Source organism: Blennius ocellaris, assembly GCF_963422515.1.
Source record: "Blennius ocellaris genome assembly, chromosome: 3".
Taxonomy (NCBI): Eukaryota; Metazoa; Chordata; class Actinopteri; order Blenniiformes; family Blenniidae; genus Blennius; species Blennius ocellaris.
Genome location: NC_137652.1, coordinates 2,420,362 through 2,490,683, shown reverse-complemented (window position 1 = coordinate 2,490,683; position 70,322 = coordinate 2,420,362). Strand labels below are relative to the sequence as shown.

General features: G+C 48.8%; 5 protein-coding genes and 1 long non-coding RNA gene across 8 annotated transcripts in view; 5 read left to right on the top strand and 1 right to left on the bottom strand.

Annotated features, from left to right (window-relative positions):
• The window catches only part of LOC308148847 (insulin-like growth factor-binding protein 4), a 16,143-nt gene extending 15,274 nt beyond the window's left edge, over positions 1 to 869 (top strand). Inside the window, exon 4 of the mRNA XM_080520378.1 lies at positions 1 to 869. This exon is cut by the window's left edge and continues 836 nt beyond it. The gene's annotated coding sequence lies outside the window, so the exon portion shown is untranslated.
• A 9,325-nt stretch (positions 870 to 10,194) lies between these two features.
• Positions 10,195 to 11,614, top strand: LOC308144274. 2 transcript variants are annotated; one of them, XR_013937048.1, is made up of 3 exons: positions 10,195 to 10,842; positions 11,247 to 11,339; positions 11,445 to 11,614. It is a non-coding gene; the product is annotated as an uncharacterized lncRNA (long non-coding RNA). The 2 variants fall into 2 exon arrangements; XR_013937049.1 differs by having other exon boundaries at positions 11,247 to 11,344.
• A 1,686-nt stretch (positions 11,615 to 13,300) lies between these two features.
• On the top strand, positions 13,301 to 28,281 carry LOC308149185 (SWI/SNF-related matrix-associated actin-dependent regulator of chromatin subfamily E member 1-like; the record flags this gene model as incomplete). Its single annotated transcript, XM_080520855.1, has 10 exons — positions 13,301 to 13,307; positions 14,602 to 14,645; positions 16,361 to 16,465; positions 17,949 to 18,029; positions 18,329 to 18,460; positions 18,661 to 18,832; positions 24,587 to 24,759; positions 24,838 to 24,939; positions 25,231 to 25,486; positions 27,035 to 28,281. 10 exons carry the CDS (start codon positions 13,301 to 13,303, stop codon positions 27,226 to 27,228), a joined length of 1,266 nt encoding a protein of 421 aa, XP_080376981.1. The 3' UTR covers positions 27,229 to 28,281.
• A 6,368-nt stretch (positions 28,282 to 34,649) lies between these two features.
• ccr7 (chemokine (C-C motif) receptor 7) lies at positions 34,650 to 36,335 on the top strand (the record flags this gene model as incomplete). The annotated part of the gene is made up of 2 exons (XM_080520852.1): positions 34,650 to 34,685; positions 34,809 to 36,335. 2 exons carry the CDS (start codon positions 34,650 to 34,652, stop codon positions 35,874 to 35,876), a joined length of 1,104 nt encoding a protein of 367 aa, XP_080376978.1. The 3' UTR covers positions 35,877 to 36,335.
• Positions 36,336 to 38,993: 2,658 nt separating this feature from the next.
• LOC308149137 (tensin-4-like) lies at positions 38,994 to 47,907 on the top strand. Its single transcript, XM_080520807.1, has 11 exons — positions 38,994 to 39,238; positions 40,738 to 41,056; positions 41,174 to 41,571; positions 41,663 to 41,788; positions 42,274 to 42,366; positions 43,803 to 43,880; positions 44,672 to 44,731; positions 45,457 to 45,628; positions 45,757 to 45,825; positions 47,449 to 47,478; positions 47,589 to 47,907. The coding sequence occupies exons 1-11, from the start codon at positions 38,998 to 39,000 to the stop codon at positions 47,755 to 47,757; spliced, it is 1,755 nt and encodes a 584-aa protein (XP_080376933.1). The 5' UTR covers positions 38,994 to 38,997; the 3' UTR covers positions 47,758 to 47,907.
• Positions 47,908 to 52,435: 4,528 nt separating this feature from the next.
• LOC308148948 (E3 ubiquitin-protein ligase DTX4-like) lies at positions 52,436 to 69,614 on the bottom strand. Of its 2 annotated transcripts, none has more exons than XM_080520533.1 (12): positions 69,477 to 69,614; positions 68,862 to 69,088; positions 63,831 to 64,045; positions 62,038 to 62,915; positions 55,564 to 55,625; positions 55,313 to 55,474; positions 54,372 to 54,433; positions 54,123 to 54,289; positions 53,898 to 54,051; positions 52,871 to 52,960; positions 52,652 to 52,750; positions 52,436 to 52,573 (listed from the first exon to the last, which is right to left on the bottom strand). In XM_080520533.1, the coding sequence occupies exons 2-12, from the start codon at positions 69,070 to 69,072 to the stop codon at positions 52,442 to 52,444; spliced, it is 2,232 nt and encodes a 743-aa protein (XP_080376659.1). In that variant the 5' UTR covers positions 69,073 to 69,088; positions 69,477 to 69,614; the 3' UTR covers positions 52,436 to 52,441. The 2 variants fall into 2 exon arrangements, with proteins under 2 accessions (XP_080376659.1, XP_080376658.1); XM_080520532.1 differs by having other exon boundaries at positions 69,221 to 69,594.
• Positions 69,615 to 70,322: the final 708 nt, after the last annotated feature.

Genomic DNA, 70,322 nt, shown 5'->3' with positions numbered 1-70,322 from the left:
ACAACGGTTCTACAACAGATCTATGACAGTTCTACAATGGTTCTACAACAGATCTGACAGTTCTACGTGAGGTTGATGACAGATCTACACTAGTTGTATGAGAGCTCGACGATAGTTCTCTCATATCTATTTACAACAGATCTTTGACAGTTTTACAACAGTTCTACAACAGATCTATGACAGTTTTACAACAGTTCTACAACAGATCTATGACAGTTCTACAACAGTTCTACAGCGGTTCTACAACAGATCTATGACAGTTTTAAAACAATTCTACAACAGATCTATGACAGTTTTACAACAGTTCTACAACAGATCTATGACAGTTTTACAACAGTTCTACAACAGATCTATGGCAGTTCTACGGCGGTTCTACGTGCGGTCTAAAGTGACAGGTTGTAAAGAAAAGCAGAATAAAACACCTCCACGTAAAGAGACTCTGTACAGACGAAGGCTGCTTTGTTTTGTTTCTCGTCTCACTGAGCAAATGGGAAGTGGGAATGCTGTCAAGCTGGAAACTTCCCACTAGTACCGTGGGAAGTTTCAGGAAGTAGTTAGTCAACGGCACTCGTACAGCTGCAATGTACATAAGAGTTAGTTAAGTCTTTCTTAGCCATGCGCTCTGTAATAACCAAGCTTTACTGTCATTAATTGTGCGTTTCATGAGTAACTGGGAAGTTTTGATGTTAAAGTGGGAAAAATGCATCTGAATACTGTCAAATTGGGAAAAGCAGTGTTGTGGGAAACTATTGAGCCCCAGGATTTGTGCATTCATATGAAAAGAAAATTGTATTTCTCAATGATGTGCCTTGTAACAACTGATTTTTTTTAATTTTTTGTGTGCAATTAATGGTAAATGATGACACTGATGTGATGTTTCTGCTGCTTCTACACTGCCTACAGTGACACACACACACACACACACACACACACACACACACACACACACACACACACACACACACACACACACACACACACACACACACACACCAATGGAGGAGGCCGCCGCCTAGCGAGGCTCAGGAACATTGCAGGATCCAGTGTCTTGCTCAAGGACACGTCGGCCCACAGACAACATTGGAACTGGTGCTCTAAGGTGCAGCGGGGTTCCCTGAGCAGGACCAACCCCCCCCCCCCCAGCACCCCCCCGGCACCGCGCTGTGTGAATGCTGCCAATGGTCACTGTGGATAAGTAAATCTCCCCAAGGGGATTAATAAAGTACGATTCTTCTTCTTCTACCAACAAGCTGCAGACGTGTTTCCATAATTAACTGTAAATTCTAAAATACATTGGAAGGATTGTGTTTCATTTATGATCACCTGGGAAAGAGGAAAGTTTATAATTCCCTCATCTGGGAACAAAGGAATCGTCAGGATACGTTGGTCTCCATGAGAAATTGGATTTTTTTTCAAATTATTTTTATTCTATTCTTTAGCACAATCCTTTAGAATTTATTTTGGATCATTTGTAACTGGGAACTTTTGGTGCATTCATGAGAAAGTGGGAGGGAAAGACGCCACTTTAGAAGGTGGGGAAAGAAAATGGAATAGTTTGAAACCTGGAGCTTTTGAACAAACTGCTCAGACAATGTTTTCTCTTTTAATTTGATTTCTCCTTCAAAATTCTTGGATTTTAAATAGACTTTCCTTTTTTTTATTTCCTTTTCTGAAGCATGTGCTATTAGTTTTCCTCTCACATAAGCCTTGGAGGCTCCCCAGACACTGGGAATACGCTCTGTGCTTCCAATATTCATTTAAAAAAAAACAAAACAATGCTTTAAGTCATCACAAAACAAGCCTTAATGGATCCATCTGGTAACAGTGAGACATTCATTCTCCACCTAGAACCTTTTACCGTCTCCAGTACTAACGTCATACAGTTCCGTAGCTGCATGGCCAGTAAGGCCAGTAAGGCCAGTAAGGCCACTAGTTTTAATGTCACAACTTGTCACACTGTGTAACCGGAGTTCTGAAAGTAGAAACGGATCAATCCTAGAATAAGATGTATGACGAGGAGAGTAAAATTAATATTCCCTTTTGGAAGGGTTAGTTAAGCTCCGTGCTGCCCCTCCGGTTCGTTTCCTCATAAACTCTGTGAACTTTCTGAGTCTGCATCTGTGTTCAGTTCGGTCCTCGACACACTGAACGTCGTCACGTATCAGACGTAATCATGAACAGCCAGGCTGCAGTGTTCTGGATGCTTCTTTAGTGGAACGGTACTGCTGAATCAGTCGCTACATGTTCCTGTGTCATGGTTTCATCTTCAAACGATCGAGAGGATATAGAACTGATTGATTATCAATTGTGACAAGGTGTGTAGCAATCAGTCTGATTGCTGAGTAAGCGTATAAATAGCCGTGTGTAAAGCTGTAGTGTGAATGCTCTGGTTCACCTGTCGTCCTCACCAGAACCTGGTTCACCTGAACCAGATGTTTCTGGTCCGTCGTCCACACCTGGAACCTGGTTCACCTGAACCAGATGTTTCTGGTCCATCGTCCACACCTGGAACCTGGTTCACCTGAACCAGATGTTTCTGGCCCGTCGTCCACACCAGGAACCTGGTTCACCTGAACCAGATGTTTCTGGTCCGTCGTCCACATGAGGTGGTTTTAGAAGCGTGAAAACAGGTTTTTTTGAACACGGGTCCCAGAGTGGGGATATTCTAAAACCCCGGCTCGTGTCGTCCACCCCCCCGGAGTGAGGACGGCAAAGACGATCATCTGTGGAAAAAAGATGAGGTAATCATCCCCCCCTTCCCCCCACCTCGGTCCATGATGTCATCAAATAACCACAACAATCAGGGACAACAAGCTCTGGTGGAGCAGCAGGAGGAGCAGGGCCATAGACCTATAGAACTAGAAGCTACTGACGCTAGCAGCAGGAGGAGCAGGACCATAGACCTATAGAACTAGAAGCTACTGACGCTAGCAGCAGGAGGAGCGGGGCCATAGACCTATAGAACTAGAAGCTACTGACGCTAGCAGCAGGAGGAGCAGGACCATAGACCTATAGAACTAGAAGCTACTGACGCTAGCAGCAGGAGGAGCGGGGCCATAGACCTATAGAACTAGAAGCTACTGACGCTAGCAGCAGGAGGAGCAGGGCCATAGACCTATAGAACTAGAAGCTACTGACGCTAGCAGCAGGAGGAGCGGGGCCATAGACCTATAGAACTAGAAGCTACTGATGCTAGCAGCAGGAGGAACGGGGCCATAGACCTATAGAACTAGTAGCTACTGGCGCTAGCAGCAGGAGGAGCAGGGCCATAGACCTATAGAACTAGAGTTATATAGAGGTTTATGGAGATGAGTCTACTCCTAAAGTTCTATGTGCTCTGTCTTCTTCTGCGTTTTTGGTGTGTTTGGTGAGTCACAGTGCCCCTACAGGCCTGGCCTGTGTACTACATGCCTGGAAAGAACGATTGTTTATACCTTTGATAAACAGATCAAACTGGACTTTATCGGTCCACCCTGGTCTCCTTCCCTCTCTGACATACGACCAGTGAGTTTCATCACTGGTGACTCCAGAAGAGACTGGTAAAGTGTCCCTTTGGCAGTTTGTACCCGACCTGAGGTCACAGGGAAAAGGTCACCAGAGAAGGTCATCAGGTCATTTCGGCAGCTGGCGACAGCCCTGAGTACAGAGGAGTAGAGTTCTGTTTCTTCCTGTTGGCCTCCATGTGTTTCTGTGTGGGCGGCGTCACCATTTCAAGAATAACACAAGAGAACAAAGCGCGAGCCGTGACATGGGAACCCTTTAAAATCACCCGTCATGCTTTAAAAACAACGCCGGCCGTCCAAAAGCTCGACAAAGTACCAAACAAAAGTCGACTAATTGATAAAATGACAAAAACTCAGAGAGTTTCAGATTTCAGGAAATGTGTCAATCAGGTTCCTTTGAAACGGCGTGCGGTGTTGCTGAGTCAGCGTCCACGCTGCCGGAGCAAACTAAACACTCCCGGCAGTTTCATCTCATGGCAGAGGAATTGGTCAGTTTACTGGAAACGGCTGCGTGTCGCCACGTTTTGATTCCCAGTGGAAAACGGAGCCAAAGGTAGTTTTCGTCAGAACGACAGATAAGGTGTCGGCGGACGATTGCTGCTGCAGCTTGAATGTTCTGGAAGGCAGACAAACTGGAAACGTTCCCAAAGACGCCGATTACAGAAAACAAAGACGCCGGGTGAACTGAGAGTCTTTAATCTTTAAGATTCGTCGACTAATGTAGTGTTACGAAGCGCATTCCTGCACTTTGTGGAAAATGCTTTTGGCTTTCATTGTATAAACGACATAAATAGTGTGTTTAAGCTGCAGTTGCTTGATCTCTAACTTTGCTGTGCTGAAATGTAATGTATCGTAATCTCGTTGTTTATTTCTCCTGGAGAACTCGGCCTTCCTGCTGCACAGGACCTGCTGACGGTGTGAAGCCTCGTCTCGGGATTCTTGTCCAGAGGTGGGTCGTTCTGCTTGACCACCGACGCGATCGAAGGACCGGGAGAGCTTCCCATCGCGTAAATGATTGTTGGAAATGTTTAACTGACGAGAATGTGCAGATTGTACAACAATGAAAACACTTTCGTGTGGCTGGTGTTTTAGTATCAGAGGCAGAAGAGAAACATCTGGATTAAAATAAGATTATTTCGCCGTCACCACACACAAATGGTTTTAGTCAGAAGGTAACACCAGATTTTAATCTTATCTATTAATTAAAGGTGGTTTAAGTGATGGTTTTTAGTAAAAAGCTTCACGTGTGCGATGAGTAAACACAGACCAATTCACCACAAACACGTTTCCACATGCACCGATTGCTTTGAACTGTTCTTGGAAGTTTTTTGGAGTGCGATGGAAATGCGGGCCGACAATAATACACCTACGTGTCTACAATGTAAATTTCCCCAAACCACGAGGTGGCGCCATGGCTGCGAATGTACATCAGCATACAGACGTGTTCAGGGCGGCACTGCAGTGACACACGTGAAGTTCCAGGCAGGTGGAGCAGAGTGACATCACTTCCTGTTTCATGACGCACCAGCAGGTGTTCATTGGAGCGCCGTGGCCACGCCCCTTTGTGTTCTGGCTAATGTTTTGGTAACCTTTTTATAAGGACGGCCTGTTGCAAACACTGGCCAGATTACATTACGTTAGATTAGATTAGATCAGATTACATTATATTACATTAGATTGGACCTGACGCAAACGCTGCCATACCGCTGACGTACTCCCCTTTGTGATGCCGTGGAACCGCCGACAGAACCTTTCAAACTTTATGCACCCGGGCCAGAAACGGAGGAGTTTTGAAGGAATCCCAGAGCAGCGGATCGTCTTCCCAGCGGTGACTTCCAGGACACGATATTGGAGGAACCACAGAGAATCGTCTTTCAGCGTGAGAGAGAACGCCGCGGTGGAACGGAGCCCGGATCATGACCGGGGACTTTCCTCCGGGTTACCTTTAATTTTCATGACAGGACGGTTACCCAACCATGCAGTCACACCTAATTACACTTTCAAAAAACTGCCAGATAAAACAACGACGGGCTTTTTTGTTTGACTCCAGAGAGGAACAATCTGCGTAAGAAGAACATTCTCTGGAAGAGCGTCGAGGAAACGGAGAGAACACGAGAAGACGGAGCCGAGGTTCAGTCAGTGGGAACGCCGGCATGATTGCTGCTCTGAACTCCAGGCTGATCTCAGCGGAGTACTTTGAGGTCAAGTACAGTCCCTTGGCCGTTTTGGGATGTTTACGATGAGGACTTCAACCAATCCTGAAGTATCTCTGACAATGTTGGTTTTGCCGACCCAGTAAAGGGAAGTGAGGGAACCAGTATCGTCTGGAAGTCGACAAACAAGAACTTTTCTCATTCGTCCTCCCTCCAAAGAAGTACGAGATTCAGACTTTCCCCATTCAGAAGATCAATGAAGCCTGTTTTCAATAAACTCAACTCCAAAAAAATAGATAAAACTAGAATTTCAACTTGATGCTTTTCACAGAATGTGTTGCTGATGAGTGGAAACAGATGGAACACGAACCTGTTCAGTCAGTTTTGCTTCTTAGAAGTTGATACAAAAACATCTTGATGTCATCATAAACTTAAAGTGAACTTTCAGAGTGCAGTAGTGAGCCACAACATTATGACCCCCTGGAGGCGTGCTGTGGTATCCAGTCGGGCCAATATCAGGATATATTGATCAGTTCACCTCGATAACGATACCTGGGCGATGACAACTCCATTGCACACACAAAAAAAAGTTTATCCACGAGATGTAGCAGTTATATTGATGGAATGACTCCACCTGGACCTGTTTATTTTCACTTTAAAGGATGGTAAAACTCCACCCCGTCTCCTCACCAATCATTGATACAGTTCAAGTCCTTTTCCATTGTTACCAATGGAACAATGGAACCTGTGTTTATTGGGGTGAAAGGAATCATTTGAATTTCTTTTGAAAACGGTGTTTCTTGGAGCACTTCAGATGCCCGTGGTCCTAATGTTTTGGCTGAGCGTTACCAGGACACTGTGTTTCCCTGTCAGACAGCAGGTTAACGACGATGCTCGGCGGCCGCCTTGCTGGAAGGATACATGATGGTAATGTGACTGCAGCAGCATCTAAAAATACCTCGTCCGTCCAGCAGCAGAGCAAACTTTCCAGTCGGCTTAGTTCCACTGCCTGGGTCTATTTTTTAGAGCTCTGCAGGCTTAAGAAGCCGCTGTGATTCTGCGACACGAGAGCAGCCCTCATTGATTGAAACCAGCTCTGCCCCTGGGCGCCACAGCTGTGCCTGGGAGGCCCGGACAGCGTCGGCGTTAAGCCTCCACATGAGGCATGTGACCCCCAGCCTACCTCCACACGGACCGGGCTGGATCCTGCCTGGACCTGGTGTGGAGTCCGGTTCAATGAGAGGGTGGGGCGGTGACGGAGCACACCTGGGGATGAGATCACAACATTGTCTGAATGCATATCCAGCAGAATGCAGGTCAGGCAGAAACTAAATAAGCCCTCAAGTGTGCAGCAAGAACAGAAAGAAGCAGGGCCGCAAGGAACACAATCAATTAAGAAATCCACTAGAGGGGCTATTCAGGCTGAATGGACAGAGATGTCGGCTAAATCCTGCAGGCTTTGGCTTGTTTGCTCTAGGGAACACATTATTACAACCACTGACCTGGCGTCTCTCAGACAATGTGGACAAGAATGCCAAGTATTTCTCTTGTAACAACAAAGGGAACAGTGAATGGGGCAACCTTGATTTTCACAAAAAGGTTACGGCCGGTGAAGCGACTCTGATGCACCTCATGGTACGGTGACATAATATATCATTCCACCTTTCTTTTTATTCACACAGAGAAAAACAAATTGTCTCTGTTGATATTAGAGGATCCATCCATTCATCCCTTATCCTGCCCGGGACCCGGCCCGTCCACTCACACCCTCAGAGGTCCACATGTTTCCCACTTATTCCCGTAAAGAGCATCGTCTGGCTTCCCGGTCGCGCCTCGTGCTGCAATACTGGAACTGGAGAAAATTATTCCGCCAGGCTGGATTTGCGTGGAAGGCAGGAAGTTGAACAGAGAAATACACAATCGGTCACATTCAAAGTCACAAAAGTAAACGGTTTTACTAAAATCTCTGGGGGAAAGGGGCGGGGCTTCCTGCCAATATATCTTTTTACTTTAGAAAATGACAAAGATAGTGTGACATCTCTGCTGTTGTGTTCTTGTTGCAATGGTTATGGTTTATTGATTATGGTTGCTAGTGGTCATATCAGAGCAATGCGTTACTCGCATCACTGCAATTTAGAGAGACCAAACAAAGACACAAGCATTGGATTGCAGGAGGAAAACAAGGATGCACCGACACCAGTACTGGCATCATTTCCAAGAAACTGGTACTCATCCTGTAAAGAAGTGATATTCGTGTTTCATGGAGGGAATATTGAAAATTGCGAAGGCATTAACAACGTGTTGGTCTTGAACGAAGCTGCGCTTTGACGTTGTTGCTGTTTGGAGGGGCAGTAGTGTGATTACAGTGTGTTGGAGAGGAGCAACTTGCATTTAATCAGCTTCAGTACCCTGTTCGATGATTATAACTATTAAGCTGCAGTTCAGAAGCCTTGAGCCTCCGTCGTCCAGGACTCAGCTTCAATCTCTCCTTGTGAACTGCAGCGTCCAGTTCCAGCTGAATCTCCTCCTCCTCCTGTCACTGAGAGGAGCGCCTGCACCCCGTGGAAAGACTGCGATGTTGTGGTGAGCAAAATGTCGTATGGAAACAATAACAGGAGGGTTTACGGCTTACGGATTTAAATATTTAAATATTGCGGGCCAGTCGAGAGTGATCATCGTCACTACCAATCAGCAGATGACTGATGGGGAAGCTGTGGCTCAGTCTGATGGTACGGTTGTGAGTTTGATTCCCAGCTGCTCCTGTCCATATGGTCTGAAAGGAACTGGAAGCGAAGCACCTCCTCATATTGCAGTGTAGAAGATGGATGGGTGACATGAGTGGACAAAACAAGTCTCCTTTTATCGTTTTCTCCATTTCCAACACCGCTTTATCCAATTTATTGTCAGAGAGCTGATGTGATCCCATTAATTAATTCCAAAAGCAGGTTTTCAGACAATATGCACAGAGAGTGGTATAGTCACAAACCACGTTAAGAGCAATTTTGGAATGTAACGTGAAAGTAATATAAAAAGCTGAAATGATGGTTGAATTGACTCAATATCCTGACATAACCGGAGGAGGGAACATCTGGACGAGAATCAACAGTGTGAGATCAACGTGTTGAATGCGGAGGATTCAGGGCTGCACGGGATGGCTGAGATGTTCGGGGCTCAGTAGTGAGGTTTGACTGAGCAGAGAGAGAGCTGAACATCTCTGCAGCATCTGGAGGCAGAAACAGCAGAGCCGAGATGTCCTTCTGTGAATCCATCCAGATGTGCAGATGTGTGGCTGGATGAGAGAGCTGCTGCTGCTTCCTTCACACTGCAGCATCCAGGCTCACAGCTGTACTGGGGAGCGGGTGGTGGTGGTGGTGGGGGGGTGATTTGTGCAGGAGTCGGGTTCACAGCTGTACTGGGGAGCGGGTGGGGGGAAGATCGTGGAAGATCGTGCAGGAATCGGACGACTCGACCGTCGCAGTGCTCGATGGAGGCTCTGCTGTCCGTCTGAGCTGCTGGTTCGTCTCCCTGCCGCAGTGCAGCCCGTGCCCGGACTCGCTGCGGGTCCCAGGGTGAGTTTTCTTGCTGCACCTCACTTTGAGATATAGGATGAATACATTATACACTCCGTCGGCTCGAATGTCTGCAGACGTTGGACTTGACGCTGCGCGGCTAATAATAGCCGTCAATCAGCCGGACGATTATCGGCTGTTTTGGCACAAAACGCTCGAGTGAGCCGAAGCTAACGTCCGAGGAACTCAGTGGGTTTGTTCACAATTAGGATTTATTGACGATAGCCGCTCAAGCCGAACTCTCATGAATGCGTGCTAACGTTAGCCCGTCGATGCTGAACATGTAGCGCATTTAAATGTCATAAAGCACCGGGTTGTTAGCTAGCCTCAGCTAGCTTTAGCTGCTGTTAGCTGCTTCAGCCTAGCTTTAGCCTGCTTTACCCAGTGTTAGCCAGTGTTAGCCAGCATTAGCCAGTGTTAGCCAGCCTCAGCCAGTGTTAGCCAGCCTCAGCCAGTGTTAGCCAGCTGTAGCCAGTGTTAGCCAGCTTTAGCCAGTGTTAGCCAGCCTCAGCCAGTGTTAGCCAGCTGTAGCCAGTGTTAACTAGCATTAGAGAGGATTAGCCAGTGGTACCCAGCTGTAGCCAGTGTTAGCCAGTGTTAACTAGCGTTAGAGAGGGTTAACCAGGGTTTGCCAGCTGTCGCCAGCTTTAGCCAGGGTTAGCCAGCTTTAACCAGGGTTAGCCAACTGTCGCCAGCTGTAGCCAGGGTTAGCCAGTTGGCCTGTCCGCTCCCTCACAACCTCCCTGAACCCTTATTTCTACCTCAGTTTCTTTGTGATTTGCATGTTTTCCCAGCGTGTTCATTGTGTCTTCATTGTGTGTTCATTGTGTGTTCACAGTAGGCCTGGGACGATAATAAATCAATTAGTTGCACGATAAAGAAAATGAACCCAATATGTTGCCATATTAAGACGAGGAAAACAAACATGCATGCAGCGTGTTTGTTTTCCTCGCCTCTCGCCGACAAAAGGGCTGGATGACAAAAGGCTTCAATCTGATGGGCCTCAGCACCCGGAGAGGCTTCAATCTGATGGGCCTCAGCACCCGGAGAGGCTTCACTCGTAGGCCTTTTCCAGCAAGCGGTTAGAAGGGCCCGTTTGGAACCAGGGCCGGACTTGGCACCAGTTCTTTCTGTTTCCACCGCCAAAGCCCCGGCCTACTGGGACCTAAACGGGTTCTCTCCCGCGACCTGCGAGGCCGAAGAGACGCTGAACCGACAGACGACGGTCGACCAGCTCAAGACGTGGAGTGAGGAGGCAGCAGTGGCGCGACGAAGAGACGCGGGTCTTCCTGGTCCTCTGGTCCTGTGGTCCTGTGGTCCTCTGGTCCTGTGGTCCTCTGGTCCTGTGGTCCTCTGGTCCTCTGGTCCTGTGGTCCTCTGGTCCTCTGGTCCTCTGGTCCTCGCTGCAGGCCCAACTGGAGGGAGCTGCTGAGACCAAACCAGAGTCACACGACATAAAGCCGGACAGAGATCACCGGCGGCAAGTCGGCCCAAGAGAAACCTGCTCTTTTTTTTTTTTTTTTGGCTCCTCAACTCGGTTGGCGAATTGGTTCAGAGGGGCGCTGAACTGGAGGTCCAGGCTGGACCAGGCTGCTGCTCAGACCACCACCGATCCCCGTGAGTTTTATTCCCCAAACACTCCCCGTTCGCCTGCTGTGAATTCCTGACGTCCATGTTTATGACCGTTGTGTCGCGAGCAGCGACTGGCGCTAGCCAGTTAGCCGATGCGAAGCTAGCAAACCGAAAACATCGTGGCGATTAGAGCAGCAGTATTTTCATTCATTCACATTACTGAACTATCTAGTGGTCGTGGCGTTTGCCTGCGCGGGTCAAGAGGTTATTTTACGTTTTGGATGTTCAAACAAAGAAAAGAACTGATTCAAATGACGGAATGAAGACGGTAAAAAGCACTTGACGCTCTTATAGTTTTAGTTCTTTGTGATTCTTTGTGAAGCTTTTATTTATTTTTTTATTTTTAAAGGCAGATGTGATCCACAACTTTTGTTTTCCATGTTATTTAGCATTGTGGGACGACGAGGGACGACTGTTGAGGCCATGGCCCCGCCCCCCCGCCATGGCCCCGCCCCCCCCTCCCTGCTCATCCGCCACATCAAGTGAGGTGCATCCTAACATAGCGGTGCCCGTTTACTGTCAGTGAACTGTGTTTATGAAGATGAAATATACTTACTGATACTTATTTTTGTGTGTTTTTGATGCAGACAGAAGGAAGCGAGGTTCCTGTGCGACGGATCAGTCTGAGGACAGGCTGAACATCTGGCTGACGCCGCGGTGCAGAACATCTGGTGGCCGGGCCGTAAAGCCAAGGCCCTATTCTGAGTTTTTTTTTTTTGGGGGGGGGGGTCACCCATGGTACTGCTGGCCAAAATATAAGAACATTTGTTGTGTTCAAAATAAATGTTTGTTTTGAAAAAGAGATGAATGTTGTGTCTGTGGTCTACAGAGACTTCCAGTATTCGACGCATACTTCTCTGCATTCAATCAAAAAGACGGGTAAGAATTACAAATAATACTTAATGTAAAAATAATTAAATTAAAAATATTTTAAAATGACTCATTCGGGAGTTTATAATCCTCGGCGGACAATAAAAGTAAAACTCGTCACATCTGTTAAAGTAAAATATACTTTTTAAATACTACTAAAAGGGATATATGTATTTTATGTCAAGTCCATTTTTGATATGGTCGTATCAGATAAGATTCTTTATTCTATAGCGACAAAAGAACGTATATTTTCAATTTCATCATTTAAATAATCTCATACCAAAGTCGGTATTATTTCCTTCGCCAGTGGAAGTTGGGGTGAAGGTTGTGGTTTCGTCCGTGTGTTTGTTACCAACTTTTCACCAAAACGGTTTTCCCCGAAGTGAGAGAGCCACGGGGTCAAAGGTCAAGGTCTCGGTCATGGAAAAGTCCCAAATGTCTTTTTCATCACAACACGGTCGCTTTCAATCTGAGTGACGTCAAACCAACGTCGAAACGTTCACTTCTCAATCCCCCATCTGCCACGTGATGCAACGACGTCTTTACCCTGGTTAGCGGTTGGGGGTCAAAGGTCAGAAGGGGGCGGGGGGGGGGTCACACAGAAATGGTCAAACTTGTGCACATTTGAGTCAAACAGTGAAAACATGAAGCTTTTCCAACGACCGAGACAAATAATGGCACAGATAGCGAAGGTACAGTCTGACAGTGCCTCTTCTGGTAGAGTGAAGTATTTATGTATTTATTTAATGTATTAGGGCCAACGTGTGCAAAGCAATTAATAAAAGAGTGGAAACCCATACTATACATCAACTTCACTATATATATATATATATATATATATATATATATATATATATATAGTGAAGGGGTGGGACTCACTGTTTGACTGGTTAACTCTCTTTCACTGTCGATTTTGGTATTTTAATGTGAGGAAAATAAAATGAAAATTGCTTTTCCCAAACAGTTTAATTTAGTTCCTTTGACTGATTCTTGTCCAACCTCTCATGTCATTTCTCCGTTTCTCCTCTGCTGAAAGGAGATGCAGACGTATAAAGTCACAACAAACAATCTGCTCCTCCATTGTTGTTGTTGTTGTTGTTGTTGTGTGGATTTGGGTCTGGGGGGGGGGGGCGACGTGTTCTTCTTCCTTCACCGGCAGTCTGGACGACTTAAGGCGCGTTGCTGCCTCTCAGCTTCTCCACATAAAAGCTCTGAGCTTCGTATGCAGTGGCGTTTTCAAGTCTGTCACTCGACTCTGACGAAGGAAAAACAACTGCTTCTCTGGAGGATTTGACCTGAAACGTAACTGTCAGTAGCTCCTGGAGGGAAAGCCCTCTCTGGAAACATCCAGCAGAATGTTATCGTCACAGGCCTGGTCCACTGTGGGTTCAGTGTGATCAGTGTGTGTTCAGTGTGTTCATGGTGTGTTCATGGTGTGTTCAGTGTGTTCATGGTGTGTTCAGTGTGTTCATGGTGTGTTCAGTGTGTTCAGTGTTGGTTGCGTCTCTCAATAAAAGGTGTTTGTTGCAGATCAGATGTCTGGACCAGAGTGAAGCTGCTTCTCAAGGCTACAATGTCGAGTAAGTTTGAACCTGCTAGTTGGACACCTTAACGACCCGCTCTAGTTTAAACCTGCGAGTTGGACAGGTTAACGACTTGCTCTAGTTTGAACCTGCTAGTTGGACAGGTTAACGACTTGCTCTAGTTTAAACCTGCTAGTTGGACACCTTAACGACCCGCTCTAGTTTGAACCTGCTAGTTGGACAGGTTAACGACCCGCTCTAGTTTAAACCGGCTAGTTGGACACCTTAACGACCCGCTCTAGTTTAAACCTGCTAGTTGGACATGTTAACGACTTGCTCTAGTTTGAACCTGCTAGTTGGACACCTTAACGACCCGCTCTAGTTTGAACCTGCTAGTTGGACAGGTTAACGACTTGCTCTAGTTTGAACCTGCTAGTTGGACAGGTTAACGACTTGCTCTAGTTTAAACCTGCTAGTTGGACATGTTAACGACTTGCTCTAGTTTGAACCTGGTAGTTGGACACCTTAACGACCCGCTCTAGTTTAAACCTGCTAGTTGGACAGGTTAACGACCCGCTCTAGTTTAAACCTGCTAGTTGGACATGTTAACGACTTGCTCTAGTTTGAACCTGCTAGTTAGACATGTTAATGACCCACTCTAGTTTGAACCTGCTAGTTAGACATGTTAACGACCCGCTCTAGTTTGAACCTGCTAGTTGGACACCTTAACGACCCGCTCTAGTTTGAACCTGCTAGTTGGACAGGTTAACGACCCGCTCTAGTTTGAACCTGCTAGTTGGACAGGTTAACGACCCGCTCTAGTTTGAACCTGCTAGTTGGACAGGTTAACGACCCGCTCTAGTTTGAACCTGCTAGTTGGACAGGTTAACGACCCGCTCTAGTTTGAACCTGCTAGTTAGACATGTTAACGACCCGCTCTAGTTTGAACCTGCTAGTTGGACATGTTAACGACCTGCTCTAGTTTGAACCTGCTAGTTGGACAGGTTAACGACCCGCTCTAGTTTGAACCTGCTAGTTGGACAGGTTAACGACCCGCTCTAGTTTGAACCTGCTAGTTGGACAGGTTAACGACCCGCTCTAGTTTGAACCTGCTAGTTAGACATGTTAACGACCCGCTCTAGTTTGAACCTGCTAGTTGGACATGTTAACGACCTGCTCTAGTTTGAACCTGCTAGTTGGACATGTTAACGACCTGCTCTAGTTTGAACCTGCTAGTTGGACAGGTTAACGACCCGCTCTAGTTTGACCTGGTAATTTTTCATTATTCTCACACTGATGACTTGGATTTTCTCCTCTGACGCTGAACTTCTACGTTTCTCTTTCACTACAGAGAGACCATCGTACGCTCCTCCACCTCCCCCCGCCCCCACCACAGTAAGTACCCCCCACCACAGTAAGTCCCCCCCACCACTGTAATTCCCCCCCACCACTGTGAGCACCCCCACCACAGTAAGTCCCCCCCACCACAGTAAGTCCCCTACCACAGTAAGTCCCCCCACCACTGTGTGTCCCCCCACCACAGTAAGTCCCCCCCACCACTGTGAGTCCCCCCACCACTGTGAGCACCCCCACCACAGTAAGCCCCCCCACCACAGTAAGTCCCCCCATCACAGTAAGTCCCCCCCAGAACTGTGAGTACCCACACCACAGTAAGTCCCCCCCACCACTGTCAGTACCCCCCACCACAGTAAGTCCCCCCCAGCACTGTGAGTACCCCCACCACAGTAAGTCCCCCCCACCAATGTGAGTCCCCCCACCACAGTAAATCCCCCCCACCACAGTAAGTCCCCCCCCACCACTGTAAGTACCCCCCACCACTGTGAGGCCCCCCACCACAGTAAGTACCCCCCACCACAGTAAATCCCCCCCACCACTGTAAATTCCCCCACCACAGTAAGTACCCCCCACCACAGTAAGTCCCCCCCACCACTGTGAGGCCCCCCACCACAGTAAGTGCCCCCCACCACAGTAAGTCCCCCCCACCACTGTGAGTCCCCCCACCACAGAAAGTCCCCCCACCACAGTAAGTCCCCCCATCACAGTAAGTCCCCCCCAGAACTGTGAGTACCCACACCACAGTAAGTCCCCCCCACCACTGTCAGTACCCCCCACCACAGTAAGTCCCCCCCAGCACTGTGAGTACCCCCACCACAGTAAGTCCCCCCCACCAATGTGAGTCCCCCCACCACAGTAAATCCCCCCCACCACAGTAAGTCCCCCCCACCACTGTAAGTACCCCCCACCACTGTGAGGCCCCCCACCACAGTAAGTACCCCCCACCACAGTAAGTCCCCCCCACCACTGTGAGGCCCCCCACCACAGTAAGTACCCCCCACCACAGTAAGTCCCCCCCACCACTGTGAGTCCCCCCACCACAGAAAGTCCCCCCACCACAGTAAGTCCCCCCATCACAGTAAGTCCCCCCCAGAACTGTGAGTACCCACACCACAGTAAGTCCCCCCCAGCACTGTGAGTACCCCCACCACAGTAAGTCCCCCCCACCAATGTGAGTCCCCCCACCACAGTAAATCCCCCCCACCACAGTAAGTCCCCCCCACCACTGTAAGTACCCCCCACCACTGTGAGGCCCCCCACCACAGTAAGTACCCCCCACCACGGTAAATCCCCCCCACCACTGTAAATTCCCCCACCACAGTAAGTACCCCCCACCACAGTAAGTCCCCCCCACCACTGTGAGGCCCCCCACCACAGTAAGTACCCCCCACCACAGTAAGTCCCCCCCACCACTGTGTGTCCCCCACCACAGAAAGTCCCCCCACCACTGTGAGTACCCCCACCACAGTAAGGAACCCCCCCACCACCACCATGAGTGTATTTATTAAAAGCCCAGCTTCCCTGCTCTTCTGTCCCTCCTGCTCCGTCCAGCCCAGATGTTGTCTTGACTCTAGTTTTCTACAGTCCAGATGTTCTGTGTTCTCGGGGTTCTTTCCTCTCAAAGCTCCAGCATGAGTGCAACTTTCTTTTTTCTCTTTTCTTTTTTTTTTTTTTGGTTGCATTTCCTTGCCACCTTTCCTTCCTTGGTTTCTTCCTCCCTTCCTTATTCGTCTCTCCCGTCCTTTTCCCCCCAGCAACTGCCCAACACCCCGGGGTTTGTGGGCTACAACCCCTACAGCCATCTGGCCTACAACAACTACCGCCTGGGGGGGAGCCAGAGCAGCAACAGTCGGGTGACGGTACGTCGCCGAGCGCAGCTGGCGCCGAGCCAGGCGGCTCCTCATGTGTCCACCATGTGTTCAGTGTGTGAGCCGTGGTATTAATCATAATTGATGCACTGGCGCCTCGTCCTTTTAAGGTGGGAACGGCAAACTTGTCCCACTCGTGACCAACGGATTACTGATGTCATGGGATTTTTGCCATGTAGAAAACAATCACGTGTTCACTTAATGGGCTCAATTATTAGCTTTGATGAAACGTGGCGGCCATTTCTGAAACACATATCAAATGTGTAGCGTTAAAACATAATGGCTTAATTGTCCTTGTCAGAGCCTCCGTGACTTTTATTTTCTTTGCGGCCTGTTGCTGCGGCTCTAGAATACATATTGATCGGGATTTTCAGCTGCTGTTGTTGTTTTGTTTTGTTTGTTTATTTGCGGACTTATTTTTACTGTGATTATTGAGGTTTTTGCTTTCGAAAAGAAATAATGCTAATAAAATAATAAAATAAGCCAATAATATACGTTCAAAATTAGTTGTAATTTGCTGTTGAAAATCTTGGAATAAAATTTATATAAAAATAAATAAATAATAATAATAATGCACAAACGCAGCTCCGACTGCTGTTTCCCCCTGGTCTCATCCTCACAACAGACTGAATCTAACTGCTGGTCCAATCAGGTAGCAGCTGGCAGAACGCTGTTTCCATGGTTACTGAGCGTGACGGGAGTTTCTCATCTTTTGCCCCACGGCACCACGCGCCGACATATTTCAGTTTTTTTTTTTTTTTTTTTTCATGTTGCGCCATTAAAAGCGCCTCCGGACGAGGCGTTCACTGAACACGGTATTTCTGAGTTGTTGTGACGTCGTCGGACCAAACGTTCAGGAATCGTTAACGTGGCTCCGGCCGCCGCTCTTGGTGTTTTCCCGTTTGGACTCGTTTCCGCTCCTGACAGATAAAGAGCAGCTGATGGTGGAGTCACGGTGGTCCGCCGCCCAGACCGCCCCCCCTACCCCCCCCTCCCCCGCTCCGCCCCACAACCTCAAACCTGCAACCCACAATGCAGCTTCAACTGTAAAACAATCGCTGACCCACATTTACACAAGAGTACAAAGTCAAACGTTTGCGCAACATTTTTTAAATCCCGCTGCAGCGAAGACGAGCCTTTTTTTTTGGTCCCAGATCACGAAACACACACCAGAAAAAGGATTCTTTTTTTTTTTTCTTTTTTGGTTCTTTTTATTATCGGAGAATAAGTGGAAGAAGGAGGGTATTTTCTTTTGAAAAACCCACGTGGTTTTATATTTCTTCTCTGTTAATCGCCAGATTGTTACGTCGCGGTCATTATAAAGTGTTTCCAAATGTACTGACCTAATGGGATAATAAATCATCACGATACACACACACTTATACACACACACACACACACACACACACACACACACACACACACACACACACACACGCATGCCTCCAGTGATGATTGTTCTGTTTTTTTCCAGAACTCTTCTGGAATCAATATCCCGAAGCCGCCCAAACCGCCGGACAAGCCGCTGATGCCTTACATGAGATACAGCCGAAAGGTCAGTCCCCCACGGTCGCCTTGCTTCTTCCCCGCGTCGCGCTTTTGCCCCCCCGCCGGAGGCCGGGGCTGCCGTGGATGTTCCAGGTAGTGTCCGATGTGGTGGTTGTGTGTGGAGCGGCAGTGACGCGTCGGGCCGGCCGGCCGGCCGGTCGGTCGGTACAGCTCCGACCGGGGATTTACCCGCCTGGAGTTTGGAGCTCATAAAGCACACGGCCTCCTCTGGTTCGTGACCTCTCTGCAAAGAGACAAGCACCCCTCCAGCCCAACCCCACACCCATGTCTGGTTCTCATCACCAGGTTTGGGATCAAGTAAAAGCCTCCAATCCTGATCTGAAGCTTTGGGAAATTGGGAAGATAATCGGTGGCATGTGGAGGGACCTCACTGATGAGGAGAAACAGGATTATTTGAATGACTACGAAGCAGAGAAGGTTGGTTGTTTTACAAAGGGTGTTCATGGTTTTTCCTCTGTGACGGGTGACCAGTAGCTGTGTCCCCCCCCCAAGTACTGTGGGTCCGTCCACTCATCATCCTTCCTGTCCAACATCATTAACAGTCCTGTGTGTTGCTGGAGTGGACAGAAACTAGGGTCCCGTGTCCTCGTCACCCCCTCTCGTCTTCTCCACCGTAGATAGAGTATAACGAGAGCATGAAGGTGTATCACAACTCTCCGGCCTACCTGGCCTACGTCACCGCCAAGAGCCGGGCCGAGGCGGCCCTGGAGGAGGAGAGTCGCCAGAGGCAGTCCAGACTGGACAAGGGCGAGCCCTACATGAGCATCCAGCCGGCGGAGGATCCGGACGGTAAGGCCTCGCACGCCGTTCCTGTGGCGTCTCCCACCGGGGGGGGGCGCTGTGTGAGTGTGTGTGTGTGTGTGTGTGTGTGTGTGTGTGTGTGTGTGTGTGTGTGTGAGAGAGAGAGAGCTGGACACTAACACAACGATGTGTGGAACACACAACCTGGTTTCTGGCCCGTCGTCCACACCAGGAACCTGGTTCACCTGAACCAGGTGTCGTCCACACGAGGCGGTTTTAGAAGCGTGAAAACAGGTTTTTTTGAACACGGGTCCCAGAGTGGGGAAATTCTAAAACCCTGGCTTGTGCAGCAGGAGGAGCGGGGCCATAGACCTATAGAACTAGAAGCTACTGACGGTAGCAGCAGGAGGAGCAGGGCCATAGACCTATAGAACTAGAAGCTACTGACGCTAGCAGCAGGAGGAGCGGGGCCATAGACCTATAGAACTAGAAGCTACTGACGCTAGCAGCAGGAGGAGCAGGGCCATAGACCTATAGAACTAGAAGCTACTGACGCTAGCAGCAGGAGGAGCGGGGCCATAGACCTATAGAACTAGAAGCTACTGACGCTAGCAGCAGGAGGAGCAGGGCCATAGACCTATAGAACTAGAAGCTACTGACGCTAGCAGCAGGAGGAGCAGGGCCATAGACCTATAGAACTAGAAGCTACTGATGCTAGCAGCAGGAGGAGCAGGGCCATAGACCTATAGAACTAGAAGCTACTGATGCTAGCAGCAGGAGGAGCAGGGCCATAGACCTATAGAACTAGAAGCTACTGACGCTAGCAGCAGGAGGAGCAGGGCCATAGACCTATAGAACTAGAAGCTACTGACGCTAGCAGCAGGAGGAGCAGGGCCATAGACCTATAGAACTAGAGTATATACAGGTTTATGAGCAGGAATCTACTTCTAACTTTCTATGTGCTCTGTCTTCTGTGGTTTTGGTGTGTTTGGTGAGTCACAGCACCCCTCGAGGCCTGGCAGGTGAACTGCAGCCTCGTGTTGAGTCGAGTTCATGGTGACGTGTTGACGGCGGTTTAATTTGAGAAGTCAGGGGAGAAGAAAGATTTTTTTTCGCCGTGTCGATGCACCCTGACTGTGTCGTCCAGGGTTTGGCTTCACTTCAACACTTAGAGGAATCAAAGATCAGACGGGGGTCTGCAGTCTGGGGGGGCCGCGTGGAGAAAAGGTTGAGCCGTTGTTTAAGAGAGCCGCTACAGAGCTGTAATTATCGGCGAGCGACCACACGCACTCCCCGCTATCTCCTCGGCCTCCTCGCCACAGTTTCGGTACTTCTGCCTCTGAAAAGCAACTTCCCTCCTCGAGCTGCAAGACTTTTGCCTCTTGCTCTGCGCAGTGTTTGCTTTTCGTAGGTGTTCTTGGCACGGGCTCGGCCCTAATTGCAAAAAAATTTACATTCTTTCCCGTTTGTTTTAGAGACTGACGCAAGCACACACGCGTTGGACACGGAGGCCAGAAGACGTTTTGAGTTCCACCCTGTTCGAGGAAATGATGCTCGTCTGCGGTCTGGCTGCGTCGCAGGCCAACGTGTGGGCGTGCAGGAAAGCTCACAGATAAAACAGTTGCTATTTAGGAAACACCCCAGACCATAAACAAGGCCGACCCGGCATCCCCGCGGGTTTTGTTTGTCCGCCGACTGCACGTACGGTCACGGTTGATCAGGTTCAGCTCCGGGGCGGCGGCGCGCCGAGAGCTCGAGCTCTATTAATGAAAAAGCTCCGCCGAGCCGCCGCCACACAACCGTTCGCATTGTTTGTTCTTTATTAGCATCCAAAACAGCTCAGCGGACCGAAAGTCAAGCGGAGAAGATGGAAATACCGCGGCGGTGACTTTTCGACGGCAGGAGCCAAACAGTGAAACCAAAACCGCTGTGTTTGTTGAAAGCACGTCTCAACATTTAGTCTCGACACGAGACGGCAGAAATATCTCAGTAATCAGCTTGTTAGCATTGAGAAAACTCTGTCACAGGATCTCCAGACCAGGTTTACTCCCTGGAGTGTTTCCTGTGGTGTCCGTGGAGCTTTGAGAGCTGGACGGTTCGTCAAGCTGCACAGCAGCAGCAGGTTCGTGTGTTCAAGTGGAAAAAGGGTAAAGATTCTCAGGGACATTGAGGGAATAAACTAGAAGCCCTCTGGTGGGTTCAGGAAAGAGGAATAGGAACATTTAGTGTCCGTGTTCAGGTGAAAGTGTTGACGATCCAGAACCTTCTGTGAGCTCGTTCCTCTGCTTTTAGCTCAAACTTTCGCTCACAAGTTTCTCTCTCTGGACTCTTTCTGATGCAAAAGTTATCGTACGAGAGCGACACGTCTTTTAACGAGCTCCACCACCGACGTCCTGGAACCTGGGCTCTTCTGGTCCTCTTTGACCCAGACCAGGAACCTGGATTCTTCTGGTCCTCTTTGACCCAGACCAGGAACCTGGACTCTTCTGGTCCTCTTTGACCTAGACCAGGAACCTGGACTCTTCTGATTCTGATTCTGATTCTGATTCTGATTCTGATTCTGATTCTGATTCTGATTCTGATTCTGATGATTCTGATTCTGGTCCCCTTTGACCCAGACCAGGAACCTGGATTCTTCTGGTCCTCTTTGACCCAGACCAGGAACCTGAACTCTTCTGATCCTGATTCTGATTCTGATTCTGATTCTGATTCTGATTCTGGTCCCCTTTGACCCAGACCAGGAACCTGGACTCTTCTGGTCCTCTTTGACCCAGACAAGGAACCTGAACTCTTCTGATTCTGATTCTGATTCTGATTCTGATTCTGATTCCGATGATTCTGATTCTGATTCTGGTCCCCTTTGACCCAGACCAGGAACCTGAACTCTTCTGGTCCTCTTTGACCCAGACCAGGAACCTGGACTCTTCTGATACTGATTCTGATTCTGATTGATTCTGATTCTGATTCTGATGATTCTGATTCTGGTCCCCTTTGACCCAGACCAGGAACCTGGACTCTTCTGGTCCTCTTTGACCCAGACCAGGAACCTGGATTCTTCTGGTCCTCTTTGACCCAGACCAGGAACCTGAACTCTTCTGATCCTGATTCTGATTCTGATTCTGATTCTGATTCTGATTCTGATTCTGATTCTGATTCTGGTCCCCTTTGACCCAGACCAGGAACCTGGACTCTTCTGGTCCTCTTTGACCCAGACCAGGAACCTGAACTCTTCCGATTCTGATTCTGATTCTGATTCTGATTCTGATGATTCTGATTCTGGTCCCCTTTGACCCAGACCAGGAACCTGTATTCTTCTGGTCCTCTTTGACCCAGACCAGGAACCTGTATTCTTCTGGTCCTCTTTGACCCAGACCAGGAACCTGTATTCTTCTGGTCCTCTTTGACCCAGACCAGGGACATGTACTCTTCTGGTCCTCTTTGACCCAGACCAGGAACCTGTATTCTTCTGGTCCTCTTTGACCCAGACCAGGGACCTGTACTCTTCTGGTCCTCTTTGACCCAGACCAGGGACCTGGGCTCTTCTGGTCCTCTTTGACCCAGACCAGGGACCTGTACTCTTCTGGTCCTCTTTGACCCAGACCAGGGACCTGTACTCTTCTGGTCCTCTTTGACCCAGACCAGGGACCTGGGCTCTTCTGGTCCTCTTTGACCCAGACCAGGGACCTGTACTCTTCTGGTCCTCTTTGACCCAGACCAGGGACCTGTACTCTTCTGGTCCTCTTTGACCCAGACCAGGGACCTGGACTCTTCTGGTCCTCTTTGACCCAGACCAGGAACCTGTATTCTTCTGGTCCTCTTTGACCCAGACCAGGGACCTGTACTCTTCTGGTCCTCTTTGACCCAGACCAGGGACCTAGACTCTTCTGGTCCTCTTCGATCCAGACCAGGGATCCTACCGAACGCAGCCCTGAACTTGATCCCACCATAGTCATGAATCATAGTTTCCATTGCCTTGATTTACAGGGTTGTGTGTACCGCTGCCCTGCCATGGCAGTGTAAAGGTCCTGACTGTATACATTCTCCCCCGAGAAAACACAAACACACCGTGAGGATAATCCGCAGCAAGGCGCCGTGCATAATTCCAAGGCAGGCCTGTAGGTTGGTTCATCGGCAACAATAAAGATAATGAGAATATGAAAGAGTGAATGCATCTGGAGCTGATTCTCCGTCACCGCAGTGGAAAAAGTAACGAGCCTGTTTACTGTCGCCGGGCGCCGTATTTGGACTGTACCTTCCTGCGCCCTGGGGCAAGGCGCGGGTGAAGGGCCTCGCAGGGAGCGCGGAGGCTGAAGCCTTACGTTTCCTTATCGGAACAATGAATGAGCCCATCTTGAACGGTGGTGTGAACAAGGTGTGAAATAACAACGGTCGAACGTCTGGACTGGGTTCAGGTCAGACATCTGGACGCGATAGCCCCGCCTCCCTCTCCGTGATGTCACTGAACAGTAACAACATGGCGGACGACCGAGCTGCAGGAGCGACTGATGCTTGTCACTTTACTGAGGACAGATGTTTGATTTCCCGAACACGAGGATGTTGAAATCCTCTGTCTCGTCCTTGTTTCTGTCGCGGGGTTACGGCGCCACCTGTACCCTGGTATGGGTTCTACAGTGTCGTGAGTTGTGGGGGACAAAAGAGGGTTTTCTGCTGCGGTGGTCCTGAGATACAAAATAAAAGTCTTGGGCACTTCCTATGGGGGCTCAGTTTGTAGCAGGTTGCAGGTTTGATTCCCATCTCTACTTGTCCATATGTTGAAGTGTCCTTGAGCAAGACACTGAACCCCAAGAGCTCTAAGAGGGTCCTCAAAACAAGGTAAACACCATGTTTGTGTATTCGGCTCATTTAATCAACATTCATGCATCTAGATCAGGGGTCGGCAACCCGCGGCTCCGGGGCCTCATGTGGCTCTTTGGTCCCTCCACTGTGGCTCCTTGAGCCTCCGTCCCTCTGCATTTCATCCTGGAGGGACGTAAGGAGGCAAGGCCACCCACAGAGGGACGTAAGGAGGCAAGGCCACCCAGAGCGCAGTGCCGCTACAAAGAGTGGTAAAATGTAGGGTCGTGAACGACGCAGCGACGTGACGTCATTACAACAATAAAGGATGAAGAACGTAGAATCGCGGCTGCAGGTCATGACAGCGGCTCAACTGGTGTCTGAAGCTGGGAGCTTCCTGTACCTTTCACAGTAAAAGCCGACAGTTCCAGGAGGTTCATTACAGACTTGTTGAGAGTGACGGAACATTCTAGTGAATCACACAACAACTACAGGACATTAAAGACACACCATCACACTCATGGTTCTAACAATCCACATCTCACACATTTATCTTCCATTTTAATAATGTGTAGCGATAAAGGAGCTGAGAGCTGCAATGCATTATGGGAGTTTCTGTTTGTCGTGTTTTAAATGTAATTATTGGGGGCTATGTTAGGTTTGTAGTGTTTTTGTTGCTTAGTTCATGTAGTTTAGTTTATCAGTTGTAAGTTGTCAACCAGCAGTGAAGAAGGTTTTGTGTGTCGTGTCGTCCTGGTGTGGTCTTCCTGTGGGACTGTCAAAATAAAATGCCTGCAGCTCTCTGGGTGTTGTGTTCAGTGGGAAACGGGACCAAATGGCTCTTTGAGCATTAAAGGTTGCCGACGCCTGGACTAGATGTTTTCATATTGAATGCATTGACTCTCACAGCTGTTGTGAATGAGTGGTCCTGGATCTGGTCCTGGATCTGGTCCTGGTCCTGGGGGGGCCACGGACTCATCAGACTCGCGCTCTATTTCCCGTCTTCAGATTACGACGACGGCTTCTCCATCAAGCACTCGGCGGCGGCTCGTTTCCAGCGCAACCACCGGCTGATCAGCGAGATCCTGAGCGAGAGCGTGGTGCCGGACGTCCGGTCCGTGGTCACCACCGCCCGCATGCAGGTGCTGAAGCGCCAGGTCCAGTCCCTGATGGTCCACCAGGTAAACACGCCGCGGCGCCGCGCCCCGCCCCCGCCGGCGGAGTCGTAACCCCGGTGCCCCGCCTGTCTCGTCCCGCAGAGGAAGCTGGAGGCGGAGCTGCTCCAGATCGAAGACCGTCACCAGGACAAGAAGAGGAAATTCATCGAGGCCACCGAGTCCTTCACTAACGAGCTGAAGAGGGTACGCCGTCTCGCACGTCGCGTCTGGTCATTGTTTACTTGCACGCGAGCTGAGTTCCACATTACCCCCCCCCGCCCACCACCACCGCCCCTCCCCCTCCACCCTCCCCACACACCCAGCTAACGCGGTCCACATGTTCTGGAAGTCACAGCTGCCATCCGTTACCGTCTGGAGCTCCATAATAAGTGCTGCTCTGCACTACAGTGCACTGTGCAGTGCTCTCCACAGGGGGCGCCCTTCACCCTGTAACCCACCTGTGTGTGTTTGTGTGTGTGTGTGTGTGTGTTTCAGCTGTGCTGCATGAAGGTGGAAGTGGACATGGAGAAGATCTCGGCGGAGATCGCCGCCGCCGAGGAGGCGGCCCGCAAACGCATGGCGGAGCGCGAGAAGGAGGCGGGGGAGCGGGGGTCCCGGGAGGCCCCCGCCTGCGTCCTCGCGGAGGAGGACAAACACGTCTGCGCCACACACGGCGGCAAGGCGCAGCCGAACAGCGACGGGGGCGGCAAGGACGCCGACGAGACGGAGAGCGGCGGCGCAGAGGCGCCAGGTGAGCCTCGCTCACCTTGAAGGCTCAAAGACATGAGAGGAGGAAGAGTCGAAGCTGTCGAACTCGCAGGCCACGCCCCCTCGTGGCAGGCCACGCCCCCTTGTTGCATCCACACATCTGCAAACCGAAGTTCTAACTTTGCAGCTGAGCAGCTTCAGATGTTTTCAGAAATACATTTATCTCGACTGTTTCAGTGATGAAAGAGAACATTTGAGTCCGAACCGCCACAAATGCTAAGAGTAGCGAGGCTACATGCTAATGACGTTGGTCATTAGCGAGAACGCAGCAGGAGCTGATGGACGTTATGAAACGAACGAGTCGGTCTCAGAGCTGCCGTCTCATCGTCCTACTCGCCCAGCGCAATGCTAGCTTTAGCATTAGCTATTGACGGCTACCTTCGCCGCTGCAGCGCCGCCGGCTCGTGCTCACACCCCCCGCTGAGGTTTTACAGCTTCTTTGTTTACCCAGTTAATCCTTGAGGAGGCGTCTGGCTGGACTCTGCCAGCCGTCAGGAGCCGACAGGCTGTAAAACTAATAGGCTTGAGTTTTATTGGCTTCAGTCAATGGATTCAGCCTCTAGTTGAGTCTTTAACCCTTTAACTGCTCCTCCTTGACGTGACGTGTCCCGTGACGCTCTGCGACGCCGAGGAAAATCGACGAGCGACTAGAAAGCAGAGAAAAAGAGCTTGATGTCCAAATAATGCAAATGAAAAGACTGAGCAGCGTCTCGCTTTTCAAATACAAGACTCATAAACAAGGTTGACGTCCAGATATCAAAGTCCTCGACTCTCTGGAGTACGGCTCACAGTGTTTGGCTGCTCATGCTCCCGAAATTAAAGGAGTCAAGTTATTCAGCGTCTCAACTCCTGGTCGGTCCAGAAACTCCTTGATCCTCCTCCATTAGAATATCAGATCCCAGGAGCTGCATTCAGAATCTGCTGTGTCTGTGTGAGCTGGATTGGCTCCGCCCACACACACGCCCATCTATGGGAAGATGGAGAAAGTACTTCCTCTCGTGGTGCCATGTGCCAGAGCAGAGATGCCTGATTGTGGGAGGAGTCAAAGGGGGAGGAGCCTACCTTGATTGTGATTGGCTGAACCCCCCCGATGACATCATATAGGGTTTGATTTCTGATTGGCTAGTTGGAGCAACACACTTTTTAAAACCTGGAACAGGGAGAGAGAGAGAGAGGAGAGACTTTCTACACTTTTAGAAAGTGAATTATTTTGCACAATATGAACCCTTTAAAAAGGGACTCGTGTATCTGAATGTCCAGTAAATGTCACCACTAGATGTCACCACTAGATGTCACCACTAGATGTCTCCACTAGATGTCACCACTAGATGTCACCACTAGATGTCACCACTAGATGTCTCCATAGGACCACAGAACGTTGCTGCAGTACAGAAAAACTTCAGCCACTTCTGGATTCGAGGAAAAATACTAATTTACCACTGAGATGAAGTACTCACGGTGGGGTGGTGATAGTACCTGATTACTATGCTGTAACTAGCTAAACGTCCACATTCTCTCCTGTTCGATGCAGCGAAGCCGAAAGCGCCGGAGGAGCTGGAAGCCCCCCGAGGCGGCGAGGAGGACAAGGACAGCGTCCCGGAAGGCGCCATGGAGGAGGGAACCAGCGACAGCAACACCGGCTCAGAAACCACCTCGGCTCAGACGGAGGACGCCGCGGCGAGCGAGCCGTCGGACGGGACGGGCCGGGCGAGGGCGGCGCACTGAGGCTCCGCCCCCCCACCCCCCACCCCCCATCCTCCCCCCCCGTACTGCACAGCATCATCTCAGTTTGATCAGACGGCGTCGTGTCCAACGAGGGGACGTTCAAACTCAGACGTCGTCTCTGAAAACTAATCTGCACTTGAAGCCGACAGAACAACCGTCCTGCGTGAATCTATTTAAAATCAATGATCCTGCCTAAAATCAATTATCTTGATTAAAATCAATGATCCTGGTCAAAATTAGTGATCCTGGTTCAAATTAAGACCGGGACCAGGACCAGGACCAGGACCCCTGGTCGAGGAGAACCATCTCCAGCACTGGCAGACTGGCTACAACCATCAGCCACAACATTAAGACCACCGGCAGGGTCAAACTCAGTGCGCCGCAGCGCCTCCTGTCCACCACCAGGGGGCAGCAGCACAAAGCGGGGCGCTTCAGCACTTGGACCAGCAGTGATGGAAGGAGGCGGTCTGGCGTGTCTTACCTGGGGGAACACCTGCCGCCGAGGTGCATTGTGGGCTCTGGGCGTCGGAGCCGTTGGTTCTCCTCCCTGGTTGTTGCTGCTGAGCACACTTTCGTGAAGCGGTATTCACTGGCGGCCTTGTCGGCGGCACAACAGCACAACTCGTCAACGCCGTAGAATTTTTCCAAGTCTCAATCGAATTGAGCGTCTGAGCCTCCGACATGTGAAGACCCTCAACTTCCTGCCGCCAAACAGGTTGGTCCTAATATTTTGGCTGATGGGTCCTTTGTAGGAAAAAAAAGAAAAAAAGAAGAAGAAGAAAAAAGAACAAAAACTGAATCTGCCGCCTGAAACCAACTTCGCTCAGTGTTATGATGAACTTTGTCCGTCGTATCGTCGTGTCTTTGTTGCTTTTATGGTTCTTTTTGCATGTCGAGACCTTTTGACCCGAGGAGGTGAGCCGCCCGGTGACCTTTTGACCTTTTGACCCGAGGAGGCGTCATGTGAGCCGCCCGGTGACCTTTGTTTACTTGGTATCAGTATTACAGTGACAGTATTGTCTCAGGAGTTTGTAGTCATTGGTAGTAGTTCTTTTTGTTATTTATTATCAGCTTTTTTATCCTCGGTACGGAACGGTTCTACCCGGCCCGGTTCTGCCCGGCCCGGCCCGGCCCGGTACCCACCGGATCCCGCCCACATCGCTCCAGTACTGCGTTCTCATGTTTGCTGGCTGTCAATCAAATCAAAGCGGCACTCGGAGAAGTTTGTCACCGTCAGTGTAGAACGTCTCAATGTTCCGTACGTGTGCAGTGTTGCCAGGTTCTGCTTAAACATGGATTTTCATGTTGTCGTTACAAAAAAAATTAATAAAAATAAGACGCCGCTGGAAGAAACATGTGAACATGCAAGTCTTAAAAAAAGAATTTTCTTTTTTCATATTTATACCAATAAACTTTTCTACCCTGAAAAAAAAATAAAAATAAAAAGTGTCTCAGTTCAGTTTGTTTCAGGAGTTTTCCGCAATGGCGCCCCCTGCAGTTCAACCAGGGCAACTGACTGTCTGTAGGCCTGGACTCTCCCAGCATGCATTGTTCCTCAATACTAGCTGTTGTTTAGTACAGTGGACTCAGGAGTCGTCCTGTACAGGAGATTCCAGAGCTGCAGGAGGTTCTAGAGCTGCAGGAGGTTTTTAGAGTTGAAGGAGGTTCCAGAGCTGCAGAGGTTCTAGAGCTGTAGGAGGTTCTAGAGCTGCCGGAGGTTCCAGAGCTGCAGGAGGTTCTAGAGTTGCAGGAGGTTCTACAGCTGCAGGAGGTTCTAGAGCTGCAGGATGTTCTAGAGCTGCAGGAGGTTCCAGAGCTGCAGGAGGTTTTTAGAGTTGAAGGAGGTTCCAGAGCTGCAGAGGTTCTAGAGCTGTAGGAGGTTCTAGAGCTGCCGGAGGTTCCAGAGCTGCAGGAGGTTCTAGAGTTGCAGGAGGTTCTACAGCTGCAGGAGGTTCTAGAGCTGCAGGATGTTCTAGAGCTGCAGGAGGTTCCAGAGCTGCAGGAGGTTCCAGAGCTGCAGGAGGTTCAAGAGTTGCAGGGGGTTCTAGAGCTGCAGGAGGTTCCAGAGCTGCAGGAGGTTCAAGAGTTGCAGGAGGTTCCAGAGCTGCAGGAGGTTCTAGAGTTGCAGGAGGTTCTAGAGCTTGCGGATGTTCTAGAGCTGGAGGAGGTTCTCCTCCTGGTGAAGGGTCGTGTGGCACCGCGCTGCTCAACGGTTCCTGGTCAACATGGAGTCGTGCTTCGTCGTCAGTAGGAAACGTGCAGAGTCTCTGCCTACGGTGGCGCTGCTGCAGTGAGAGTTTGAAACCACAACCGCAGACGCAGGTGTGCAGGAGGGAAGCAGCGGTTCTGCTAATCTGACGGAAACGAGGGGCACACATTCTCCTAATCCCTGGAGGAAACTCTTTGATTCTCTCTTCTACTTCAAACATTCACGTTTCGCTGAACGTCATAATGAAAGTGAACTCTAGTCACGCGGTTTCACTCTGCTGCTTCCCTGAAATGACTTCAGTCACACTAGATTACCTCAGATTAACTCAGCAACCAGAGTGTAACAAGTGATTACAAACTCAGATTATAGAGCATCTTCCTCCTCTAACATCAGATTATAGAGCATCTTCCTCCTCCAACATCAGATTATAGAGCATCTTCCTCCTCTAACATCAGATTATTGAGCATCTTCCTCCTCCAACATCAGATTATAGAGCATCTCCCCCTCCAACATCAGATTCTAGAGCATCTTCCCCCTTTAACATCAGATTATAGAGCACCGCCCCCTCTATTATCAGATTATAGAGCATCTCCCCCATCCAACATCAGATTATAGAGCATCTTCCCCCTCCAACATCAGATTCCAGAGCATCTTCCTCCTCTAACATCAGATTATAGAGCATCTTCCTCCTCCAACATCAGATTATAAAGCATCTTCCCCCTCCAACATCAGATTCTAGAGCATCTTCCTCATCTAACATCAGATTATAGAGCATCTTCCTCCTCCAACATCAGATTATAGAGCATCTCCCCCTCCAACATCAGATTCTAGAGCATCGTCCCCCTTTAACATCAGATTATAGAGCATCGCCCCCTCTATTACCAGATTATAGAGCATCTCCCCCATCCAACATCAGATTATAGAGCATCTCCCCCTCCAACATCAGATTCTAGAGCATCTTCCCCCTTTAACATCAGATTATAGAGCATCGCCCAATCTATTATCAGATTATAGAGCATCTCCCCCATCCAACATCAGATTATAGAGCATATTCCCCCTCCAACATCAGATTCTAGAGCATCTTCCTCCTCTAACATCAGATTATAGAGCATCTTCCTCCTCCAACATCAGATTACAAAGCATCTTCCCCCTCCAACATCAGATTCTAGAGCATCTTCCTCATCTAACATCAGATTATAGAGCATCTTCCTCCTCCAACATCAGATTATAGAGCATCTTCCCACTCCAACATCAGATTCTAGAGCATCTTCCCCCGTTAACATCAGATTATAGAGCATCGCCCCCCTCTATAATCAGATTATAGAGCATCTTCCCCTTCCAACATCAGATTATAAAGCATCTTCCCCCTCCAACATCAGATTCTAGAGCATCTTCCCCCTCTAACATCAGATTATGGAGCATCTTCCCCCACTACTCCACCATCGTAGTTGTAGCTGCCCCCCCCCCCCCGCCCGCTTGAACAAATCAGACGTATTCGACTGATGCAACTTGTCCTTTATTAAAATCGCCACTGTGAAACTAAAAGCGAAACAAAGATTTCATTTTAGAATCACCCAGTTTACAAAAATATATTTCAACGTTCATTATGCAAAATTCATTTAATTTAAATACACATTTACTTCATTACAAAACCCGACCATAATTAAACCTCCGTAGAATAAAATATTCATTTGGTAAAACACACATAATCTAACTAAATGTATATATAAATATATACTAAATAAATATATAAATAATAAACGGTGATTGAGTTACAGTAGTACTTCTTTGGCAGCACATTATGAAGGACAGTTATTGTTTCACAAACGTTGTGGATGAAGTTTTAGAAAATAATCCACTGCTACAGTTCGACGTTCTTAATCTCGTCTGGTGTTTGAAGCTTCAGGTGGGAAGAAGGAGGTTTTGTTTTTTTCTTTCCGTCAGAGTGAAGAGACGAGTTCTGGGTGGAGTCCTCAGTCACCATGATGCCTGTCAGCGGTGAGTACTTCTGCTGTCACTACTTCTACTGTCAGTACTTCTACTCTCTCTACTTCTACTGTCACTACTTCTACTGTCATTACTTCTACTGTCACTACTTCTACTGTCATTACTTCTACTGTCACTACTTCTACTGTCACTACTTCTACTGTCTCTACTTCTACTGTCATTACTTCTACTGTCACTACTTCTACTGTCACTACTTCTACTGTCTCTACTTCTACTGTCACTACTTCTTCTACTGTCAGTACTACTTCTACTGTCTCTACTTCTACTGTCAGTACTTCTACTGTCACTACGTCTACTGTCACTACTTCTACTGTCACTACTTCTACTGTCTCTGCTTCTACTGTCACTACTTCTACTGTCACTACTTCTACTGTCATTACTTCTACTGTCACTACTTCTACTGTCACTACTTCTACTGTCTCTGCTTCTACTGTCAGTACTTCTACTGTCACTACTTCTACTATCTCTACTTCTACTGTCAGTACTTCTACTGTCACTACTTCTACTATCTCTACTTCTACTGTCAGTACTTCTACTGTCACTACGTCTACTGTCAGTACTTCTACTGTCACTACTTCTTCTACTGTCAGTACTTCTTCTACTGTCAGTACTTCTTCTACTGTCAGTACTTCTACTGTCACTACTTCTACTGTCTCTACTTCTACTGTCACTACTTCTACTGTCAGTACATCTACTGTCACTACTTCTACTGTCTCTACTTCTACTGTCACTACTTCTTCTACTGTCAGTACTACTTCTACTGTCTCTACTTCTACTGTCAGTACTTCTACTGTCACTACGTCTACTGTCACTACTTCTACTGTCACTACTTCTACTGTCTCTGCTTCTACTGTCACTACTTCTACTGTCACTACTTCTACTGTCACTACTTCTACTGTCTCTGCTTCTACTGTCACTACTTCTACTGTCACTACTTCTACTGTCTCTACTTCTACTGTCATTACTTCTACTGTCAGTACTTCTACTGTCACTACTTCTACTGTCTCTACTTCTACTGTCAGTACATCTACTGTCACTACTTCTACTTTCTCTACTTCTACTGTCAGTACTTCTACTGTCACTACTTCTACTGTCTCTACTTCTACTGTCACTACTTCTACTGTCAGTACATCTACTGTCACTACTTCTACTTTCTCTACTTCTACTGTCAGTACTTCTACTGTCACTACTTCTACTATCTCTACTTCTACTGTCAGTACTTCTACTGTCACTACTTCTACTATCTCTACTTCTACTGTCACTACTTCTACTATCTCTACTTCTACTGTCAGTACTTCTACTGTCACTACGTCTACTGTCAGTACTTCTACTGTCACTACTTCTTCTACTGTCAGTACTTCTTCTACTGTCAGTACTTCTTCTACTGTCAGTACTTCTACTGTCAGTACTTCTACTGTCACTACTTCCTCATGTTCCTCTGGAACCACTTCTTCTGAATTCCACCAGAACGTTCTGGTTCTTCCAGTCAGAAAACTGCAACGGAGGAGTTTTAAAACTTCATTTTCATTCATTACTTCATCACACTCCAGGAAAGCCTCTTTAGATGTGAACGTGTTTGGATGTTTGAATTTCTTCTCTGTGCAAAAAATTAAAAAGATGAAAGAAAAAAGATGAAAAGATAAAAAGAAAAGTCAACACGTCTCTAAATAAAAGCACTGAACCTTGAATGTTCATTACGCTTGTGGTGTTTATGTTTTATTTTGGTTCCAGATCTTGTCCACTTCCTGCCGACTCTCGTCTTCTTCATTCTTCTGCAGGTAAGAAGTTCTTCTGCTCAACTCTTCAATGTCGCCTCGTTTCTGGAAGAACAGCTCCTCCACCTCTGCTGCTTTGTTTTCTGCTTAATTCATTTAATCCTCAGAAATAAATATGATAAAAACATGTTAACTTTGTTTTCTCTTTATAGCTCATTATCCATAAATAACATCATGCCATCACGATAGCAAAAAATTAAATAAAGCACAATAAATAAATAATATTTTTCACTGATTTGTATTTTCAGTATGACTCTACACATTTTGACATTTTATGAAGTAAAAATGTGAGAATGTGAGTATTGGTGGCTGAAATCCAGGTGAGGCAGTACCCTGCCTCACCTCAAGGGCGCAAACCTGAACTGAACGTTGGCATTTTGTTATTTCTAAATAAGATAGAAGTAAGTAGGAAAAAATTTAAGTATGTGATAACTAAACTTTTGGCCTAAAATCATTTCTTTCTTATCATTTTGAGAGAAAAGTTTTGATGCTCATTTAAATCCCAAACAACAATTAAAATATCTCCAAGTGACTGTGGTACTGAGAATATTTAAAAATGATCTAACACAAGTTGATTAAAATTAGAGACCTTATAAAACGTATTAAAAACAAAATGATAAAAAAAATTATGAACATAAAAATGTCGAAGCAGCTCGACTCATAACTGGTGATTTGTATGTATTTTCAGCATCTGAAGCTGGAAACAGACTTTTCAATTACAAATATCTTTGTATGCATTGAGAAATCTTATTATAACATATTATAATATGTAAAACAGGTGAGCAGATGTTTCACATATTTAAATACCAAATTAAAGACGGACAAATTACGAGACGACTTTTGCAGCTTCAGGTTCACCTGGACAAATTCTTCGAGACATTGACGGTCTGACTTTGGACAGACGGAGTGAAATACAGACGGATACTCTCTACACGCAGTGACAAATAGTTTAGCGACAATAATAAGGCGTGCAGCCACTTTCCTCCACAAATGTACTGAAATATTCCGGGTCACAGATATCAAGTGTTGGAGAAACATTTTGACCCACAAAGGGTTAAATAACTTCTTACTGCTCGTGATACACTTCTTCTGGAGGAAGTGGTTAAGGGGGCGGGGCTTCACTGCTCCACACTACAACTTCAATAAACCTCCTCCATCTAACCACATCACCTCAGAGAGTAACTCCACCCTCTATCAGTCAGGATTACTGTTACTAGGATACTATCAGAGTCAGGATTACTCCCTGATCCTCCTCCATCCACCTCCTGAAAGGCACTTTCAAATAAATTGTGTTACGATATTATGAGTCATAGTTAGTTTGTACCACAGGAAGGTGAAGTGAAGGTTGTAGCTGAAGAACCTTCGACTTCACCTTCGGTTCAAACTGAAGCCTGAACATGAGAGATGATGGAGGATCTTCCCAGGGAATGATGACCAGTCTGACTGTGTGTCTGCTGATCGGAAGTGTGAAGAAAGACCACATTGACCACTGAACCTCCTTCGTTTGCGTGGAGTTCAGTCACCGAGGACAGTTCTACCCTTTGAAGGAACATAACGAGTAAAAAGACTGACTCTGCCTCTGGTTCCAGCTCTGCTCGTGTGACGATGGAGAGAACGCCTCCACCTCAGACTACTGGGACGCCGGCGCCTTCCCCAGTCTGGATTACAGCGACTTTCCCACGGTGTGCTCAAAGGACGCCAACCTTCAGTTCCGCCTCTGGTTCATGCCCGGTTTCTACTCCGTCGTCTGCTTCCTGGGCCTGACGGGGAACCTGCTGGTCATCGTCACCGTCTTCTACTTCAGGCGCCTGAAGACCATGACGGACGTGTACCTGCTCAACTTGTCCTTCGCCGACCTGCTCTTCGCCCTGTCGCTGCCGTTCTGGGCGGCCAGCTCCATGGCGCAGTGGGTCCTGGGTCTGCCGCTGTGCAAGGCCATCTACACCGTGTACAAGGTCAGCTTCTACAGCAACATGTTCCTCCTCTCCTCCATCAGCGTGGACCGCTACTTCGCCATCGCCAAGGCCGTGTCCGCCCACCGCAACCGCTCGCGAGCCGTGCTCATCAGCAAAGTGTCCACCGCCGTCATCTGGGTGGCGGCGCTGGTCTTCTCCATACCGGAGATGGTGTACACCGACATCACCAACAACACCTGCTCCCCGTTCTCCAGCCACTTCGACAGGCTGCGCATCGGCGTCCACATGAGCCAGATCGTCTTCGCCTTCCTGCTGCCGCTCCTGGTCATGGCCTTTTGCTACAGCAGCATCGTCCAGACGCTCTATCAGGCTCGCAACCTGGAGCGGAACAAGGCCATCAGGGTGATCCTGGCGGTGGTGGCGGTGTTCCTGCTCTGCCAGGTGCCGTACAACCTGGTGCTCTTCTGGAACACCGTGGTGACGGCGCAGGGCGGGACCAACAGCTGCAGCTACGACAACGGGCTCATCTACGCCACCGACGTCACGCAGAGCGTAGCCTTCCTCAGGTGCTGCCTGAACCCCTTCGTCTACGCGTTCATCGGCGTCAAGTTTCGCCACGACCTCCTGAAGCTGCTGAAAGACTTTGGCTGCATGAGCCAGGAGAGGTTCTTCAGGTACACGTGCGGCCGGAGGAGCTCAGGAGCCACCGAGACCGAGACCACCACCACATTCTCACCTTAGACCACCGAGGACGGCACCTCCGGCCCTGCAGACCTCGCAGTGGACCGACGATACACCGATCAACCAAAACATAAAGACCACCTACCTTCGAGTCCCGAACGCTCCTCGGGACACTTTTATTATTTTTTGTGCTTCTAACATCAAATTTTGTCAAAATATTCACGGAAGCTATGATGTCGAGAAAATCCTTCACTTGGCCTCTGAGTGGTCATAAAGTTATGGCCGACCAGCGCCGGTGTCCAGTAAGACAAGATGATTCATGTAAATAGTCAAATGTTCATTTTCTGGCTCTGATGCCGAGAAGCCTGAAGTTTGTAAAAGAGACTTTATGTTGTTTTTACACAGTAACTGTCCTCTAGTATTAGAACATCTGTGAATGTATTTGAATGTATTTTGACCTCCAGGGGGAGCCAGTACTTTGGAGCTTTGACGCAAACTCGCTTACCTGAAGATGAGGATGTTGCTCGCCTATTTTTCTGAATTTACTTGTTAAATTAAAAACAAAACAAAAGACAACGTTGAAGTTTACACCGAGCTGCTTCTACACAGATTTTCGTAGAGTGTCGTATGAAGCGCGGTAAAGAGACGATATTGTAAATGTCTGAATAAAACAATATAAACATTACAAGGTGAGATGTATTTTGTCTCATGGGATATTTTTGGTTGATTTATGTTTGTAAAGCAAAGTTTGTAATTCCTGGTATTAAAAATAATGTAGACTTTAAGCTGTAATTGAACTTTGGCTAAGTCCCGCCTCCGATTCGCAAACCAACCAATAGTATTCCACTACCAACTTACTGGAAAAGCCGACTCGGACGTTCTCTACGTAAAACTAGGTATCTATATCTATGTCACCTGGACAGATGCGGAAAGTACGTTTGGTCCTTTAATCTCAGATTGAATCAATCAACTTTCCAGAACCTAAACTTTCTTCTTAGCCTTTTAGCTGAATTTTATCCAGAAAACTTGGTCATCAGTGCAAATATCCTCTCAGATCTGGACGTCGTTTAGATGGCGTGAGGTCATGGGAACTCTTCTCTTTCTGCTTCCTCGTGTATTTTTAGCTCCACAGGAGCCTTATTGTGGAAAATACCCTTAAAATCAGAAGTCCAGTTGAGTTTGGAGCCGGCGACCACTGAGGTCTGCTGTGACGACGTCCTGCTGGCTGTTGGTCAATGAATCCACCAATTAGATGTTTGAGTCTATATCCTCCCACAAACTATGTCTATAAAAGTTTTATAGGAGTTTTAAAAGATGTGAGGAAGAGTCAAGCAAATGGGGAGGCAGAGCCAGAAGTTTAGTTACTAAAATTAGAAACCCCATTTTGTTAAACCCCACTCAGTGGAAATGAGACTATAAAGGAGTTTTTGCTAATCAGTGACCTCAGACCTCAAGTTAAAATAAAAAGAAAGTCACATTTCCCGGAACGAGTCCAACTGAATCAGGACGAACTGTTACCGACAGGACAGTGTGTCCTCTTCCACTTTACACCACCACTTTGACAGAAGCTGGACTTTAAAGCACTTTGATCAAAGTTCCCAGAGGGACAGTCGAGATGAAGACATTTAATCCCCGAGATGTTCGTCCGTCCATCTTCTTTACCTCTTCGCATGCAGGAGGAAAGAAACCCTGTGACTTCCTCCCGCGAGGAAAAAGTGACCCTGCAGGCACAACAAAGGAAGGTCTGAGGACTTTGCTGGGCGGCGACATTATTCTGAACTGAACCATGGTGGGTCTGACGGTCCGGACTGAGCTGTGACGGTGAACAGAGTGATGGGAAGGGAGTGACTGTTTTCAAAAGAACTCCTGAACAACCCACACTTTTTACCGTCAGGATAAAGTCATCAGCCGAGGGATATGTAATCCCGGCCTCTGATTGGCTCACTGGGAAAAGGGTTGGGAGTCTATCAATAAAAACATGCGGCAGGTAAGAGGGGAAGCAGTGCAGAGGCTGAGGAATGAACACGACTTCACAGCAGCACAACAACTACAAGGTAAGGTGTTATTTTATTTCTGCCTTTATGCATTTTACTGACTGTGTCAGCGACTGACGCTACTTTTTACGAGTTTGGAAGCTCTTTGCATAAACAGCAGGAGCTGCTTCAAATAGACAAACGAGACTTTGCAACGCTGTTTGAGAAGCTGCTTCAACTCGGAGACTCATGATACCGATGAGGGGCGACATCAGGAGATCTTAAATACTGCAAGAATGTGTGAACAGTGGAAGTGCTGTTGTAGGAAAACACTGCAGTCGTCAGAGTAACAGCCAGTTACCTGCGTGACTCAGCCAGCTGCCACACCTGGTCTGGGAGTCAGAGCCTTACTGCTCCATTCATGCTGATATCAGCACAGGGAACTCCCTTTGGAGTGACTGGGCTGCTTCCTGCAGGGATTGGGAAACACAGACACACTGACGGGTTAGGGTAACCCTAAACCTTAACCTAAACCTAAACCTAAACCTAACCCTAACACTAACCCTACCCTAACCCTAACCCGACTGGAGAGTAACATCAGGAATCACTGAATGATAAATGTGGCACAAGAGGCTCCAAGTGTCTCAAAAGGAAGAAGAGATATAAAAATGAGCAAAGCCATCAGACAAAGGAATGTAAAGAATGTTCATACTTTAAAGAAAGAAAAGGGTTTTAATGCATAAACTATGTTTTTTTTTTTTTTTTAAACATCCCATTAGAGGAGTGAACAAAGCAACATTTGACGACCATCAAGATAAAATAAAATACTCGTAAAATAATTAGCTGAAGGTTATTCAAATTTGAAAAAATAAAAAGAGTCTAGATACTCTAGCTGATAAAGTAACTCTTGCAAAATGGTCTTCCTCAGGTAGACCAACGTTAATGATCTGCACGAGGTCGCATTAATTTGCAGTGGGGAGCTAATGACTAATGCTAATGGCAGCCACCGTGGACACAGACTAATGCTAATGCTAATGCTAATGCAGAGAGAGAGACAGCCCGTCCAACAAAAGTAACCCGTGATGAGTATTGGTTTTTTGTATTGGTGGTTTTTTTAACGGGTGAAGAAGCAGAAACATTGAAACTGGTCTGGTCCGTCTGCTGTCCTTCGGTCCTTGTAGCTCCACAAGACGGCCAGATCTCCTAACATGATGCCGACAGCCAGCGGCATGTCCCCGATGATACCCAGTCACGTCCTGCGGGTGGGCCAGACCATCCGCATCGACTCGGCGCCGGACGCCGTCGGCGAAGGTCCCAGCGGCTGTTCCCGCGATGCAGGGGATCTGGAGATTTCCCTGGACAACCTCAACCGGCTCATCCTGGAACTGGATCCCACTTTTGAACTCATCCAGGAAGACAGCAGCCCGCCGTGCATCAGCCCGCCGCCAGGTACCTGAACCCACAACCCACACACCTTCAGTACTGCAATACGCCGCAGGCAGACAGTGAAGCGTGAGATCGACAGGCGGGTCGGTGCAGCGTCTGCGGTTATGCGGTCGTTGTATCGGTCCGTCGTGGTGAAGGAGCAGCTGAGCCAAGAGACGAGGCTCTTCATTTACCGGTCGATCTTTGTCCCTTCAGCTTTGGGTCATGACCGAAAGAACGGGATCCTGGATACAGGCAGCTGAAATGAGTTTCCCCCGTAGGGTAGCTGGGCGTACCCTCAGAGGTAGGGTGGGGAGCTCCATCACCAGAGGAGCCAGCTGAAGTGGCCCGGGCATCTGTTTGGGATGGACGCCTCCCCAGGGAGGTGTTCCAGTCATGTCCCTCCAGGAGGAGACCTCAGGGCAGACCCAGGACACGCTGGAGGGACTATGTCTCTCGGCTGGCCTGGGGACGCCTTGAGGTCCCAGCAGAAGACCTGGAGGAAGTGTTTGGGGCGAGGGAAGTCTGGGCAACCCTGCTGGGACTCCCGCGGCAGATAATGGCCGGATGACGAACATCTGATCTTCAGTGTCAAGGCTTCTAGAAAGTGTGCACTTCGAGGGTTTCTTTACTTTACGAAGCCAATTTTGAAAATCTCCTCTGTTACATAATCTGACGCCTCCAATCCCAGCCTGGAGCTCCGGGGCGTAATCCCCGGAAACCTCACAGCAGAGTTCCTGCTTTTAATCCTCACAGTTAGAAATTCCCTTGTGAAAGATCTTCACTGATGAACGTCCTGCTCTTTTCTACAAACTAATCATTTCCATCACGACGTTTCATTGATCCAATTCCTACTTTTCGTTTTACAAACGGCGCAACAAACTTTAAGATCAAGAAAAATGTCAGGCGATCTGATTTTCCAGACAAATTCAAGAGGTTAAAACCTCTTGAGGATGTAACTGTGAACATTGCCACAATCCAGAGTTTGTCTTCGTCACACTATTTGGTCAAATATTACAAGTGTCAGAAAGCGGCAGGAGGAATCCGCTGAACAAGCGTGAACACGACCTGAATCGAGACACAGCTCAGCGATTGAATAACACGTAACCCCGGGCGGTGGAATTTTACCGTCAAACGCCTCTTTTTTTTTCCCTTTCATTCTTTCTTTTTTTTTTTTTTTTTATATGGTGAAGTAATCGCACCACTTTGGCTCATTTGGAATTTGAGCCCAGACGATCACCACACCCTCCGGTGAACGATCTCGCTGCAGACGTACCAGATCAGACCTGCGCTCAACACAAAATCCCCAAAAAACTCAAATGAAGCAAACTCGCGATCGGTTCCACGAGAACAAGCTCAGACTCCTCTGGAGGATCTGGAAACTTTGCCAGACAACAATAAAACAAACAGTGCGAGCAGCGACCTGCAGCACAAAGCCAGTGTTTGTACAGCCGGGCCCCTTCTTCGCACATTTCCTGGAATAAACGCCGTCCACCGTCTGCTCTTGTTCCCGCGGCATGCAGACGCGTCCTGCCGGGATGAAGACGACCGCCGCTGTGCGCTGGTTCCCCGGGGAAGTTCCGCGCGCTCGGCGCCGCTACGGGCCGTGTCTCCCAGCATCGCCATCCCGTCGCAGGGCGGCCTCAGCTGCAGCCCGCAGGGGGTGCTGGTGTTCTCCAGCTCCCCGACCTGCTCGCTGCCCCCGCTGCCCTGGGGCAGCGCCCCCCGCCGGAGGAACGAGGGCCCCCAGGGGCCCCTGCGCCCGTCGCACTCCAACAGGAACAGCACGGTGTCGCTGCTCTCCACCTCCACCTGCTCAGACACCAGCTACATCCTCGGCAGGTGAGCGCCACCTGGTGGTCGGTCCAGACGCCCGGTTTGGTCCGGGGGGGGGGGGGGTGTGGATGGACTTTATCTCATGGTCTCTCTCTCTCTCTCTCTCTCTCTCTCTCGGTGCAGCTCTCTCTCTCTGGCAGGATTCGACAGTGACAGTCCAGACTCCCTCCTCTACAACTCGGCCACTTGTTTCGCCGACGAGTCCAGAACGAGACACAGTCCAGAAAAGCCCCCGCTGGTGAAGCGGGGACGTCTCCAGGAGTGGGACAGCAAAGGCTGCGGCGCGTGGCCCTCGTCCCCGTCCGGCTCGCTGTCCGACATCCCCGTCCTGCTCATCAACGGCGCCCCGCGGCCGGACCTGCAGGCTCAGCTGGCGGGACCAGCGATGGACTGGATCCGCACCGAGCCGGCGCCTGGCGGCTCGGGGTTCCAGGCCCGGTTCAGCGGCAGCCAGCCGTCCATGAAGTTTGTCATGGACACGTCCAAGTTTTGGTTCCGTCCACACATCAGCCGAGCAGAAGGTGAGACATCAGACCTGCCGTTCGGTTCTCTCCAAACCACCGGCGGCCGTTTCTCTTGCTTGAGGTTGATTTTCTTGATCCCTCGTTGCAGCGGACGCCCTGGTGAGGGACAAAGAGGCCGGAGCCTTCGTGGTGAGGGACAGCACTTCCTTCAGAGGCAGCTTCGGCTTGGTGATGAAAGTGGAACAAACAGAGACGACCGGCAGCCGTGACCCAGGTGAGCTGCTGCCGTTCCTGAACGCCAGGAAACTGAGGGTCTGAACACCCTAAACATTCTGGTTCAGTACGTCGAAGCCGTCCTACACTCCCTCCAGCCGTCCTACACTCCCTCCAGCCGTCCTACACTCCCTCCAGCCGTCCTACACTTTGATCCTTCCAGTAAGAACTTGTTAGAGATTAACTCTTCCAAAGGAAAACCATTGGACCTCTGAAGTCTCCATCCTGGCTTCTCTCTCATATCGTCTGCTGGGTTCTTATCGGTTAATCTTTCATATCGTTTGTTCCGACCTTTTCTCAGCTTTGTTTTGGCAAAACACGTGGAAAATAAACTTTCGTGGAGACGCACACTTCCTGTTGCGCAATCTTCCCGTCTTTCTGTGTTTGACTCCAGGGTTTGCTGGATGTGTATTTGTGTTGAGGTGTTGCCTAGCGCCGCCGCCTGACGCCTCGCTGACGGTCGTCCTTGTTGTTTGGTCGGAACAGGAGACAGCGGCTCAGACGCCATCAGACACTTCCTCATCGAATCGTCTCCGAAGGGCGTCCGTGTCAAAGGATCGTCTCAGGAGCCGTATTTTGGTGAGTCTTTCTGGTGATTCCTCCGTCTGGGTCTTGTTGACGACACGAGCTGACTCATGTCTGGCTGTCTGAGAACTCAGGGTGTGTCCCTCACCTCCACCTCACCCCCACCTCACCTCCACCCCCACCCCCACCTCACCTCCACCCCCACCCCCACCCTAAGAGACGCTCCAGCATCAGAAAGTGCTTTAATATGAATGACGAGTGATGATCCATGTTTACTCACGTTTAATGAAGCAGTTTTCATTTCATAACTCAACTGTGAAGACGAGAGGCCTGGTGCACACCTCACCTCACCTCACCTCACCTCACCTCACCTCCTCACACCTCACCTCACCTCACCTCACCTCACCTCACCTCATCTCCTCACCTCACCCTCACCTCACCTCCTCACCTCTCCTCACCTCACCTCACCTCCTCACCTCACCTCCTCACCTCTCCTCACCTCACCTCCTCACCTCTCCTCACCTCACCTCACCTCATCTCCTCACCTCTCCTCACCTCACCTCATCTCCTCACCTCACCCTCACCTCACCTCCTCACCTCTCCTCACCTCACCTCCTCACCTCTCCTCACCTCACCTCACCTCCTCACCTCACCTCCTCACCTCTCCTCACCTCACCTCCTCACCTCTCCTCACCTCACCTCACCTCATCTCCTCACCTCTCCTCACCTCACCTCATCTCCTCACCTCACCCTCACCTCACCTCCTCACCTCTCCTCACCTCACCTCCTCACCTCTCCTCACCTCACCTCACCTCCTCACCTCACCTCACTTCACCTCACCTCACCTCCTCACCCTCACCTCACCTCACCTCACCTCATCTCCTCACCTCTCCTCAACTCATCTCCTCACTTCTCCTCACCTCACCTCACCCTCACCTCACCTCCTCACCTCACCACCTCTCCTCACCCTCACCTCACCTCTCCTCACCCTCACCTCACCTCACCTCCTCACCTCTCCTCACCTCACCTCACCTCCTCATCTCACCTCACCTCACCTCACCTCCTCACCTCTCCTCACCTCACCTCACCTCCTCACCTCTCCTCACCTCACCTCACCTCCTCACCTCACCTCACCTCACCTCACCTCGTTCCAGCAGAACTCACAGAAAGTCTTGTCATGTTTCTTTGTTTGATGTGTTTTCATGTCATTTAGTTGTTAATGTTTCAATAATTCCATTTGTGTCCGAAATAAAACTTTTAATTCAATTTTCAGGAGCCACTTGTGGTCTAGAACATACGGTTTTGTTATTTCATGTTTTATTCCTCATATCTCCGTCTTGCAGGATGAAATTAGACTTTCAGATCCGGCCCATGTTTGACGCCGGATCTCGAGCAGGAAATTAGATGAAAGTCGATCATTTACATTCCAAACTCACAAAATGAAACTCGACTGACTTCTGATATTCAAAAGGCTTTTTATTCCTCTGCAGGGAGTCTCTCTGCTCTGGTCTACCAACACACCATCTCGCCCTACGCCTTGCCCTGCAGGCTGCTGCTGCACTCCCTAGGTCAGCCGCCGACCCTCCACCTCCCTCCACCTCTCCTCCACCTCCCCTCCACCTCCCTCCACCTCTCCTCCACCTCCCTCCACCTCTCCTCCACCTCCCTCCACCTCCCCTCCACCTCTCCTCCACCTCCCTCCACCTCTCCTCCACCTCCTCTCCACCTCCTCTCCACCTCTCCTCCACCTCCTCTCCACCTCTCCTCCACCTCCTCTCCACCTCCCCTCCACCTCCTCTCCACCTCTCCTCCACCTCCCTCCACCTCCTCTCCACCTCTCCTCCACCTCCTCTCCACCTCCTCTGCACCTCTCCTCCACCTCCTCTCCACCTCTCCTCCACCTCCACCTCCTCTCCACCTCTCCTCCACCTCCTCTCCACCTCTCCTCCACCTCCACCTCCTCTCCACCTCTCCTCCACCTCTCCTCCACCTCCTCTCCACCTCTCCTCCACCTCCCTCCACCTCCTCTCCACCTCTCCTCCACCTCCTCTCCACCTCCTCTGCACCTCTCCTCCACCTCTCCTCCACCTCCTCTCCACCTCTCCTCCACCTCCACCTCCTCTCCACCTCCCCTCCACCTCCTCTCCACCTCTCCTCCACCTCCACCTCCTCTCCACCTCTCCTCCACCTCTCCTCCACCTCCTCTCCACCTCTCCTCCACCTCTCCTCCACCTCCTCTCCACCTCTCCTCCACCTCCCCTCGGGTCTCAGGCCTGAAGCAGGGAACCAGACATGAACGTGAAGAAGCAAACAAACAAAACAAAACAAAATAAAAAGACGAATGTTGTGTGGTTTTCAGACGAGGGATCATCGGAGGACAAGGCGAGTCGAAGCGCCGCTGCAGAGGAGAATAAAACAGGTGAATACAACCGATCAGCTCCTCTCAAACTCATCTTACGTCACAATTCCTGCTAGAATTGTTACATTAGAAGGAAAAAAAACAGTGTTTCTACTTCACTCTTCCATTATAATCATCAATATTTCCTCATATTACTATAAAGGCTCCATATTGATGACACATTAAAGAATTATTCATTAATACATGTTGCCGTATCTCTAAATTTCTCTTCTTAAAGTCACTGAAAAATATGAAAAGTGCCTGTTGTGTTAGTAAACATGCACATTTTGTTTCTCCACTATAAAGATATAAAGATTTAAATGTTCACGTCCGTGCAGGTCAGTGTAAAGAAACCGTAATGGTGATTTTAAATAACTATTATTACTTAGATAAGACAAAATGTGTTAAACGGACATTTAAAAAAAAAAAAAAAAAGTTTATTTACTGTATCATTTAATCAGAACGTTAGAGAACCTCCATGGGTTCTCCGCTCGCCCTCCAGCTCGTTGACGGAGAACCGCTCCTCTTGGCCGTCAAACTAAACTGCGTCTTATATTTTTCAAAAGTACTTTAAGGAATTTTATTTGTTCTTAAGGCACCTTGATATTTAATTGTATGGATGCTAATTAAGCAATATTAGTTTCTGTATTTCTACTGTGATGTTGTAATTTTGCCTTGTGAAACAAAAAAAACCTCAATAAATATAAATAAATAAATAAAAAGACTAAACTGCGTCTCGCCTCCAGCCTGTAACTTCCTGTACCTGGACGCTGTCCCCACCGAGACGCTGACGGGCCCCTGCGCCGTCCAGCGGGCGGTGTCCTCCACCCTGCTGAAGGCCGCGGGCGGCGCCGCTCCGACCATCGTCAACCTGAAGGCGTCTCTGAAGGGAGTCACGCTCACAGACATCAACAGGAAGTGAGACGCCGCCGCTGACATTCCCCTCCGGCTGCGGTTCCGCCTGCAGCACTTTCTTTTTCTTTCTTTCTCTCTCTCTCTCTTTTTCTTTTTTTTTTTTTTTTAAAACGCCACCTGTTTGTTTGCAGACTCTTCTTCAGGCGCCATTACCCGGCGCACCTGCTCAGCTACGGCGGCGAAGATCCCGACCGGCGGCTGTGAGTGTTTAAAGCAGCCGGACGACGTTTTAGACCGGGGGGGGGGCCACACCTTCTCGGCCTGCGAGCTACTTTATAAAACGACCAAGTCAAAGTGATCACCCACTACAAAAATGCAAAACATATATTTATTTTCAAATATATTGAGGATTTTTTATATGTACAATGTATAATAATGTACCTTGCAAAACCGTATGAGCCAATATTGTGCAACACGACATAATTAACTATGAACATTGTAATTAACTGAGTTTACTTTGATGTTACTTTGATCTTTGGTATTGAGACGTCGACTGGCAGACGAGACAAACACACTTCGAAAACGACATCGTGAAAAAAGATTCCACGTCCCATTCCTCAAAGTAACACGTCTTCGTCTTCTCACTTGGTCCGGCCCCCCCACTCGTTTTTGGGGGGCTTCAAATTAGCGGTAACTCGCTTGACTAGCTTGTTAGCTTCGCCACACTTAGCGTCGTCGTTTGCGCGTGTGCGTCGACCTGAAGGTCAGAAAAATTCCGCCATCATCTGACGCTGCGTTCGATTGTACTCGTAATTTGGAAAGGTAAATTAGTTTCATTACACCGGCGTCTATTTTTTTCTAATGTCCTGCGATCTACTATTACGACCTTTGCGATCGGCGTATTGAGCAGCGCTGGTTTAGAGCGTCAAAGTCCCATTTTCATGAAAAGACACGGTTTGTGCAACTAAATGTAATTTCAGATTTAGTTCAGAGGAATCCGGCGATAAAAATCTGTGTTTTCTTAACGCCGACAAGCGATAATCAAAGTTCAAGCACAGATTTCAAAAGTCGATTAATCTGACGACCATACATCAGATCGTAGATTAAATCTGTTTCGCTCTGAAATCAAAAATTAAAAAACAACTGTAAAATCTGTCTTCATCAGGAGCTCTGAACTCCAAAATGCAACATTCAAAGAGTTTGAAACTTTCCAAGGAAATAAAAAAAAAAGTACTTTATTTTGGTCCTGCAACACTTTTAATGTCCGTTTTAATAATGATCAAGAATACAACCTTTTGTAAAGTGTGAAACAGTGAAACCACAAATAAAATATCCAATAAAATGTATAAATGGGAGAAAATTCTCCTTTAAGAAAAGCTCACGAAATCTGGTGTCACGTTTAGTGAAAAAGTTTAACTAAACCACACGTCTGAAGCCTCTTAAGGGTTAAAACTCAGTAAAAACCCACCGGTTCTATTAAATCTGAATTTGTCTTCTTCACCTTTACATTCCAATTGTTTTCACAGAATGTATTTGACGGTGTAATTACAAGTTTTATCTTCACGTGTTTTACATTTGAAAACATCTGTCACCACTGCTCAGTGTGGTTAATCACCTCCTGGGACTGTAGAAGACAGGAAGTGGTGGGGAGCAACCACTTCCTGTCTGCTACACCTGCTACACCTGCTCCACCTGAACACTGTATTTATTCTGATTTCACAAAACTCCTGCACAATGACTTCACACACTTCCTGCTCACCAGACAGAATGTCTCATCATTCTATCAATATATACGATCTTCACTTGTTCCTGTTCCTAAGCATGATTTTATTACAATTATATTATTTAAAAAAAAATCCTCACCTTTCTTTCTTTTCTCTCAGGTGGAGGAAAGGTTGCAATTTTTCTTCAAGGTAAGTTTCACTTCATACTTTTTGATACTCCAAAAAAAAAACAAAAAACTAATTTGCTTGTGTTGTGTTTGTGCAGGAGGTGTAACATTGTTGTTGTTGTTGTGCGGCAGGATGTTTGGCTTCGTGGCGAAAGGCGTGGAGGTCGGCATGGAGAACGTTTGCCACGTCTTTGCAGAATACGACCCCCTGCAGCCGTGCGGCGGCGTCCTGGAGGTCGTCCAGGCCGCCACCGGCCGCAGGGCCGCAAACACAAACACAAACACAACAAAGTCGCAGTAAACAACCGGCGCACTCATATGAAGATAAACAAGACTGAACACTTCAGTCACTGTCCAGTTCCACGCAGAAACAAATCCTCTTCAGCACTAATCTATTTATTTTCTGCATTGTAAAAAAAAAACAACTATAATTATTTTTTTTTTTTGTATATCGACGGTAATGATGTATTTTTATTCTATTTTATCATGACAAAATAAACATATATAACTTGCAAGAGTGGTTTCAGTCTTTCGACGTGAAAATCTAAATGACAAATACAGTGAAAGGTTTTGTTTTCCGTGCAGAAAGATCCAAACACACATTTTTATTTTCAGGAACCTCTGATGAAAGGATTGAAATGCGGAACATGCACTAAAAAAGAAAATAATTTTAAAAACTCGGGGGCATTGAGAAGTGGAAAAACTACTTAAAGAAATAAAGATGAAGGAATCAGAGAATATTTTCCCATATTTATTCTAAATGAGGTAAAAAAAAAAAAAAAAAACTTGTAAAGCTGAACTACTGCAGTGATATTTATTTCTATATACTGCCCTCTTCTGGTGAGGAGGGGGAACTACATTGTCGGACACAAGGTGAAAAGTTAAAGTTTCAGTCTGCGGGCTGTGGAGGTATTATTGGTGAAAGATGTTTGTGTACTAGTAAAACTGAATCTGTAGTTGTGTACCTGGAGAATTGGATATAAAACACCACACTTACGAGTCACAGCGTCTTAATCCTGTTTTACAAGTCACCGATTGGAAAAAAACAAACTGTCACGCTGTTTCCTCTAATTGTTGCAGTAAATCTGGTGGAAAATCATATTTGTGCTCCTGTATCGAGGTGAACTTCTTCCACACGAGTCACACGTTGTTTTGTTCAGCTACAAATCAAACATCGTGTGACTCTACCGAGGAGTATTAGAGCCACTGAAGAAATACAATATTCGGAGGCTATAAAAAAAAAAAAAAAAAAAAACCTTAATGCGCTCCAGAAAAAGTTGAAAATCAAAGTCGAGAATTTTTTTTTTTTTTTTTTTTTTTTACAAGTCCGTCCATCGACATGCCGGCGCACGTGACTGTTTCAAAACGCATCGCAGGTTTAATGAAGGTGAGAAGATGCTTCAGAAGTATGAGGACAATGAGACACGATGAGACTGCTTATTAAATGTGTTAATATTAATCAAGGAAATATTGTGTAAAATCACATGTCCATAAGCAATAAGCAACCCTTTATAGTGAGAATTAAGTGATTTAATGTGATTTCGCATCCATAGGAAAAAGATGCGGGAAGGACCGACGTTTCTCCGTAAAAAAAAAAAAAATCTCGACTTTGATTTTCTACTTTTTCTGTAGTGCCATGAAGAATTTTATTTATTTATCTATCTATTTAGCCTCTTCATTTTCTTTTCTCCAGTGGTCTTAATCCTCCTCCCTGCGGCTCCGATGACATATAAGGTGAAAAAAGCACCTGTGGTTCACCGTCTGTGGTAAAAGGCGGTGCTTATCCCAGATTGACGTGTTTCACAGCCAATCAGGAGAGAGGATTTTCTCCCGCAGCCAATCAGAAGAGAAGAGCTTTCCTCTGGTTTGACGCGGAAACGGGACGTGAAAAACGTTCAACTTCACGTCGGAGTTAATTTATTATCGTGGCTAAAAAGACGACACGTGTCTGTTGCTGTGAATGAACGTTTTAACTCCAAGCGGGGAGAACTTTTTACCGCGCTTCAAGACAAAGCTACAGACAAAATCCTCTCTCCTGATTGGCTGTGGAAACCCGTCGATCTCAGATAAGCCCCGCCTTCTTCCTCCATCGAGCGAACCGCAGGTGTTTTCCACCAGACGTCTCAGCTGATGTTTGACTTGTAGTTGAAGAAAACAACGTGTGACTTGTAAAACAGGACTTGTGCTCCTGTAAGTAAGAAGCTGTGACTTGTAAGTGTGGTGTTGTATTTGTGGAGAGTAAAGAATACTACAGGTACACAACTACAAAGTCAGTTTCACAAGTACACAAACATTTCTCACCAATAGTTTTTCCCTGGATTTCATTTGAATGTAAAAAAACAAAACAAAAAAAAAAACAAGTGTGTGTCTGCCATGTCTCATGGATAATATCTATAATAAAATTTGAGTTTGAATAAAATGCAAGACACAAAAAGTCAAGCTTCACTCGTTCTTTATTTTCATTCTTTGTATTAATCATTCGAACCCCTGCAATTCTTCTGCAATATGTACACTTTGCGTCTCTCGCCATGTTTTGACGCTCCCGGTAATAAAAACTTCTGGACCCACAGGTTTTGGAGCCCAAAAACAAATCTGATGAATGAAAAGAGAAATTAAGCAGTTTGCTGCATGTGACCTCTGAACGGAGTCAGAGAGGAAGTACCAAAGGTAATGGTGATATTTCCTTCAAAAATATTTGTGTTCTGAAGAGGAAAATACAAAAGAAGATGGTGTTGATGGTGATTTTCTGCAGCTTTGGAAGAAAAGAGCAACAAACGGTAACAATAATGCAAATTTTGTAACATTTAAAAGCTTTAAAACTGCTTTTATTTTCATTGAAACTTTAATGTTTGTCTACAAATCGGCTATAAAAGCTTCCCAAAGGTCACAGGCCTCGGCTCTCCATGCAGAACTGATGATATGTAGAAAAAAAAAGCAAGTGTACACTTTCTAATGATAAACTCAAGATAAAAATCTACCGTCAAAGTCCTTTCCCGGAGAAAAGACCACATAAATCAGCTTAATGTCTGTATACAGAGAGGAAAGACAAAGTATTTCATAATACTGTCTTTGTAAACAAATGAAACATCATTAATACAATGTAAATGTACAAAATGAGGGGAAAAAAAGGCAATTTAATCTATAATGACGTGACGAGAAATACTATCAAAAGAAAAGGTGTGACTACAATTTTATTTAAAAAAAGACGGAGAAAAAAAAAGAGTAGCCTCTTTTCCATGAAGTGTGTTTCTCGTATACACAGTACACACCTTCTCCCAAGCAGCCAATCAGGCGTCAGGGGGTGGGGCCAAAAAGAGGAGCATCTTGTCAATAAAGGCGAGCTCTTAAAAGCTCACTTTTAATTTTTTACATCATTTAATCATTCTGCCGAACGCCCAATGTCCACTTCAGTGAAACACAGCGCCCTCTGGTGGCCGCAGTGGTCATGAAAGGAACCGTGAAGAAAGTCTATATTTCAGGGACGTTTAATGACCGAAGTGTTAAATCAAAATGGAACATTTAATATTAATTCCAGTGACATTAATTCACAGATAAAGGAGAGTCTTCTCCTTAAAGTCGTACATTTAAATGTCACGTTTATTTAAATCTCTATTTTGACAAGTTGTTCCGCTCCGAGTCTTAAAATAAAAAAAAATCCCGAAAAGGTTCACGTTTCCAAGACAAAGACGTCGTCGTACATTTCTGCAAACTAAGTTACTAGTTTATTCCTTTGGAATATGGCACCCTCTAGTGGCCGCTGTCGTCAGGACAGTAACAACGAAGTAAATTACGGAGAAACAATCCAGTAACGTTTTAGTCAGTACTTTACTGAAATGCCCTCTAGTGGTTCTGAGAGGAACAGCCGCCTGCGTTGGAGCTGCTCGTCTCCACGTGTTGTTATTTCATCATCTTTGTGACCCCACACACACACACACACACACACACACACACACACACACACACACACACACACACACACACACACACACGCGTACCTGTGTTTCTGAAGGTAAATTCGTACCAAAGTACCACGTCTGTTCAAAACCTCCACATTTAGCGAATGCTAAGCTAAAGGGGAGGGTTCTGGCTAGCACAGTCACATGACCCCACGGTCAGAACCAATCAGGCTCCAGCGTCACCCTCCTTGTCCACCCTCAGCTCCGCTGAGTGACAGCTGGAAAATACTAGACTCACCTGAGTCTGAAACCAGTCCCCCCCAAAAAATAAGAAAAACCAGCCCAGAACCAGCTTTACTATCAATGTGAATCCAGTCCAGAACCGGTCCCAAACCCATTCCGGCCCAGTCCAGACCCGGTCCCAAAGACCAGAATGCAGAACTCTTCAGAACTTCTAACGCACAGACCCACAGAGGTCAGAGGTCAATTATGAGACGACGTTAAACGAGGATTCAAATAAAAACCCGCTGCTGTTCCCCGGAGACGCCACACGGGGGCGCAGCAGCATCACCCTCCAGCCCTGAAGCAAAGTTCCCCACAAGTTAGTCTGACTCTACCTGCTACGCTACACCACGTCCGGCCTCCATCCTCTCTCGTCCTGATACCCCCCCCCCCCCCCCCCTCTCTTCATCCCTCCGTCCATGCCCCTCCCCCACCGCTCCTCTTCCTCACTCTTTGTCCTTCTATCCCCAGTTTTGCTTGAACTGCTCTAACGTTTGACCCTCTCTTCACACCTTCCTCAGTAAAGTTAACTTGTTTTGTCCTAAATGTTATTATCAGGCTGGTGTTCACTGCTGCCCCCCCCTCCCCCCTCCCCCACCCCCATCTTCCTCCAGTCTGGTTTGTCATCCTCACTTGTCATGTTTTCTATAGATTTCCTCTGAAAGCCCGGGGACCGTCAGAGTCCGGCTCAGTCCAGGACCTCCTCCTCTGCTGCTGATATTTTTGTCTGAAGTCTCGTGTTCCGTCTTGGTTGGGAGCTCCTCGCCCCCCTCCCTCCCTCCCTTCTCCCCCCCCCCCCCCCCCCCGTCACTTCTCCACCAGCCCGTCGTCCTCCGTGATGCCCTGAGCTCGCAGCTCCTCCAGGACGTTGTCCAGGTGTCCGGGGTCCGGGAAGCCGTGACCCGTCAGGTTGGAGCCGAACTCCGTCTTGTGGTGCACCTGGAAGGCAGAAACCGGCAGACGTCAGTCCGCGGGGCTCCGGGAGCCGGAGGGGGGGAGGCGGGGGAGACGCCGCACCTCGTTCCAGATCACCGTGTCCGACTCGCCCGTCGTGCTGGAGGTACCGACCGAGAAGATGAGCCTGCGGTCCCACGCCACCAGCAGCAGCCGCAGTACCTGCGAGGGGGAGAGGGTTGACCTGACCGGCCTCAGCAGCAGCAGCAGCAGCAGCAGCAGCAGCAGCAGCAGCAGCAGCAGCAGCAGCAGCAGCAGCAGCAGCAGCAGCAGCAGCCTTACCTTGCGTCCTTTGTCGCTGTCAGGGAGGTAGCAGTGTCGGGGGAAGCCTCGGGCAGTGAAGGGCTTACCCTGGTTCGGATGCTCCGGACCCTGAAAGCAGACCAGCACACTGATGGGTTCTAAATAAAGGTGGAACCAACGCTATGAATCGCTCCAGTAAAACTGCGGAATAAATAAAAGTTCCACCGAAAACTGTAAAGGTATTGAACATTTGTAGAAGTGAAGTCAGACTAAAAGTTGGGAAAGTTTGGAAATCGTCTTCTGGATAAAGTTGGACCAACGGTTGTGAATTAGTTTGTTAATAAAGTTAGATTGAAGATTATGAGACATGTTGGACCTGTGAACACTGTGTTACTGTGACCAGTGTCAACGTCAGTTTTAAATAAAGTTGTAATTGAAAGGTTGTTGCTCACTGCGACCAGTGTCAATGTGTTTTCAATAAAGTTAATTGAAAGGTTGTGGAGCCCTGTGACATGTGTCAACGTGTGTTTTAAATAAAGTTGTAATCGAAAGGTTGATCACTGTGACCAGTGTCAACGTGAGTTTTAAATAAAGTTGTAATCGAAAGGTTGTGGATCACTGTGACCAGTGTCAACGTGAGTTTTAAATAAAGTTGTAATCGAAAGGTTGTGGATCACTGTGACCAGTGTCAACGTGAGTTTTAAATAAAGTTGTAATCGAAAGGTTGTTGATCACTGTGACCAGTGTCAACGTGAGTTTTAAATAAAGTTGTAATCGAAAGGTTGTTGATCACTGTGACCAGTGTCAACGTGAGTTTTAAATAAAGTTGTAATCGAAAGGTTGATCACTGTGACCAGTGTCAACGTGTGTTTTAAATAAAGTTGTAATTGAAAGGTTGTTGATCACTGTGACATGTGTCAACGTGTGTTTTAAATAAAGTTGTAATCGAAAGGTTGATCCCTGTGACCAGTGTCAACGTGAGTTTTAAATAAAGTTAATTGAAAGGTTGTGGATCACTGTGACCAGTGTCAACGTGAGTTTTAAATAAAGTTAGTTGAAGCTGGACCTGGATGCCTGGCGGGATGTTGTAGATGATGCGGATGGTCTTGCAGTCGGGGTGCCCCGGCAGGGAGTGTGGGATGACGTGGTACTCCATCTTCCCGGCCGGCTGGTTGCCCGTCTTCACGCCGTAGATGGTTTTACAGGTGGGGCACTGCAGACTGCGGGGGAGGGGGCGCATTAGATGAGGGGGGGGAGGGGGGGCAGCAGTGTGTCCTCGGCGGAGACCCACCTGCCGTCCTTGTTGCCGTTGTTGTACATGGCCACCAGGCACTGGAAGTGGTACTGATGTCCACACTGGGCCAGGCGACCCACCGACTCCGCCCTGGACACCGGCCCCACCCCCGGGCCCTTGTACCCGGACGGCCCCCCCAGAGGCTCCATGCAGATGGTGCAGTCCTGGAAAAGAGAAGGCGCGTGAGACCCCGACCCCTCCCCCCCCCCCCCCGACACACGGGTGGAGCAGGAAGTGGGGTCGTACCTCCTCCGGGGGGCTTTTTACTTTCTGCAGGTATTTCTTCACCACCTCCTCTGGAGTTTTACCTGAAAGACGAAGCAGAAAACATTGAGAGGCTGCAGCTTCACGTCTGGACCTGAAGAACTGCTCTCACTTTGCTCCGTCATCAGGAATCGTTCTGGATTAATTAGCTTGAACTAAGAAAACATAAACCACGTGCGTTTAAATCTTGATTTGATTTAATGCTTTTCCTTGTCCAAAAAAACATTTTACACTCAAGATATTCATTAACAACCAGGAAAGAGAAAAATAATATATTTAATATAGAAAACAATATGAAAAATAATACCTAGTGTGTAAATTATTTCCCATAATATAACAAAATATTGTATTTATCATGTTAAATAAGAAAGTATTAATAGATTAGAAACATATACAGTTTAAACAATATATCTAATATATGAAAAACAATAACTAATGTGTAAATTATTTCCCATAATATAACACAATATTGTATTTATCATGTTAAATAAGAAAGTGTTAATAGTTTAGAAACATATACAGTTAAAACAATCTATCTAATATATGAAATCTATGAAAAATAATAACTACTGTGTAAATTTAATTATTATAATTATCATGGAAAATATGAATAATAGTTTTCTTAAGAGAAAAATACACTCAAAACCAATAAAAATATCAAACAGGCAACAGGATAAATTACTTTAAAAATTAAATAAAAACTTTGATAACTAAAAATAAATGGTGTGAAATCATAGATGGTCAACCAATTATTTAATAAATTAAAAAAATATTTTCATTTTACATGAAAACAATAACAAAACAGTTAAATGTCACTGAACATGTAAAATGATAATTACCCAAAACACTAAAACGAATTTTAATTGGAATTATATTTGATTAGTGATTAGATTTTCGGGGGGGGGGGGGGGGGTTAGCAGCACCTTTGCGGGCCTGCTTCTTGGTGGTCTTCCTGCAGCAGTGGCCCAGACCCCCCACCGGCTTGATGTCGCCCTTGCTGACGGGCGGCGGGTGAAGCACCAGCTTGGGGGGCCGCGTCAGGCAGACGGGCAGGGCGGCGGCGCTCATCAGGATCCCCGTGATCCCTGAAACATCCAGACCACAAGCAGCGTGTGTGCGTGTGTGTGCGTGTGTGTGCGTGCGTGCGTGCGTGTGTGTGTGTGTGTGTGCTCACCAGCCAGCGCAGGGTGAACAGGACTGGACCCGTTGAGGTTCTTCACCGGGACGGTCGGCACGCTGCAGGAAACGGGAAACACACATTCAGTCCAGAGGGGTTTTTCAAATTAATTTCTTCTCGTTCGTCTCAAACAAAAAGTCAGAAACTCACTGGGAGGAGCTGAAGACCCTCATGTCTACCACCTGAACAACTGCGTGTGGCCGCGAGGTGTGTGTGTGTGTGTGTGTGTGTGTGTGTGTGTGTGTGTGTGTGTGTGTGTGTGCTGCCCGCTAACGCCACGCCGAGTGTGTTCATGAGGGTTAATCCGGGAGTTTCTATCTGCTCAGCGAGCTCACACACACACACACACACACACACACACACACACACACACACACACACACACACACACACACACACACACACACACACACACACACACACACACACACACACACACACACACACACACACACACACACACACACACACACACACACACAGCAGCGTGCCGGGATTAACCCCCTCGTCGTCATCATCACTGTCAAAATGTCAACAACACATTGAGGCTCTGCGTCTCTCGTGACGACGTCTCTGAAATGAGCTAATCGTTGTCGGACAGAACCGCCACTCGGCTAGCGTTAGCGCTAGCATTAGCCAACATGGTCGCCTTCGCTGTGTCTCTCAGATTAAACTGCGTTACCTGGATAAGTTTAAGCTCGAATCGTGAACCAAGTCAGTCGTCCTGACAACGGAACGAGAAACCACTGGAAACAACGTTAGCATTAGCCTCTTCTACAGCAACTGTGATTAGCATTAGCATTAGCATGTGTAAATAAAAGTCCCCAGCATTTTATAAATACTTCAGTTACTTTTTCCATTTGTTATTTTTATTCCTTTGTGCCTGCTGCTTTGATTTTTCCTATGACACTGATGGAGAGAGAGCGAGAGAGAGAGAGAGAGAGAGAGAGAGAGAGAGAGAGAAAGAGACAGAGAGAGAGAGAGAGAGAAAGAGACAGAGAGAGAGAGAGAGAGAGAGAGAGAGCGAGCTACACAATCGCAGAGGGTTTTTATCTCTGTTGATAAAGTATTTTAGTCCAGCAGGGCGGATTTACGTGATGCACCTGAACGCATCACCCAGAGTCGTGAGACAGACAGACAGACGTTCGCTGCACATGTTTACTTTTGCTTCAACCTGCTGCGGCTTCAGTCTGAACTCCAGCTGCACTTCCTGTCCAGAGAGTTCTAAACCGACCTGCTGTCAGGAAACGGAGATCCAGTGGATCCAGTGTGTGAAACGACCCTCTGAATCCCTGAGCCGTGAAACCACGCGGCAGCATTTGAGAGAAGACAGACTTGAGGGTGGGTCGAGTTGAACCGGGGGTCGTCACGTTTTATTACACCAACTTTCCGTCGGCGGCGGGCGGATGATCCCCTCCGTCAGGCCAATCAGAGAAGAGTAAGACCCTGACGTGGCCACAGACTTATGGATACGCAGTGATCAAAACAACCGGCTGATGACGAACTGGAAACGCCAACATTAGAGCTGATGCATTCAATGAGTGACCCCCCCCCCCCACCCACACACACACACACACACACACGTCACTGGCTCTATCAATTATTAATAACTGCTGTTAGCCGGCTTTACGCTGGACCAGATTAATCCAGGATCAATCTCACTTCATGCTGGCCCACTGATGGAGGGACGTCCCCAGACGTTACCGGTTGGGGGTCTGGCTTCACTTTTTTCGGGGAGGCGTCCCAACGGTAGCATGTGCTCCCGGTACGTCTGTGTGACGGCACCACCGTCAGGCCGGGTGTGGTACCGCCACCAACCTGAGGGTGGAAGCTGCTGCTGCTGCGACACACTCACATGCTTCTCAGACAACTTTCTGCTTCGCTTGGAGTTTTTCTCAGCACGTCTGCCTCCACCCCCCCACCCTCCACCCTCCACCCCCCCACACCACTCATTCACTGCCTTTGTCTTGTTCCTATAATCCCCTCCTGAGACAGAGAGAGCCCACATTCTCCACTGCGTCTCCTGTTAGGAAGGTCAATATTTACTTCCACTGTGAGAGTGACAGACAATGTGTGTGTGTGTGTGTGTGTGTGTGTGTGTGTGTGTGTGTGTGTGTGTGTGTGTGTGTGTGTGTGTGTGCTCTCAATCTTTGACAGTTTGCTGATGCTCTTCTTTGTGTTGTAGCAGCCAGCAGCCCCCCCCCTAACCCCCCAGTGCTGTCTGAGTCTGACTGTCTGAACACACACACACACACACACACACACACACACACACACACACACACACACACACACACACACACACACACACACACACACACACACACACACACACACACACACACACTTTTTCACTTCCGACCCGATCCCTACACCTGAGTTTGGATATCTGCCGGTACCGACACTATTGTGACACCGGAGCTGTTTGCTGTGATGTCATGATGTCATGACATCATGACATCATGACATCATGACATCATGATATCATATCATGATCATGATATCATGATATCATGATGTCATGATCATGAACTGGGGATGGGGCCGACGTGATCCAGTATCGGTATCGGGTTCCCACATCAACATAATTCACGGATCAGAAATTTCCGATCCAACCTGCGGAGATTTCTGATCCATGAAGCCTCGTCTGCTTCACTGCGGCTGAAACGACTCCAGTGTTTCCCTGCTGCTGCTCTGCTGGCTGCAAACTGTGGACTGGATTTCCTGAAGGGAGGCGGGTCTCAATGAGACGTGGAGGAATGAGTCATTGAACCCATTCCACGGTTTGCAGCCAGCTAGCAAGCTAACGTCGTAGCGCTGCGCTGCCCTACTGTTCATGACAACATGCTGCTGTTTGAACGTACTTTACGCTCAAAACACTGCAAAGCGTGAAATCTTAGCAAAGCCGTCGTCCAGCGTGGCGGCGCTCTGCCGCCAGACGTCAGCGTTTTAAAACTCCAGCTCTAATAATAAATCACTTGATAAAGTGATTCTGAGGTTTCAGCTGTTAGCATAGCCAACATTCAGCTGTTAGCTTAGCCACATATCAGCTTCATGTGAAACGGTGGGGGGGTAGGGGATCACCGTGAACAGGCCGGATCAATACACTTCAGTCCAGGACCGCATCACACAAGTCCTGAAATATCAAAATGTTTTGATCTGGCCAGGATCGGTCCGGACCCGGTCTGGGACCCGGTCTGGACCCGGTCTGGGACCAAAACATCCCAGTTGTTGACGTCGCAAACAGAGCGGCTCGAGACAGATTCCTCGTCAGAGACAAAACGATGTGTCCTGATTTGCTCCCTGCTTAATTTGTCACGTTTGTATAGATCCTCCTCCAGTTTATTCCACAGGAAGTAAAAGCTCCAGACGGAAGGTGTGAGACCGAGGAGAGCTTTACTAACCAGCCTCCAACTGCAGCAGCACCGCAGAGCGAGGAACACAAAGCTCATTAAAGTCTGGAGAGACAAACAGACGAGGACCGAAAAGTGGGAAGGGAATATAAAAAAGGTGTATGTGTGTGTGTGTGTGTGTGTGTTGGGGGGGGGGGGGGGTCAGAATGAAGACTTGCTGAGGTTCAGTATTGTGCTGCTAATGCAGTCCAGCCTGGGTCGATCCAACAAAGGTTACTGTGGAGACCAACAATGAGGCTGCGAGGGGCCCAGGCCACTGAGACGCCACGGGTGAGGAGGAGGAGGGAGGAGGAGGAGGAGGAGACAGAGGGGGAGGAGGAGACAGGGGGAGGAGGAGGAGGAGGGAGGACATTGGGGGAGGAGGCACCATCGAAAGCCTACATGAGAAAACCGTCTGATTAGAGGTTCTACAGCCTGAGTCGTTTGTTTCCAGCTTTATGAACTGATGAGTAGAGTGAGACCGTGGTCAGGGTGAGACCGTGGTCCGGGTGAGACCGTGGTCCGGGTGAGACCGTGGTCAGGGTGAGACCGTGGTCTGGATGAGACAGTGGTCAGGGTGAGACCGTGGTCTGGATGAGACAGTGGTGAGGGTGAGATCGTGGTCAAAGTGAGACCGTGGTCCGGGTGAGACCGTGGTCCGGGTGAGACCGTGGTCCGGGTGAGACAGTGGTCAGGGTGAGACCGTGGTCCGGGTGAGACCGTGGTCAGGGTGAGACCGTGGTCCGGGTGAGACCGTGGTCAGGGTGAGACAGTGGTCCGGGTGAGACAGTGGTCAGGGTGAGACCGTGGTCCGGGTGAGACCGTGGTCAGGGTGAGACCGTGGTCTGGATGAGACAGTGGTGAGGGTGAGATCGTGGTCAAAGTGAGACCGTGGTCCGGGTGAGACAGTGGTCAGGGTGAGACCGTGGTCAGGGTGAGACCGTGGTCCGGGTGAGACAGTGGTCCGGGTGAGACCGTGGTCCGGGTGAGACCGTGGTCTGGATGAGACAGTGGTCAGGGTGAGACCGTGGTCTGGATGAGACAGTGGTCAGGGTGAGACCGTGGTCCGGGTGAGACAGTGGTCAGGGTGAGATCGTGGTCAAAGTGAGACCGTGGTCCGGGTGAGACAGTGGTCAGGGTGAGACTGTGGTCTGGATGAGACAGTGGTCCGGGTGAGACCGTGGTCTGGATGAGACAGTGGTCCGGGTGAGACCGTGGTCTGGATGAGACAGTGGTCAGGGTGAGACCGTGGTCTGGATGAGACAGTGGTCAGGGTGAGACCGTGGTCCGGGTGAGACAGTGGTCAGGGTGAGATCGTGGTCAAAGTGAGACCGTGGTCCGGGTGAGACAGTGGTCAGGGTGAGACCGTGGTCAGGGTGAGACCATGGTCAGGGTGAGACAGTGTAGTGTGCAGCTAGCCGGTTAGCATGCTCACTCCTATAGCGCCCTCCTGCCTCTCAGACCTCCTGGATTTCTGACCCTCCTTCTCAGACTGGGCCGGACCGCAGCGTCTCGCGGTAACGGGGTGTGGCTAAACGCCACGGCTAGCAGTAGCGGCTGCAGCGCCGTGCAGGTTAATATCCAGGTGTTTGAGCAGGCGGTACAGGCTACATGCTAATGGGAGCTGCAGCTCCACTCACACACACTCCTGCTTCATATCTGTTCATCTCAACAGCTTTTCCAGGCCTGGAGCTCGTTTCACAACTTCCCCAGGAGTTCCTCTTTAAGCCTCTCTGACGGATGTTTGACTTGACCTTCGACTGCGCTTCTTCAGACACTGACATTTTTCATCCTGTTGAAGGTTTTTAGAAATTCACCTTCCTGCAGGTGTTGAAACTCAACGTAGCATGAAGCGCTATGTCTCCAAACTACGCGTGTTTCCATTGTGCACTGAATCTCTTTGGAGAGCGAGGAGGTCCTGGTGACCTCTGACCCCCCCCCCCCCCCGCTCTACAGATGCCTCCTCACAGATGGACGACACACACACACACACACACACACACACACAGCAGTTGGGCAGTTATTCCCTCGTTGACGACGTGGAGCATGAGAACATGCCTCGGAGCGTCTTTGTGGCGTTGGAACTGTGAGTGTTTGTCTGCCTGTTCCAACACGTGCAGACGTCAGCAGCGTTTCTCACGGAGCGACAACAACTCGTCATTCACTGCTGGCGGTCACACTTTACGGAGCGCTAACGGATAAAACCACGTTTCTGACCCGTGAATCTCTGCTGCGCTAGCGCTGCTAATAACAACGTCAGAATCCGTAAAGTCAAACCTGTAACACGCGAGAGAAGCCCTCCAAACTTTGGAACATTCAGAGAACAACACAATGAAACCTACTTATTTATATGTGAAACACAGGTTGAACCTGGAATTATTCAAGCTCACCAAATCGGACCAGAGATCCCAACTTTCCCGAGCCTGTTGGACTCTTTCCCTCTCAGCTAATTCTCAGCATTCGTATTACCCGAACCAGAAAGCTGTGCCGCGCTCACAGTTAGCAGTAGCACACACACACACCTTACAAACCAAGCTGACTATGAGCACTAGCATAATCTGAAGCAGTTTCTTCTGTTCCGTTAGCTGTGCAAATTATTGAAATTAGCATGAATCCAAAGTGGCAGTGTTCCTGCAACCTGCAGCAAGACAACTGTTGGCATTGGCAGTATACAAGACTTTCTGCCTCAATTCTCTGAGCTGACCATTAGCTTTGTGCTAACCTGCAGACTGCCATCAGTGAGAACAGCTTTAGCACTCACTGATTTAGTAGTAGCTGTGATTAGCATTAGCCTGTCACCGTAGTAGCTGTGATTAGCATTAGCCTTTCACCGTAGTAGCTGTGGTTAGCATTAGCTTGTCACCGTAGTAGCTGTGATTAGCATTAGCTTGTCACCGTAGTAGCTGTGATTAGCATTAGCCTGTCACCATAGTAGCTGTGATTAGCATTAGCCTGTCACCATTGTAGCTGTGATTAGCATTAGCTTGTCACCGTAGTAGCTGTGATTAGCATTAGCCTGTCACCATAGTAGCTGTGATTAGCATGAGCAGTGTGTCAGTGCTGCGTGTTGCTCACTCACCCCGAGGCGATGAGCGCCCTGGACTGAGCCATGGCGATCCTCTGCAGCGCCGGCCGGCTCAGCCCGGCCAGGCTGGAGCGCTGCGGCAAGGGGGCGTGGCACACGATGGACGGCGTGCGCTGCGGCTTCATCACCAACGGTGACGGGGACGGCACGGGGGAAGGGGGTGTGGTGACGCTGCTGGCGGGGGTGACGAGCGTGGCGGTGGGCACCGGCTCGTTGGCGGAGGACGACTGGGACGAGGAGTGTTTGGGGGGGATGGACGGGGGGATGGACGACGGGGGCTGAGGCGGCGGCAGGGACGGCGGCGGCGGCCTGCCGGCAGACGCAGAGATGGCCATGGAGGAGGCGCCCGCAGTCAGCGCCGCCAGCGACTGGGCGAAGAGCTGGGCGTTCCTGCGGGGCGAGGCGATGTTCCTGGAGATGGCGAGGCCGTGTGGCAGTGTCTGGTAGTAGTTGGCGTTGGAGTTGGAGTTCTGCTGCAGCCCTCGACCCAGAGTGGCCGACTTGGACGGGCTCAGAGGCTTGGCGGAGGCCGGTACCGAATTCCTGGACCGCTGCACGGTGAAGGACCGCCGGCCCAGGGTCTGGATCCCTCCCCCTCCCGCGGTGTTGGCCTTCACACTGAGGACCAGCATGCATTGCTGGCAGGAGCAGGGCTGCCCCAGCCCGGCGCTGGGAACGCCTCCGTTCGGGTAGATGGAGCCTCCGAACCCCATGCTGGTCCCAGACACCCCGACTCCCAGCAGGGCCCCCGTCAGACTCCCCCCGACTCCCAGACCCCCTCCTTTGGGGACGGGGAGTGGGCCGGAGACCAGAGGGTAGGCCACGTCCGCTCGTCTCTGAATCCTCCGACACCTCTGACTCTGTCGGTTCACCTGCAGGAAACAGAAATACCAAACATCACCTCCACCTCTCTTCCTACATTTGTTCACACTTTCTGTCCACTTCTGGTTTTTACTGTTCTTCATACGTCCCTTCTCTGTCCTTTGTATGAACTCAGCTTGTATTGCTGCACAATACAATTTTGTACAGCTATTATTCAATCTATTAAGTTGTATATATATAAAACCAGTAAAACACCTTCTCATTCAAGGTTGTTTTTTCTTTGTTATCTGACTATTTACCTCATAGATACTAATTGTGGGCATCAAAAAATGTGAAATAAGTCAAAACAAGTCTCAAAACATGCACCGCGGGACCCTGAGGAAGACCTAGAGCAAGACCCTGAACAAGACCTAGAGCAAGACCTAGAGCAAGACCCTGAGCAAGAACCTGAGCAAGACCCTGGGTAAGACCTAGAGCAAGACCTAGAGCAAGATTCTGAGCAAGATCATGAGCAAGACCCTGAGCAAGACCCTGAGCAAGATTCTGAGCAAGACCCTGAGCAAGATCATGAGCAAGACCCTGAGCAAGATTCTGAGCAAGACCCTGAGTAAGACCCTGAGCAAGACCCTGAGCAAGATCCTGAGTAAGACCCTGAGTAAGACCCTGAGCAACACATGGAGCAAGACCCTGAGCAAGACCCTGGGCAAGACCCTGAGCAAGACCTTGGGCAAGACCTTGAGCAAGACCCTGAGTAAGACCTTGAGCAAGACCCTGGGCAAGGCCCTGAGCAAGACCCTGAGCAAGACCCTGGGCAAGACCCTGGGCCTCCACCGTGGCTCCTGATGGCTCAATTCGTTAAAGGAATATCCCAGAGGCAGTACAGTAAAATTTAAAAAGGAAGACATTTTATAGTCTAGATTCCTCCGTGCTTTGCGTTGTTTGGCGCTACAGAGGTGGAGACAAACCTGCGTCATGCTCTGGAAGTCGATGAGGTAGCAGAAGCCGAGCGGCGTCAGGTCCAGGCCGGGCTGCTGCCGGCTGTGGGCGCTCTCGATGGTGATGGCCACCTCCATGTCGTACGGCGTCCACGTGCCCGCGTCGTTCTCCCACTCCCACTGCCAGCCCTGACCCGGGGCCGAAGAGGGGTCGTAAAAACTCCTCCGCACCGGACGGATGGTCCCTGAACCACACACACACACACACACAAATGCTAAATAAAATTCTACTATATCAAACCAACTGCACTACTCGGTGACCTGGAGGATTTCTCCTTCTAAACCAGGTCCTAAACAAGTCCAAAACCTTTCAAAACTTGATGTTAAACCAGAGCAAACCACCCCTGAACTGGTCTAGAAAGAATTCAAGGGACATCATGGTTCAGAATCGGGCTAAACTCCCGTATGGCTGTCTTCTCAAACCAGGCTATGACTAGTCTGAACCCGTCATGGTTCCACCCTGGTCATGTGATCCGGTCAGTGATCTGCAGGGCTGCAGCTCGTCCAGTCACACATTTTGAAGCATCCATGGACACTTTATGAGTCACATACGTGCAAAACAACACAGTTTGAGCCGAGTGAATGAAAGCAATCTGATAAATAAGCTGAACAATGTGTCTCTGTCTATTCAGGGGGGCAGAACGGTGGCAGGAGGGTCCCTGAACCAGCCAACCAGAAATTACCTCTGTCGCCAGGGGCAACAGGCTATTCAGTTAATGCCAGGCCAAGAGTGTGTGTGTGTGTGTGTGTGTGTGTGTGTGAGTGTTGTTAGCAGAGGGGGATGAGCGTAGAGACGTCAGCAAAGGGGGAGAATAAATGTGAGGCTGAAATGAGACAGAACAACCAGTAATCACACACACACACATTAGGTTTTGACAGTTTGTGATGTTATTAAACTTTGTTTTACCATAAAGCCGTCTTATTCTTCATAGTGTCGCAAATAAACAACAACTTGGGAAGTAGTTCAATATCTTCATCGAACTTTACTTTGCTATAGTAAAAACTGCAGGATGACTGGACGAGTGTCCGGTGAAACATTTTTGGCATTTCGCAATCGCTGCAACAGCGCTGGATGTTTTTACTGCTGCTGTTGGCTGGACGGCGTTTTCCCGTGTCCTTTCTGCTGTAAATCCTCATTCACATTCCTCTTCCTGCTCTCAGGTTCACGTCATGATGAGAAAAGCCGCTTCAGCTTCGTGTGAGGAACAGTTCAGGCTTTCAGTGTGTGTATGTGTGTGTGTGTGTGTGTGTCCCTCAGGGTCTCACAGTAACAGTAACCCGACTCGGAGAGTCTCAGAGTTTTTGACCCTCTTAGCTCTTCTGGTTTCCAACCTGTGATTTACGACGGGACCAGAGGCCGCCCAGCGAGCCGCTGCACCACCGCCGCCCTAAACACTCACAGTACAGATACTGCAGTCTGAGGAGTACTCAAATACTCTGTACTGCACTCGTATGACTTGTCCTGTTAAGCTCAAACTCATTTTCTGGAATGGAGGAAATAAAAACAACAGAAAAAGACCACATCTCGCCAAAATAAAGTTCTAATGAGAGGGGGAAGTAAATCTTCTACGTCTAACTAACTGGCTCATAATAAGTCTAATTACAATTAATGAATCCAGAGGGAAATTCAAGAACACATGATGAAAATTCTTCCGGAGACAAAAGAGTCAGGATCAAATAAACCAGAATGAAAAAGATCGTTTTCACTCCGACGTGGCCTTTTGTGTTTCGTGCTCCTCTTTCTTCCTCTGCTTCACTTCCTGTTCCCGGGTTCGTGTCTCACCTGCTTCCCTCTGCTCTTCGTCAACCCCTTCATCTTTCTGTCTTTGTCTCACCTTGAAAGCGTCCCGTCCCTCGAGTGTTGGACCCAAGAGTCAAATTTCAGCATTTATAAAGTGTGAGAGAGAGAGAGAGAGAGAAGAGGGCGAGACGGAGGAGAAAACCCCCGTCATGCGGAGGTGGAGAGGATGAGCTGAACCCCGGAGACGCTTCAGTCCTTCAGCGGAGGACAGACCGAGCATGGACGCCACGTCTCCGACCGTCCAAAGTTAGCAGCTACAATATCGACCATTAGCTCTGATGGCGATAGATTCCTGTGCGGCTCCGATCGTAACCCGTCACACAAACATAAAAGCTGTCGGCGGCTCCCTGCAGCTCCAATCTGGACTTTTCTACGCGAGTTACAAACTATAAAGCAAAATTCTGTGGCTGCCGTTGCACTTTTGCTTAAATCTGGGTTAAAGCTTGAATTCATCGAATGACTGAGCCTCGTTTACTTTTGGCTTTGGGATCGTTTATATGCACGTTACCTCTGAGGACAATCGATAATAAAGCTGGACAATGTATCTGATGTCTGCAGTCTGTTTTAGGCGTATTGAGAGAAAAAAACAACAAAAAATTTTTCTTTAAATGTTGCCTCAATCGCAGAAAATACAAAACGTGGGAAGACGGCGTTGTTCTTCCGCCGCTTCGTTTCCTGTCGCGCTCCACGTCGCCCCCTGCCTTCTACAGTCGTCACTGCAGCCACGTGAGCCGTATCGGCGCCGTCCCACTGTTTGGATTCACACTCCACTGAAAGCTTCCTGTGTTTACTGAGCCGCCGCCGTCGTCCCGCCACAGCGCAGACCCGCGGCGCTCAGACTTCACTTCCTGTTCCAAAAAAAATCACGTTTGTTGTGCGAGTAAACAGAAGTCTGATGCCTCCCCGCCCTACACCCTTCCTCCTCCACTCCTTTCACCAGAGCCCACCCCCACCCCTGTCCTGGGTGTCCCTGGGGAGCGCACCCCCCCCCCCCCCCCCCGCCCGCCCTGCGCCCTGACCCTCACGCCCCAGGGCATTGTGGGGGTCTGGGAATGTGTCTCCTTCAGCAGGAGCAGCTGGGCCGGAGGAGCAACAAGCTGCTGGAGACGATTTCCCTCAGAGGGGGAGAAGAAAGGACCCGATGACGAGTCGGGTCTTTAAACGCCTCGCCAAGTCAAAACCACGTGCCGGCGGCGTTTCATCCGCCGGCCCGGAAAACATCCGACGACCTCTTCTCTTCACAAACCGACACTCGACGTTTACTCATTTTCCTTGGAAACTTCCTGGAGTTTGAGCAATGATTGACTGTGTATTGATAAATACTGCACATCTGGTTCAGTCTGCGTCAGGAATCAACCTCTGCGTCTTTAGATTAGTTACTGATCTCAATTCGCTGGTTGATAAGAAATAGATCGCGTTACTTAAATAGATTGAAGTCAAAGAGCAGCATGATGTTTTTCTTCTCTGTTTTCCTGCAATCTTTGTTCCCCGGGTCCTGAATGTCCTGCACTCGTCTCTGTACCTGAACGCCTCCTGTGGAGAACACACTGCTGCTCTGCTGAACCCGCTGCCGCTCTGCTGAACCCGCTGCCGCTCTGCTAAACCTGTAGAAACATTTTCCCCACTGGATGCTGTGGTGATGCGTAACAACCAACATCTGTGGGCTAAGCTGGTGGAGAAACTCCCGCTGGTGAAGTCAGTCAACGTTGCATCAGTGTTCTAATGATGGCCTCCATTGTCAACAAGACTCCTCACAGTGTGAGAACCGTCACACCGGAGTTTTCTCGTACGCGAACGGATCATAAAACCTCCTAAAGCTGTTTGCTGGAACAGACGACCGAGTAAAACTCTTCCACTTTGGATTTCGCTGCACTGAAAAACGCCAACGTTCACGTTTGGATTGAGACGATCACACAGACATACAGAGTCCACGAGCTACGTCACCATGAAAACACTGTGTGTGTGTGTGTGTGTGTGTGTGTGTGTGTGTGTGTGTGTGTGTGTGTGTGTGTGTGTGTGTGTGTGTGTGTGTGTGTGTGTGTGTGTGTGTGTGTGTGTGTGTGTGTGTGTGTGTGTGTGTGTGTGTTTCCCAACACTGCATATTTCCCCCAAACTGACCCATATAAATCCGGTGCCAACATCTGGAAGACTGCTGTTGGTCAACAGCAAGAGGAGGACGAGTGCAAACTACATTGTTGTTATTACACAGCTTACAAAGCGTGATTTAGCTGCAACACACAGGTGAAACACACAGGTGAAACACACAGGTGAACCACACAGGTGAAACACAGAGGTGAAACACAGAGGTGAAATACAGGTGAACCACACAGGTGAAATACAGAGGTGAAATACAGGTGAAACACACAGGTGAAACACACAGGTGAAACACAAAGGTGAAACACACAGGTGAAACACACAGGTGAAACACAGAGGTGAAGCACAGAGGTGAAACACACGGGTGAAACACACGGGTGAAACACACAGATGAAACACAGGTGAAACACAGAGGTGAAACACACAGGTGAAACACAGAGGTGAAACACACGGGTGAAACACACAGATGAAACACAGATGAAACACAGGTGAAACACAGAGGTGAAACACACGGGTGAAACACACGGGTGAAACACACAGGTGAAACACAGAGGTGAAACACACAGGTGAAACACAGGTGAACCACAGGTGAAACACACAGATGAAACACAGGTGAAACACAGAGGTGAAACACACAGGTGAAACACACAGATGAAACACAGGTGAAACACACGGGTGAAACACACGGGTGAAACACACAGATGAAATACAGGTGAAACACAGAGGTGAAACACAGGTGAAACACACGGGTGAAACACAGATGAAACACAGGTGAAACACACAGATGAAACACAGGTGAAACACAGATGAAACACACAGGTGAAACACAGGTGAAACACACAGATGAAACACAGGTGAAACACAGATGAAACACAGGTGAAACACACAGATGAAACACAGGTGAAACACAGATGAAACACACAGGTGAAACACAGGTGAACCACAGGTGAAACACACAGATGAAACACAGGTGAAACACAGAGGTGAAACACACAGGTGAAACACAGGTGAACCACAGGTGAGTTGAGGGTCCACAGCGACTCCGGGCTGCAGGAACCACACAGTAAAGACACTAAAGAGACGGAAGCTCCCCGACATGACTTTACCTGTGTCCTGTCTGAACTGGTGCATGGACTGGAGGTCGATGATGTAGGGCGACAGCCGGCTATCCACCTGGCCGAGGACCACGCTCCCTCCGCGGGGGTCGCTGCTCCGGATGGCCGCCTCGATCTGGTGGGAGACGGCGGCGCTGTAGGGCCGCCAGCGGCCGTGCTCGTTCAGCCATTCCCACACCACCACGGCGGAGGCCAGCAGCATGTTGTTCGCGGTGGCCCTGCGGGGAGGGGGGGGGGGGGGGGACACGGGGGGGTAAAGTGAGGCCAAACACCGCAGTGACCGGAGCCCTCCGCCGGCCGCACGGTCCCTCGTGACCGGATCGTAAAGGCCAGACAAAGCCGGGTCTTACATGGAGCCGCGGCGGCGCTAGCGCGGGCGGGACGCGGAGCGTTCCTCCCCGAAGACCCGGGCTCCTCGCATGGCCGCCCGGGAAGCGAATCACGGTCCTCGCTCGAATTTACAAAAACAAAAACAAAAAAAGAAAGAAAGCAGCCTCGGTACGGCGGCCGACACGCCGGGCCCGGGTCGGCTCCGGCAGCCTCCCCAGTCCTCCTCCGGGGACTCCGGTAGTTTCCAGCCGGCCTCTCCCGCTTCTTTGTACCGACCTGCTGGACGAACCGTCGCCGGGTGGAAGCACCGCCTCGGCGGCTCGCCTCGGCAGGAACGGCGCGCGTGGAACCGGGCGGGAAGACGCGTTTTCCTCTCCGAGTTCGGGGCGTAACGAGCCGGAATGTGGAGCAAGTAGTGGCTCCGACTGGCAGCCGGGCGGTAAACAGTAACAGTAAACACGGAGGAGGAGGAGGAGGAGGAGGAGGAACGGGTCCGACTGGTCTCGAACCCGCGACCTCTCAACTCCTGCCGCACGAGACGACACGACACGACTGCTACTGGTACACTAGACTGCTACTGGTACACTACATGAGACGACTGCTACTGGTACACTAGACTGCTACTGGTACACTATACTAGACTGCTACTGGTACACTAGACTGCTACTGGTACACTACATGAGACGACTGCTACTGGTACACTAGACTGCTACTGGTACACTACATGAGACGACTGCTACTGGTACACTACACTAGACTGCTACTGGTATAAAACACTAGACTGCTACTGGTACACTAGACTAGACTGCTACTGGTACACTACATGAGACGACTGCTACTGGTACACTACACTAGACTGCTACTGGTATAAAACACTAGACTGCTACTGGTATAAAACACTAGACTGCTACTGGTACACTAGACTAGACTGCTACTGGTACACTACATGAGACGACTGCTACTGGTACAAAACACTAGACTGCTACTGGTACAAAACACTAGACTGCTACTGGTACACTACACTAGACTGCTACTGGTACAAAACACTAGACTGCTACTGGTACACTACATGAGACAACTGCTACTGGTACACTACACTGCTACTGGTACACTAGACTGCTA

Excerpts from the sequence above, each read along its gene's own strand:
- LOC308149137 (XM_080520807.1), top strand. The coding sequence starts at position 38,998 with ATGATGCCGACAGCCAGCGGCATGTCCCCGATGATACCCAGTCACGTC. Across the intron at positions 39,239-40,737 it reads GTGCATCAGCCCGCCGCCAG|ACGCGTCCTGCCGGGATGAA; the intron begins GTACCTGAACCC and ends CGCGGCATGCAG. Across the intron at positions 45,629-45,756 it reads CTCACAGACATCAACAGGAA|ACTCTTCTTCAGGCGCCATT; the intron begins GTGAGACGCCGC and ends GTTTGTTTGCAG.
- LOC308148948 (XM_080520532.1), bottom strand. Across the intron at positions 64,046-68,861 it reads CCAGTTCAGACAGGACACAG|GGACCATCCGTCCGGTGCGG; the intron begins GTAAAGTCATGT and ends TGTGTGGTTCAG. Across the intron at positions 55,626-62,037 it reads AGGGCGCTCATCGCCTCGGG|CGTGCCGACCGTCCCGGTGA; the intron begins GTGAGTGAGCAA and ends CGTTTCCTGCAG.